The sequence below is a fragment of the Taurulus bubalis genome (assembly GCF_910589615.1).
Source record: "Taurulus bubalis genome assembly, chromosome: 20".
NCBI lineage: Eukaryota > Metazoa > Chordata > Actinopteri > Perciformes > Cottidae > Taurulus > Taurulus bubalis.
In genome coordinates this window covers 14,894,217-14,966,305 of record NC_136608.1, presented here as the reverse complement: position 1 = coordinate 14,966,305, position 72,089 = coordinate 14,894,217, and the positions used below count along the sequence as shown (strand labels likewise).

The window sequence follows — 72,089 nt, the reverse complement described above, 5'->3', positions numbered from 1 at the left end:
GTCATTAAAGAGGCAGGTTGCCTCCACTTTAAAACACTGTAAATAAAAACTATTGTGTATTCTGAATCATTTTTAGAGCCATAAAGGGGTCAGATTAAAAAATAAATTCTGGGAAGGACACAAAAAAAAAGGAGAATTTGATGTAGCAGTTCTTTTATTTATACTGAAACCCTGCATATTTATTGTATGAGCCCATTGTAAAAGGATTACACTTATGCAATATAAAAACTACAATATTACAGTTGAATTGAAACTGATGATGGACCGGCTTCGTCAGTGTAGATAAAGAACAGCCACGGACGATATAACAGGGATATGTTTTGTCTAATTGTTTATGAAAATGTATTTATGTGTTCCTCGTCTAGAAATGGAGGAACTAATCATTATTAATCGTTTTAGATAACTCTAAACTCTACATTGTTTTCTTCTTCTCTTATTTCAGGCGAAGTGGGGAAACTGTGTGACGCCCTGAGGAAAATGGATTAAACTGCACATATAATCTCTTCATGTATTCTGATTGGCTGCTTGGCTTCTGCTTGGCACACTTGCACGTTTAGCATTCTTTGTATTAAAACAACTGAATAATGGCAATATTTCTGTAATCCGATAAGTATTTTTAGCGGAGTGAACACAGTGGAGCCTGTTACTTCCGTAGGATGATAAGGAATGGGGTTGTAACCGCTAAAAAGTGCTACTGTCCATTTTATTTCAGTTTAAGTGTTATTAAGAGGCGTGCCTTTCAAAATAAGAGTTTTTTTGTCAATCAACATCTTTTTAGTGACTGAGTTAAAAAAATGTAAACATTAAATTGTTTTTCTAATATGATGTAAAAAAGAAGATGAAATTATATTTTTATGCATTTCAAACCTAACAGCATGTGGACAGATTGTCACTATTTGCTTGGCTAAATGTAATGTTTTGTGTGCATGAAATGTTTTAAAGGAACAAATAAACATTACTCTTCTCTCTCTTTGTCACTGGTGTTTTCCTTTACTGGTCGTTACTTCTTGCATATATTTTAATACTAATATACAGAAGCCTTTATCATGATTGTCTTGCATAATTAGTGTGGGGCAGCATCAAATTATAGAAGCCAGGGCGCTGCACATATTCTACAGCTATAAATATATATAGTAAATATATATACATAGACATATATATATATATATATTTAATATTATTTGTATTATTATATATATGTATAATAATACAAATAATATTAAATCCATTTATATATACTTTATATATGAAAACCTCCAGTTGTTGATATATATACCAGCATTCTGAAGTTATGGCCAGTTATGGCGGGGGAGTTATGGTGCTGTGCTAAATATTAATTAACACTTTAAAATTATCTGTAACTGCATTATTTGTTTGTTATTTGAGTATTTATTAAATGCATATCATCTTCTTATAAATGGGGTTTGAAGTGTAACCAAAATTCTAACATTAATTTAAAAAAAAAGTTAATCTACGCGTTAAAATAGTTTTAATTATTGATTTTTCAACTAAGAATAGAGTATGATGTTCAGCACAAAGCACGTTTAACCTCCAAGAAACAGGATGAACTTGATCTCCTTTACCTTTTATAAATAAGACATGTAACATTTATGTAAGCTATGACCTCTTTTGCTTGAATGAATCTGTGATCCTGTTTTCTTTCTTTTTTGAAGTGGGCTATTCTCCTCTCCTAATGGCACTATTTTTGCCGCATCAAGAACATCATGACGCAAAACAGGACTAAAAAAAACCAACACCGCCGTACGCACGCGCCGCTCTCGCGCACCTCATCTCCATAGCGCCTCAGATCACGCGCTACTTAAGCGCGGAGGGATCCATGGCGCACAGAAGCCTCCAGCGGAGCCATGAAGCCGGAGAGCGGCCCGCAGACGGCGCCGTTCGGCGGGAGGAGGCAGAGTCTGATCGAGGACGCGCGCCGGGAGCGCGGCAGCGGCTCCGCGGGCCCCTCGGGGCCCCCGGGGGCCTCTCGGTCCGGAGACGGCCTCGTGTTCGAGGAGAAGGACGGCAGGGCCACGCTGACCGTCCTGTTCGGCCTCAGCAGCGAGAAACACGCGGGCTTCTTCAAAACGGGGAAGATATTCGAGGTGAGGAGATGGAGGCGATGCAGGGCTTCACCAGCCGGTTAATCGGTGCTTTACTTTACTGATGAATCAAACACTTCTCGTGCAGCTCCTTTTTTTTTAAAGCTGATTAACTGATTGGAACCTGATTGATTTTCTAATAATTTATTTTGTCTACATCAAAAAATAAATTGCTGCTCGACGTGCTGCCAATTTTAGGACGTTTTTTTTTTACACACATGCGTTACACACACACACACACACCATGCATGAAAAAACAAAAAATCAGGGTTTGTATGTGTGTTTATAATTAAAAATATATAATAGTATAATATAAAAAGTACAATATTTTCTATGAATGGATGCATACTTTATAATTGTGCGTAAGGCCTACTTCAGTTATTTTAATTCACAAAGGCTTGTTATATACGAGTCATGACGATTCATGAAAAATATTTTGATCAGATAAATGTGAGTTTTCTTCACATTCACAAGTGAAGATGATTACTGGTGTAAACAAACCGTAAACATTAAAATAGCATTATTAATAATAATATATTTAAGACCCCATTAGACAATTTTAAATTGCATGCTCCATAACTTCAGTTTTAGATTTTGTCTTTAACGTATGGGAAGAAATATTTTCCCAAAATGCATCAGGCTCAACGTCCAACAAGCCAAGTTAATAATCATCTGGCTGACTTATATATTATAAGATTCAAGATATTACTCGGCCAACTTTTAATAAATGAAGACATGCTCAAGTTGTAGCTCCAATATTTCATCATAATAATGACAAAAACTGAACTTCAGCGCCATTTTTGGGACACAAAAGCTTCTCCTCTGTGTGGCAACCCCGATAAGAAGAAACAATCTCTGTGCGTCTCAGACGTTTGAGGCGAAACTTCTCCACATCGAGAGCCGACCGGGGAGGAAGTCAAAGAACAGCACGACCGACCTGGAGTTCTTCATGAGGTGTGACGTCCACAGCTCCGACCTGGACGTGTTCCTCAACTCCCTGAGGAGAGTGGTGGACGACGTGCGGCCCATTCCGGAGGAAAAAGGTGATTTTAAATGTTTTGAATCAGACCTATACATCTTGTGAGGTGCGTTCATGTTGGGGCGTCATATGAAATGTTGAATTTAATCAGTAATTGCTCCTTTTGGGTTGTTTGTTTTTAATCTCACACGACAATCAGACCAATCACAGAAGCACTAATTCACAATTTTTTCCTGCCGTCACAGTTCCCTGGTTCCCCCGACAGATAAAAGACCTCGACAGGTGCAACATGTTAATCACCAAATTTGATCCAGACATGGACCAGGACCATCCAGTGAGTGTGTTTACATATCTGCTGCAGGATAGCTTTTCCAATCATTAGAAAATCAAAGACTGAAAGATGGTTATTTAAAACCATCATAAGCAAATATATTAAACAACAGAACCAAAACTGCTGTATTTGGATGTATTGGACACCATAAGTAATATACAAGTGAAATATAAATGTGCCATAATGTGCCCAAATGCCCATTTTGGAGTCCTCGTCTGAATGTTCTCTGTTCTAAACCCTCTCTAACTTTGTTCTGCTTCACTTTACCAAAGTCAACCTTTGCAGAGAGAATGTTCACATATTGAGCTATGATTTGGGTTAGAGAATGTTCACATATTGAGCTATAATATGGGTTAGTGAATGTTCACATATTGAGCTATGATTTGGGTTAGAGAATGTTCACATATTGAGCTATGATTTGGGTTAGAGTTGGACCTTACAGCTGCATCATTTCAAAGAAATAATCATCCTGAAAGTGATTTTTTTTTAAATATGCGAACCTGAAACCTTTTCCATTTTTGCTGTGTGTCATCTTCATTTACTCTTAACAGTAACATATAGACTGATATTTACACATCTGAACAACATCTCACATGTGTACCTTTTATTATAACACCAACATTATTCAAATTGCCCTAGTGGTTGCAGAGATACACCCTTTTTCCTCCGAGCAGAGGCCTAAAAATAGGTTTGTTTTATGAAAGTTAAAGATGTTTATGGTGATTTTGTTCCTTTTCTGCAGGGATACAGCGACCCAGAATACAGAAAGAGACGGGCTTTCATCTCGGAGCTGGCCTTCAGATACAAACAGTGAGTCAGACGTTCATCCATCTTCCCCAAACAGAGTGCCACTCAGACGTTCTCTTATTAAACGGTCTTTGTCACAGGGGGGACCCGCTGCCCACTGTGGAATACACGGCAGAGGAAGTGTCCACATGGTGAGAAAGAGCTGCACGCTAGAAACACAGAATGCATGCTGGGGGATGATGAAAGCACAATGATGTGTCGTTGCTTTCAACAGGAGGGAGGTTTACCAGCAGCTGAGGAGTGTGTATCCCGGCCTGGCCTGCAGACAGTTCCTGGACGGGCTGCAGCGGCTGGAGGAGGAGTCCGGCTACGGGGAGGACCGCATCCCTCAGCTGCGAGAGGTGTCGGCCTTCCTGAGAGGTGACGAGGGTCGAGACATTCAGAACGATGAGAGTTATGGAGATGGAAAAGTTATTTTGGTCTCTCTGCTCTAAAAGGTTATCGAGTGACAGTTAACACGTATTAACTAGAGGTTTTTAAATCATAAAAGACAGAAATCATAAAATATAGATGTCTGAAATAAAAAATAAAAACCAAAAGCAAAACATTTAACCTTGTTTAATGGAACAGATGCAATTAAGAGCTTTAAAAACCACAAAACACAATCAAGAGGTCATGAAAGAGGGAGAAGTAAAAATAAAGTTTCTGCCACGCTAAAGATGACAAAGAGACAAATTAACTAAATTATTGCAATAAAAATATCCTGTAAGGTCACAGAAGTGCTTTTTTAGATGTATTTTAAATAATATCTCCAAGCACATGCATGAACCGTTGTCAAAAATGTAATCTATTTTGAGCTATATCAAAATTATCACAACATCTGTTATATACCATGTAAAGTGTTTGCAAAGCACTATACAAATACAATTTGTTATTATTACTATGAAACAAAATCAATAAAGTCACAATCCTAAATGGCATTCTGTGACAAAAACACATGCCACTATATATATATACGATTTAATAAGTAGTTATTTAATAAGTAGTTATTATAATCTGTGTTTGCAGAAGAACTGCGTCGGCAGTGCAGACATGACACGAGCTTCTGGATGAATTAAACACAAACTGAGACAGATATAAGAGAGAGAACACAGAGGAAGATAGAGAGAGATGAAGATGGCTAAATATGGACCGCTGATGACCTGAAATACAACATTTGTGACAATGAGGTAATGTTCATATTTTGCCTGTTTCTGCTGGTTCCAGAGAGAACCGGTTTCCAGCTGCGTCCGGTCGCCGGCCTGCTGTCCGCCAGAGACTTCCTCAACAGTTTGGCCTTCCGGGTGTTCCAGTGCACGCAGTACATCCGCCACGCCTCCGCGCCCATGCACTCCCCCGAGCCGTGAGTCACCGGCACCCGGATTATATTCATTTATTTATTCATTGGTCTAAATATTCTTTCATTGACTGGCTTCCGACAGGGACTGCTGCCACGAGCTGCTCGGCCACATCCCCATGCTGGCCGACGGAGAGTTCGCCCAGTTCTCTCAGGTAGTGAGAGCGATTATTTGACATAATCAGAAAGCAATCTGGTTTCATTACCTTTTAAATTCTGATTCATTTGAACCATTTCAGGAAATTGGACTTGCCTCGCTTGGAGCTTCAGATGAAGACATTGAGAAACTGTCAACGGTAACTTTTAAAAACATATTCAGACATGTGTGCTTTTGTATTGGCAGCAACATATTTTTCACATCATTAATTGAATATAGTATGTGAGGCAATAGACCTGCAGATGCTTTTAATATCTAAGGAAACACCGGGACTCCTCCTTTAGTGCAATGGACCTTCACTGCCATCTAGTGGCGATAATAAATAATGCACAGCAAGTCCAACCCTGCTCCCTTTCAAATAATTTCTTCATCCATCTTTATTATTATTACCGTGTCCTCTCTACAGTTATACTGGTTCACCGTGGAGTTTGGCCTCTGCAAGCAGAACGGAGCGGTGAAGGCTTACGGCGCCGGACTCCTGTCGTCTTACGGGGAGCTCGTTGTGAGTTTGTTGCATATTCTTTTTTCCCCTGGTGTACCTCCAGTCTCTGATCTTTTGACTCGTCTTCTCCAGTACGCTCTGTCCAATGAGCCGCAGTACAAGCCGTTTGACCCCGAGGAGACGGCAATGCAGCCGTACCAGGACCAAACCTACCAGCCGGTTTACTTCGTGTCCGAGAGCTTCGAGGATGCAAAGACCAAGCTGAGGTACCCGTCTGTAGACGGCTGCACATTAAGGAGTTAAGGACTTTTTAAACCTGTGTTTAAACCAGTGTTCACTCTCCGAAACACATTGTGTGCATCCGAGAGGGACAAACATTTAGGATGACTGGTGGTCCACTGAAGGAGCTCATTGATGATTCAGATGGTGTCCGACAACATGATGGAGAGAACCCCTCGATTAACCCTTTGTTTGTTATCCTGTCATGTGACTTGCTTACTTGTTGCCGGAGGACGACGGCGGAAACAAAGATGATGTGACGTGAGATTTTAGAACGAGAAACCCAATAACAAACAGATTAGATCGAGGGAAAGGTTAAGAAAAATGTTTTATTTCTCTGTGGGTTTCCTTCCATAATGTTGTCAGACACTTATATTAACAATCTGAGCCAGTCAGTGAACAATAAGGACGTTTGGCAGTTAGGAGTTGCCCTAAATGATCACATTTTGGTCCGTTTAGCGGCTGCCAGCTGCAGTGTTCTCCTTTAATTTAACTTTTGACCCATTTCAATAGTTACATTATGTTTTTTTTTTTCTTAATATTTGTCAGACATATGAATCCCTGCATTTGTTCGTTCTCCCTTGTGCACAGGAGATACTCTGCAACCATCAAGCGTCCCTTTGCCGTTCGCTACGACCCCTTTACCTGCAGCGTGGAGGTTCTGGATCAGCCCGGCAAGATCCAGAGCGGTCTGAGCCAGATGAGAGAAGACCTGAAGACCCTCCACGGCGCCCTGGAGAAGTTCAGCTCATCTTAAGCGCCGAGGACGGACAGAAGAAAGTCCTGCAGAAGAAGAGGAGGATGACGGACATCTGGCCGGTGTGAACATTATGAGATCTACTATGAAGAACACGTACATAAAACCATGCTGTAGTCCGGTTGGTGTGCTTCCACATGGCCATTTGTTTGTGTGCATTATGTAAAAATAAATAAACGTCTATTTTCATGAAGTCTTGAAAACCTTTTACATAACAGAGAGACAGAAAAGTAAAGTACAAGTACTAATACAACACTGTGAAAATACTCTAGAAGTAAAACTCCTTCATTCAAAACCTTACTTAAGTAAAAGTATTTAAGTATTCTATTAATATGTACCTCAAGTATGAAAAGTACAAGTATTGATACTGCAGTAAAACTTTCCTGTGAGTGTTTTACTATTATGTCTGATGTTTCTGCCGCATTAACGTGTACGTTGCATTTTACCTCATTTATATCCTGTTATATATCCAATATTTACCTCTGAGCTGTAGTGGAGTAAAAGTGCATTATATACACACAGATGTATTGGAGTAAAAGTACATTATTTACACCAAGATGTAGTGGAGTAAAAGTACATTATATACACCAAGATGTAGTGAGTAAAAGTACATTATATACTCTGAGATGTATTGGAGTAAAAAGTATGTTATATACACCAAGATGTATTGAAGAGAAAAGTATATTATATACTCCGAGATGTAGTGGAGTAAAAGTACATTATTTACACCGAGATGTAGTGGAGTAAAAGTACATGATTATATACACAGATGTATTGAGTAAAAGTACATTATATACACAGATGTATTGGAGTAAAAAGTACATTATATACACCGAGATGTATTGAGTAAAAGTACATTATATACACCAAGATGTATTGAGTAAAAGTACATTATATACACCGAGATGTATTGAGTAAAAGTACATTATTTACACCGAGATGTATTGAGTAAAAGTACATTATATACACCGAGATGTATTGAGTAAAAGTACATTATTTACACCGAGATGTATTGAGTAAAAGTACATTATATACACCGAGATGGAGTGGAGTAAAAGTACATTATTTACACCGAGATGTATTGGAGTAAAAGTACATTATATACACCGAGATGGAGTGGAGTAAAAGTACATTATTTACACCGAGATGAAGTGGAGTAAAAGTACATTATATACTCAGATGTATAGAGTAAAAGTACATTATATACACCAAGATGTAGTGGAGTAAAAGTACATTATTTACTCAGATGTATTAGAGTAAAAGTATATTATTTACACCGAGATGTATTGGAGTAAAAGTACATTATTTACTCAGAGATGTAGTGGAGTAAAAGTACATTATATACACCAAGATGTATTGGGAGTAAAAGTACATTATTTACACCGATATGTATTGGAGTAAAAGTACATTATTTACTCAGAGATGTAGTGGAGTAAAAGTACAGTATTTACTCAGATGTATTGAGTAAAAGTACAGTATTTACTCAGAGATGTATTGAGTAAAAGTACATTATATACACCGAGATGTATTAGAGTAAAAGTACATTATTTACACTGAGATGTATTGGAGTAAAAGTACATTATTTACTCAGAGATGTAGTGGATTAAAAGTACATTATATACACCGAGATGTATTGGAGTAAAAGTACATTATATACACCGAGATGTATTAGAGTAAAAGTACATTATTTACACTGAGATGTATTGGAGTAAAAGTACATTATTTACTCAGAGATGTAGTGGATTAAAAGTACATTATATACACCGAGATGTATTGAGTAAAAGTACATTATTTACACCGAGAGGTATTGAGTAAAAGTACATTATATACACCGAGATGTATTGAGTAAAAGTACATTATTTACACCGAGATGGAGTGGAGTAAAAGTACATTATTTACTCAGATGTATTGGGGTAAAAGTACATTATTTACACTAAGATGTATTGGAGTAAAAAGTACTTTATATACACCGAGATGTAGTGGAGTAAAAGTACATTATTTACTCAGATGTATTAGAGTAAAAGTACATTATTTACACCGAGATGTATTGGAGTAAAAGTACATTATTTACTCAGAGATGTAGTGGAGTAAAAGTACATTATATACACCGAGATGTATTGAGTAAAAGTACATTATTTACACCGAGATGAAGTGGAGTAAAAGTACATTATTTACTCAGATGTATTAGAGTAAAAGTACATTATATACACCGAGATGTATTGGAGTAAAAGTACATTATTTACTCAGATGTATTAGAGTAAAAGTACATTATATACACCGAGATGTATTAGAGTAAAAGTACATTATATACACCGAGATGTATTAGAGTAAAAGTACATTATTTACTCAGAGATGTAGTGGAGTAAAAGTACATTATATACACCGAGATGTATTGAGTAAAAGTACATTATTTACACCGAGATGAAGTGGAGTAAAAGTACATTATTTACTCAGATGTATTAGAGTAAAAGTACATTATATACACCGAGATGTATTGGAGTAAAAGTACATTATTTACTCAGATGTATTAGAGTAAAAGTACATTATTTACACCGAGATGTAGTGGAGTAAAAGTACATTATTTATACCGAGATGTATTAGAGTAAAAGTACATTATTTATACCGAGATGTATTAGAGTAAAAGTACATTATTTACACCGAGATGTATTAGAGTAAAAGTACATTATTTACACCGAGATGTATTAGAGTAAAAGTACATTATTTACACCGAGATGTATTGGAGTAAAAGTACATTATTTACTCAGAGATGTAGTGGAGTAAAAGTACATTATTTACTCAGATGTAAAAGTAGTAGTAGAAGTACTGGAGTACCTCCAGCCCTGCAGAGCCGCGCTGCTCAGCGTCTGCCAGCAGGAGGAACAAGAGAGAGACGCTGAACCACTACAATACGGAGCTCGCAGGACATTTTCCAGCTTTTCTTTAAAAAATCCAAAACCGACTATTTCCATTTTGGAAAAATTCTTGGAACCCATTTATCTTCGTGTGTTATTAAGCAAAGGGAAGGAGCTAATTATGAATGATTTAAGTATCGTGTTCCCGGCGCTGGTCAAGGCCGGAGCCAGAACACTGGTGCAGGGCCAGGTCACCGGGACCTCACAGCCCACCACAGCACGGTCCGCGGGGCGGCGCTGCTGACAGGCGCCCTTCTCTCTTTATTGCTCTTTCGCCGAATTTGGCCTTCGGGGCTTTCTGACGGACGGCCAGGGTTTTGATCTCGAACGCGGGCGACAGTGCATATCAGCGCTGCGCACGTCAAAGCTTTTCCCTAACCCTAAAAGAAGAAGAAGAAGAAAAGAGATAGACACACAAATCATCTCCATGTGCCGGCCTCATAAAAGCATCGCCGGCATCTTCACGGGCAAAAACCCTCCCATGGGCCACCTTGTGTTGGGACGCTTCCCATATAGCAAATCAAGCCCTGTTTAGGAAACCCCATGTTTGTGGAGTAGAGAGAGAGAGAGAGAGAGAGTGAGCTACTGCTTGACAAGTGTGCAGACACACACACACACACACACACACACACACACACACACACACACACACACACACACAGTCACTCTCTCCAAGCAGCACGTTATAATTTCTTCGATCTCATTCCACGTCCAGCACCCTCAAAATCCACAAATCTTCCCCCCGATCCCGCCGCCAGGATCAGAATCTGCTGAGCGCTAAGCAAAAGCAGGTTGACCCGTAAGGGATCCTGCGAGATTATTGTGAACTCCAGAACTCGCCGCAAATCCTGAACGCTGTGTCACCCCGACTCCAAGCATAAGTGTTTATTTGTATTGATGTCAGGGTCATCCCATCCCATCCCATCCCATCCCAGGCTGCGACGCCTCCTCCGGACTGGAAGCCGGGTCAGGAGGTTCACGTTGTCCTCAGAAAGAGAGATGGGAGTGATTCAGGTTGGTTTTTATAAAGAAAAAAGGCACAATGAGTAGGATTTTCCGAGAAGAGAGTTTAACGGACGCAAACAGAATTGCTTAATAATCACTTATGACTCACTAGCGGCGGTGTCTGTATCAGCAGAGACCCTTCGTTTCGTTTCGTTTGACCGTGTTCAGGACGCTTGAGGGCCTCAGCCTCCATCAAGGCTGCAGCCGGGGGCCCCGAGTGTAGGCATGCATCCAAGAGGAAGCTGCGTATACGGAGCACAAGCAGCAAGAAAACAATAATTATCATATTAATAAAGATCACGATCGTAGCAAAGCTCTTCCGAAACAAGTCATCGTGCCCTTAAGGCCGATAAAGGTCATACAGCTTTGTTCAAAGTCCACACATCGTTTACTAGTGACTGATAGACCAGTTAAGACCAGTTAGAACCATTAAAGGACAGACAGCTGTTGTTCCCGGGGAGCAAAATACTTTAGTGCCTGTATGAGATGAACCAGACTTCCTTGTAAACCCATCTAGGTCATTATTGGATGTTCAGATAAAACAGGGGCTTTCAACCTGGAGACCAATGTTGAGTTATTTTGAAGTTACGTTACTTATGCTGTTTGCATTTTATTTATTTTAAGCCCAACCACGATGTTGTTTCTAAACCTAACTGGGTGGTTTTGTTGACATTGCATTGTATGGGGTTTAGCACCATCTAGTGGTGAAGGTGTGGATTGCAACCAACTGAATACCCGTTTACGATCTCGCCTCCTTTTTCAACTTAAGAGTCCTTCAGGTGACGTAACAACTCGTCTCCCTGTGTAAAGATAAAGGACGAAAACACGATTCTTAGTTTTGTGTATTTATACACTAATGAAAACATAGTATTATATTCCATTTATTACCAATAAATCCCTCTATATCCTACAAACTGGACCATAAAGTTCAAGGTAAACTGTTGGAATATTGGACATCTAGGTGAAATGATCAGAGAAAGCCACATATGCTAATTACCCCAAAGCTGCATCATCTGGACGTGAAAGCACTGCAACCTATGCATATGTTTGTAATATTATATAGGTGGAGGCTTCAAACAAGCCCATTTGGCTTTTTGCATCTTCCTGCACTGTGATATTAATTTATCTGTTATGCTCATTTATTTTTTGTTTGAATTGAATCCTATTGTACTCATTAAAAAGGAGTAATGGAGGTTTAGGAATACCTAAATATAAGAGCTATTGGTTGGTGTGTTGCTCCACTTTGTACAAAGCAAGGCCAACTTGCTCCTTGTTTCTAGTATTTATGCTAAGCTAGGCTAATAATTGAATTACTCCTTTGAAAACCTTTGGGTTACATCTGTTTTTTAGTTTAACGTCCTCCAGCGTGACCGTGGCTTCACCCCGTGAGTTAGCTTCTAGGTTCATGACGGTAACGCCTTAATTAAACGCTCGCGTGTTTCTCCCTTTCCAATTCGCCATCAAGTGCGCGGGTCTAAATGTTAACGAGCCATTAATAACCACACGTTTCCCATCTTCTAGTGAGTCACCCACCGCTACTACGAGTGTTAAATAAACAAAAAGTGAAGGGTTGCCACTAATATCCTCAAGACAGCCGATGTAAACATTATAAAACGTGTTAATGGGCTTTGGTCGAGCTGCTCGGCAGCATTTCCCAGGAGGTCAGCGATCAAACGGCCCACCGGAGGAGCGTCAACACGCGTAGGCTTTAATTAAAAAAGCATCAGCCAGCAACAGTGTCCTTTTTATGAAAAGCGACAGAGCAGCCGATGATCAACGAACTACTCAGAAGTTGCGATGGAGCCCTTTTTGGGGCCGACTCCCTTCTTACTCATCAAGATCGACGAGTAATCGCTTCATTCTGGGGGAAAAGGCGGCGCACAACAAATCAGCCGTGAGATTAAAATCAAACACCGGCCTCAAAGACCTTTAATCTCTTTCTTTGTATCGTGCTCCTCATTATTTTTATTTGCTCTCTTTTCGTTGAGCCCAGGGCTTAAAGTCGGCGAGGCCGCAGGAGAATTATCTGAGGGAGGATTAGGAGAAAGATGGTGTGGATTTTAAGGCTCTTTCATCCATTTCAGTTTGTTATTAATGCACACACACACACACACACACACGCACACACACACACACCATGAGAGATAAAACACTGTTTGTGAGGGACAATGCTATGTTACATCAAAGGTGACATGGAGGCCCATGGGTGGGGGTGGCAGTGACATCTGAGGACGTGCTTCCAGGAAAAGAGGGGAGTCGGTGGATCTATTGCAGAAATCAGTTCGCAGACGGTGCGATTCTGCTCGTCGGCCATCAGATGGTGTCCTCGAGTCGCTGGGATCCGTGAAGCCGCCGAGCCTCAGGACTCGTGTTTCAGAGGAAAGCGGCTCAGTGAGTGTCCTCCGATGGAGCTTTCATACTCTTTGGAAAAAGTTTGCACGAATGACATGAAACAAAACACGGAAACAGAAATGGCAGCTTCTCGCATCCGTCGAACGCACAGCAACGACGCCCACATTGGACTCGCTCAGTTGCAGGTTATGCTTTGCGGACGGCGGTCGACGCGTCCCGTCCACGTCGCTGCACGATCCCAAACCGAGTGCGTTTCTGGTAACGCAGCCGGCACATCTGTGGAAACAAGTGATCGGCTGTCACCGGGAATGGTTCACGATCAAGTTAATTAAATGAGTGCCCCCTGCTGCTTTGAAAACGGAGACGGCGTTCCTGTGCTAGTACAATGAGTCCTTGTCTGACGGGGGGCGGGGCATTACCAGTTCCTGCCAGATGAACCTTCGTCTTCCATGTTTGGTCTGCATTGCATGCCGTGGAGTTGAAGTTGACCTGAAATGGCTCCCTTACTTCCCAAAGCTCTTCCGATGATTACAACTCACAACCCCGCTGGAGCGGCCTGGCCTCCTCGCTGTACCGCGTCCTGACCTTCCTGCGGATGTTCGGCGCTCCGCAGCAGACATATTATTGATATGATTCCGGCGGTCATTGATAGTAAAGGAAAGTGAGAAATAGGAGTTGGAGAGAGAGAGAGAGAGAACACCTGTAGTACGACGATCATGTTGACTGGTGAAGTGGAGAGTTGGCGCTGGCGCCTCGGTGCATTCCTTCGAAGTACAGCTCTCTTGGCAGGACAAAACAGAAAGCTGATGTAACTGACACTTAAGAGAAGAGAAAAACGAGCCATTTCGCAGAAACCCGACCAGCCCGGCCGTTTATCTGTAGCCGACCTGGATCGGTAGGCAGATCTGAAAGAGAACAAAACTCAAGCGTGCAAATGCCATAAAAACTCAGCAGATACTCAGAAAAAATATGTATTTTATTGAACCTCTACTAGAATAGAAACACTCAGTCGGACGACATCGACCAGGGGAAGTGCTGTGCAGACGTCTACATTTCGGTCATCCAAAAGCAAAGCTTCCGGTCGCCGCCGATCACGCAGAGCGGGAGCGTCCGGTGCCAGCTGAGACCCGACCCGACGGCGGCCGATCCGATCGTCACCGGCTGTAACGACAACCAGGAAGCGATGTGAGACCGGAAGCAGAGGAGAGCGGCTAAAAAAAAAAAAACGGCGGATGAAAAGCATCTCGCTCACCTGAGGGTGGCCGAGGTGGTGGATGCGCAACTGGCTGGAGATTTTCCCCGGACATCCGGTGGTGGCGAAGAGGTTTTCGTTGGCTCGGGACCACCTGAGGAGAAGGGGCGACATCGAAAGTTAAGCTACGTCGAAAGAACATTTTTACTTGGGGATTAAAAACTGCTTTATAGAAAAATGATAACTCTTAACGCATGCAAAACTTAAGCTCCTGAATCTGCATTTGTTTGGGTGCACGGGGACATAAAATACATTTCTTGGTAAAAAATAAATAATCATAGAGCATATATGAGAAGTAGAAGCCTTGAGTTTTAGGTGCTTTTTGCAGCCAGAAGTGACAGATAAGCACAACCCAACACCGAATGAGACAATTTTAAGCGACTGAAATGTTATGATTCACTCTCAGCGCTCCGTGAAAGGGTTAAAGCTAAAAACACGGGCCGAGCGCCATGCGGGATCGAAGAAGACTCGACACCATGAACTCATGTTCACGATGTTTACTGAGGTAATGAATGAAGTGAGAAGTGGAGTCATTTTCCCTCGTAGACGTTTATACAACCAGACTTTGTTTTGCATCCCCGACGTCGTTGGCGGCCAAAAAAAAAAAAAAGTGTTTTGCGAGGTCGCCGTGACCTTCGACTTTTCGACCAGGAATGAGAAATGATTCTTACTTGAATAACCGTGCTTTATCTATGTGCGCTGGTCTTGTTTCCTGTGGGTAACTGCAACACAAAAAACACACACAAAATAGAAGATATTAAAGCACATCCCGTTGTATTCGGAGGCGCCATCGTCCAACAACAATGTCCGGCTCCCCCGGCTACCTGGAGCGAGTGATGTCCCAGATGAGCCAGTCGTTTCCCGCCACGGCGCCGACTTTGATCGTGTTGGTGAGGCACCAGTCGGCCGACATGAGCGGCGACTGACCGCAGTCCAGGGACAGAATGGCCTGCTGGGTCACCAGGTCGTAGAAGCGAATCGTCCCCTTCTTCTCCGCCACCATTAACTGTCGGGGACATGCCTTATTTTTAGATATTTCTTTCATACTATTAGCATTTATAGCACTTTTTTTTTTGTATTCTTAATTTTAATTTGTACTTTTATTTCTGTGTGGAAGGAGGACCAAGCGGAATACGCTTTTAATTGTACGGATAACTCTGTTAACTGTGCATATGACAGTAAAAATATCTATCTATCAAGACGGGTTGTTAGAAACAATATTTATGAGTTAGGTCCATGTGAGCTCTGATCTGGATTACGGCACTTTAATGTGAAATATCACGGACATAATCACTGAATCACCTGATTTGACAATTTATATTTTTTATTTATATTGTATATTTGCACACTTTACTAGTTAACGACTTGTAACTATCTGAATTAGTCATGAATTGCAGTATTAAAACACGTTTATAAAGCACATGTTAATCATTAGTGTATCATCTATAAATCCTAAATAATAATTGGTTTGGGGAATCAATCATTTAAAAAGTATGAAAACCCAATCATGAAACACATAATAGTCAAGCTTATTAATCAGGAATAAAACATTTATAACATGTGTTCATGTTGGAACAATGCTTTATAATTGATGAATCCAGTGTTTACTCATGCTTTATAACGCTAAATAGTGTGTACTTATTATAAAGTGTTACCAACTTTGCTACTGAAACACAACAATTTATTTGGGATGAAAAAAGTTCTACGTTTGTTTTTTCATGTTATTTAAATTAATCGTATTATTCCTCCATTTCCATTCCCATTTATCCTCCGTCAGCGTCATACAGAGCGCGTCCCAGCATGCAACAGTGGAGAAAAGGGAAACATCCTCCATTAAAGAGTCAGCGTGCTTCAAGCTGAGCACCAGATGGTTGAACAGCATCTCAAAACACCTCTCCTCAACGTCGGAATTGGTCGACAATTTCTCGAACTTTTCCAGCCGTGCAGAGGGTAAGGAGTAGGCGGGGCTTATACTTATCTTTCAAGTTCTTAAAGAACGACTACGACAACCTCGAGAGGAGAATTACAATTTAAAAGCGTGCAGTTATCTGCATTTCAACAATCATCACGTCCCGACGTTCTCTAAAGCTGACGCAGGCTTTTGCTTTCAGACTCGTTCCCCACTTTGATTCATTTGGCAAGACATGCTAATTGTTGCTAACTGAAGCAAATAAAAAAACCTTGTAAGACAGATATTACCTAATTATTTAGACTCAGCGGCTGGACAGAAAACAGATGTGTGAGAGTTTTTCACACAGAGTGCTGGTTTATTTTGAGCATTTAGGACAAGCATCTGCGAGACAATGTTTTATTAGAGGGTGTTTCACAATGTACTTTCCGTTTTATAGTCGGGCCTCACATTAGCAGGTTTGTTGGATCGCAATAGCGACTCATCTGGAATGGCCAAATCACCTCGCTGGTCATCTAAGGCCACTTCACCAGATATAATTGCCATATTTTTTAGATCATCGTTTCAGGCTCTCAGATTCAGAGATGACCAGCTTTCCTCTGTTTTATATCACACTAAACTGAATACTATAGCTTTTGAGTGGCAAAACGAGACATTTGCTAGACCAATAGATTCGTCTCGGTAATGAACCGTTAGTTGCGGCCCTAAACTCCAGAGTTTGACCTCAGAATACGAGCGTTCATCTGAAACAGTCCTCCTACCTTAAAGGCCTCCTCCGGGTGCCAACACACACTGATGCCAGGAGAGCCGAGTCGGAGAGTGGAGCTTTCATTTCCATCCAGGTCCCACACCCTGTGGAGGTAAATAAAGACGAGCATTGGCATAGAATTGACGAGTGTGCTTTTAGTGTTCTTGTACAAACATTATAATTGCTCACTTTTATTAGGTGCATGTTTAGTTTTTTCTTCCTTCCTTTGCAAAAACCTCCAATAGTTCTCAGGTTATTGTGAAGGAGGGGGAAACACACGCAGGACTTTTAATCACTTCTCATTAGCGATGCTACGGATTGATTCGAGTTGATGTGTGAACCGCTCTGGCCCTCAAATCCAAAACAAAACCCACTACCTCTTAATTAACAACAAAGATGGGGTTTTAGAGCAGTTCTTTAAAAAGAAGAAGACGAAGAAAAAGCCTCGGCATCTGAGCTCCCCCTGAGAGACTTACATAATACCTGAAGAGATTTCACCTTCCCAAGATCTCTCTCTCTCTCTTTGTGGGGCTGGATCCAAAACAAAGTGGCATAGTTCATCGTCCTGATGGCCTAAATTTAACCCACATTCAGCCTCTCAAGCTTCCTCGTTACAGTCGGCCAAAATACTTCTTCTGTTTTTCGTTCGCCTTTTTTTTTTGACAGATTTCAAGCTCAACTTTTCAATACAAGCCACACGACTTTGAGGCTTTTATGGCGCGCGGAGGGGGCAATGATGAACGACATGTTTTCATCCAGCGTCATGTTTGCTGCGAATTGATCTAACTTCTGCTCGCCGTGCCAGAGGGATGTGCAGGGTTCTTTGTGCGTTTCCAGGGAACGGGGGCTCTTTTCTCAGATCTGGGCCCCGAGCTGTGAAGACAGACAGACTCATGCTGGACTCCTCTTTCAGGGAGAACCGCCAGCCTCTCGTTACATTGAGCTATGCAGGGGTAGGAGTGGGGGGGGGGGAGGGGGGGGCATCATCCTCGCCTGACTCGCCGTTACGCTCCACTCGCGTTACAGCAAATGTTTCGCTGTGGGCGGCCCCGCTGACATTCACTTTCTGAAGAAGAGCAGAGAAGTCGAACGGCATCCGGCTTTGTGCAAATGAAAAACAGCGAAAAAAGGCCAACCGCAAGCCCGCGTGAGGATTAAGAGCAATCTTCATTTAAATAATAGCCGATTCCAAAAGCTTAATAAGACCCCGTTCGTTGATGGCAAAAGCAGCTGAGAGAGACCACGGATGTAATGAATCACTTGGACGGAGAGACCTGGATCTATGGTTAACCACATCAGAACGAGAAGAAAAAAGGTGGGGACGGGGGGCGCGGGGCCTGCAAGTGTTTCTGGGAATATAAAGCAAACGCTTGTGGAGCATGGGAAGGCGCTGACTGATGAGGTCATGCAGAAGACATCATCTAATAAAGCCCAAACAGTACCTCCAAAGACCATCTAAATGTCAAGTGTGTTGTTGGAGAGATCGATGTCCTCGGCGGTGCGGTGTAGGGAGGATATGCCCCGTCTCAGATGGAGACCTCAGTAAACACTCAACTTTTCCTGCCTCATCTCCCCTGCAGCAGGACAGAGCCTCGGCGAAACTCTGGGCTTCTTTCCTTTGCCCGTGTGCAGACTCAAAAAAAAAAAAAAAAAAAAAAAAAAAAAAGAGAGAAAAGAAAACGAACCCCCCCCTTCAGACCACACCAGGAAAACAACGACTGAACCCTATTCTTTCAGCCCACTAGCCAAGCAGAGCTCAATTGCACGCTACACCACCAACGGCCAAACTGTGGTCAACCACTCTGCCCTTCAAACGGAGCGCACCGGCTCCCCAAAAAAACACAACCTCCGCCAAACGAGGTGAAAGACATGAGACACGAAAACACGCGTGACCGCCCCTGATAAAACACTGTGTCATTGCATAACACTACATCAAGCAATAACACTCCGCTTCCATGTACAACAGAGTTGAAAAGGACATCTGACGTCCCCGTATTGTGTTATCTAAGTGAGAAAACAGTGTGGCCGGAGCGTTACGGCTTGTCAATGTTTCCCATAAGTGGAGGAAACGGGAAATGCCGTTAGCGCTGCGTGATCGGATTTATTGTCGAGAGCAGAGTCAATAATCGGGGGGCGACTCTCTGGAGGGGGAGAAACTGGAAGAGCCGGACGGTGTAATCCCATCACGGGTCGAAGTGCGTCATGTTTGCATCAGCATCTATTTCCACGGGACCGGCTCAACGCCGTCAAATATGATCCGCTTTTTTTAAACCACAGACTTTTTATATTTGAAAAAGTTCCTGAAACCATTTGACGTATTTATTGGTTGGCTTGTTGTTACAGCGCTCTCCCTCAATACTGGACCAAATCATTAAAAAAAAAGAATACTGGAGTTACCGTTTAACGGCCGAAACAGAAAAAGTTAAATCTACCACACACACACATATATAGTTGAAATCGCAAAAAATGTCATTGATAAATTCTTGAATTATGTAGAAAATAAGGTCATAGTTATGGATAATGGCTGAAACATCCAGCTTTCTGCCGCACCAACCTAAACATTGACCATTTAATTGTATGAGAAAGTATTTATTTTTTTATAACCAACTGCGTCAAACAGCAACCAGTTTGTAATCTACTGACGGGGGACTGGAGCTCATGTGATGTGGAGGTTTCTTCAGGTCGGATCAAGCTTTTGTAATATGCCCCTTTACACAAGATGAGGGATCAAGAGACAAAAAAGATCCCACCAGATTATCACAGAGAACAGGACATGATGTTTTAAACCATATGCATGCAGCAGCAGCAGGTGTGCTCCGTCCCGAGTTCATCTGCGAACTCAGTCAACCCCAAATCCCCTCAGGATCCTGCAGAGTGCCCTCGCGACCTCTAGGTGGCACATTTCCCCACAGACTCGCCTCCGTCTCCGTACTGGTCGAGACGCCGTGAACCAAACGCAAACTCCACCCGGGGGAAGTGGAGTCCGGTTCCCCGCCTAGACGCCGCAGCGTCAGGTTGCATGTTGGCAACGGCCGAGTTCCCACAACTGCAGGGGACAGTGATGACAAAGCTAAGCAAACTTATAGTAGAGGCTCTGCTGCCAAACCCAACAGAGCGATGGAGAGGTCATGAGCATATACATGCAGGCAAACACTCCCCTCCCTCCCTCGCCGTCTGTCTGCAGGACGAGTTTCCTCCCCTCGCAGTTTGTGTGGGCTGCCTGGAAGGTCCTCTCCTGTTAACTTGATCTATCCCTTGTTGCGCCCCGCTCTTCCTCCCGCGTCCCATATTTTCTCAACATGACAGAATTTAAATCTTTCAGCAGATGGAGCGCACTCCTGTTTTCTCTGGCCGGTCAGCGGAGGCAGGGTGAGGGGAGAGCGGAGACTCAGACGGGCCGAGAGGGGGGCGGGGCCGATCGTCGGGCCGGCGACACGGATGTGGCCACCCGGCTGCTGCTGCTACCGCCGTTCATGATTGGGCGACATGTTCATGTTTGGGTCATTATGAATTGTTTTTGTGTCAAGCGACCGCCCGGAGAGATTCATCTGCGAACGTTTTTTCTGGTTCTAGTTTCTTGTGTCTGAATATTTGCCGCTTTCCTATGTTTTGCGTCATTTCCAGCGATTTAATTGACAAAACAAAATCAGCAGATTAATTGGTGAAGACGTGGCTCAAGTCTAAAAGTATATTAAAAAAAACAGACTTACTGTACATTAACACTATAAGAGCAGGGCCCAGTAAACTGTGCATGTTGTAGGAGAACCAGCCTGCTGACGAAGAGGGAGGGGCTTGCGGTGACCCTGGCTACTGACACACGTTTTCCCTCCTCTAGCATTAATTGAAAAGGAAAATTTGGGGACCGTGTTGTCGGTTATAGAGGAAAATCTTTCTGCAGCTAATTGGATTTCCATATTTAACCAATTAGCTGGGAAAGCTACAAAGCCGCTCTGTGCTTACGCACAGTCACACCGGAGCATGTTGTGCTTTAGCGTCATGTTTCACTGTGGAAACACAGTCAGGACTTTCTGCACCATTAAGAGAGAACAGAACTGAAAATCAGAAGCTGGGAACACACACACACACACACACACACACACACACACACACATGGAAACAAAACGGTTTGGACCTGCAAGTGTGGTCATCACTGACGGAAGCAATTTGTTTCCCCTCTGTGGGCTCGAACACCAAATGGTTAATGTAGCTGGTGTGGCCCTCCATCACCTAGAAAACAATGTAGGAGAACTAAATGTAAACAAAAAGAGCAAATACACAATCAACAAAACTGTTAAAAGGAGCATTTTCTACCAAACTTGAGTTTACTACACTGGCTGCAGCTCTGTGTGTGTGTGTCTGCCTACATTTCCTGCATCACTAAGTACCAAATGTCAGCGCTGAGAGAAAGTTTGATGCCGCAATTCGGGCCAATGTGCTCCAGATGTGGCACTACCTTGACTTCATGCCTATCCTGCAGATCTGAGGTCAGCAGGCGTAGCTTTCTGTCAGCTGCAGCGGTGCAAAATCTGAAAGGAGGAAAAGACAGGGAGGATATAAAAACAACACCAAAAAAAGGGGAGAACATCAAAACAGAGTCCGACTGTGCAGACCCAACGACAGAAGACGTCTCTTCCTGCACGCACGCCCGCAGCCGGCTGGACTGACACCTCTGGATCAGAGCGCGAGTGTGTGAGCGTGTGTGTGTGTGTGTGTGTGTGTGTGGTAGGAACTTGGACAGTGATCAGTGGAAACGCTGCCAGGGAGATTCTAATTGCAAGCTAAGATAAACACAAGATCCCTCACGCCATTTGCGCAGGTCTCTGTTGAAGAACTTGCGTGAAGCCAGGCAGAGGAACCTTCCCCTCTAATCAGTCGCAGTATACACCAGCGCCTGCAATTATTCACACAATTACACTAACTCACTTATGACAAGAAAAACACACACATATCACCAGAATAAACAGACAGCGGTTCACACATTTGCAGTCGCAGGCACAGATGGACTTGGCAGGATGTCACTACAAACACCCTTAACGTGCTTCGGGGTATTACTGCTACAGTAGATGAGATTATATTAGGATAGGCCTTCTAACCCTGTGAATTAGTCTCGTACTTTGGAGCAAAGCATGGAACACATTCGGTCTCTTTTTACTTTAAATGTCAAAGCCATTTTCTTTATTGATTTCCCCCAATCTTGTGTCGTTACAATTAAAAGGTCGCTGTTAAAAAAGGGAAACGTCGGTGAATCTCAGCAGCAGTTAATTTCAGCTTTGTTGTCGTTGAGCACTGCGATTATTATTTCAGCAGAAAGACAGAAAGGAGAGGCGAGAGTTTCCGAGGTGTTGTCATCACAAAGGACACCTCAACCAGGAGACCTGGAAACATAAAGTTAAAGATAGATTTGTGTTTGAAACTTCTGGAGGAGAATAAATATCTGTGAGTGTGGGACTTCCACATGTTTTTCCCCATGCAAAAAACTTAATTTTCAAAGTTGCGTTATGCTATGGGCTTAAGGTTTCCTTCACGATATTAAAAAAAGAGAATATAAAAAAAATTCTGGGAAATATGCTTAATCTCTTTCTCGAGGACAATATATTGCTGCCACTCATTTCTGCAGCTACAGCCAGCAGCTAGTTAGCTTAGCATAATGAATGGACAATGTCTGACAAATTAATATAAATCAGCCAAAGAGCAAATCTTTAGCTCAATAAGTAACACGTTATATCTTGTTTGTTAAGTATGAGTGTAATCTTTTTTCACAGTCACTGCAGAAAGTTTTTGCCGACCACCTCAGAGAGGGTTTAAATCCTCGGAGCTGAAACTTGAGCTTGGTTGGGCGCCAAACCCAACTGGCCGTGTGAACGGGTGGGAAGCCAGTGAGGGTTCTTATCCTCCCTCCTTTTTACCTACATCGTGACGGAACGAAAATCCCTGCCGTTGTTCCACATCATCATCTTTTCTTTCTTTTTTTCTTTTTAAACAAAAAAAACTTCCAAATAACAAATGTAACATTTTCTTTCCACAACAGCTCTTCTTCACTCCTCGTTAGCTTGATTTTTATATTGTATGCTGAGCAAATCTGCTCCGAGAGGGACTTTGATTGGTCAGATGCTGTGCAGACACAACATGTGACCACAATGTAATTAATTAAAATCAGGCTGTTACTTGTCAGATCGGGTTTTCTGCAGGACATTGTTGTATTTAGTGCACAAACGGTGGGTTTAATCAGATTTTTCTGGATGGCTTCGAATGCTATATAACACTGATTGCAAAGTAAATGCTGAAATGACTTGTTTTTCCCCCCATAAGTGCTTCTTTCTGACTGTAAAGATTGAACACTGTATTTGGTGGAAGTCAGTTATGTGTGGTGTGTCTGGTCTTTGTAGGATTCATTATTCTTCCCATCACAAGCTGCTGTGGTGGATGGTGGCAGCGCAGCGGCCCAAGCCAACCCCCTCACCCCTCTCACTCTCTGGGCCTCACTGCTTGAGGCAAGCCCGTGAGAACGCTGTACTTTTCCTGGAAAGCACGGCTACGTGCAGATCGAAGGGAGGGATGGAACCCGAGTGGGCAGTCATCAGCGCAATAACATGAGCGCACGTCACAGTGCTGGCTCGAGGGCCCTGTGGAGTAAACCGCAGAAGGCCAGGAATTATCGCTGCTTTTCCTTTTCAATTACAGAAAGCCTAAAACACCTCTGGGGGGATCGTGGGACCTCACCCATCCGACGTTCCAATTAGGAGGAAACTCTTGCTTTCTAACAATCTACAGTTAGGCTACTTCCCTCCTGTCCGAGGCCACCTGAAATAACTTTGCTCACATCCTGGCAGCGAGAGGCGGCGATGACTACTTTCACACAGCGTGACTGCTGCTGTGCTTTCTCTACAACTGCCTCTTGTTCTGGTCAATAGACGAGCATTCGTGAATATTCATACGCTTGTGTTTAAAAGACATAGATGTCAGGGTTCTGATGTTGGAGTGAAGTTTTTTCACAATACAAAAAAGACACTAGAGCTGCAGATATCCCACCATAAACATTGTATATTAAAAGTAGCCAGATGTAACAATAACATCATCGCTTAAACTGATTAATGACTCGGCAAATATGTCCGAACCACTTCTCATCATATGGACGGCTCAGCTGGTGGAGGTGTATTGGATCAAATAAACCAGAGTAACAGTGTCTGTAACCGTCGTATGCGCTCATGGCAGCGGCGGCAATTAGCTACCCAGTGGGGCACGTACACAGGGACTCGCATGCACCAAAAGCACTGGAGACCCTACGCCGACACCACGCTGCTGGAGACCCAGGACGTATAGCTGGGCCTGCTGGAGCAGAGGGAGGCACGAGAGAACCAGAACCAGAACTGAGCGGGGGAGACCCTGCTGCAGTAAAAATAGAGGTTTCCTAAAAGGGATTCTGGTGTCAGGGAACACTACCACTTTCGTCCAGAGGGGCCACCAAAATTAAAGTGCCTTGTACTATCAGAATGAGTTATTTTTGCCAGTGCGTTGTTGAAAATACGAGGATTTTGAGTCGGTGAAAGGTGCATAACAATAAACTAGAATAAAACAGTAGAAATATAATAGAAACAATAAACATAATTAACATCTTGCACCGTTTTTGTTGTTTAGTTAGTCACTGTACATACTTATATACACTTCATACACACACTTTGCATTTTTGCACTTTCTTTATTGTTCAATTTCCTAAATTAATACGCTCTGCTGTTTGATTGTATATATCGAGTATTTTTCATTCCTTATATTTTGTGTGTCTTCAATGTAACTTTGCTTGCTACTGTGACAAACTAATGTCCCCTTAGGGATGAATAAAGTATCCAAGTATCCATCTATCCATCCATCTAATAGATAAATATGGTAAAACTAACTTGAAGTTTAAAGTTAGATACAATAATCTACACAGCACACATCGTAACTTGCTTTCCTCGTTGTACATTAAATTAACTGTCTACTTAGTGTGACTGTAGTCATTCAACATGGACTAAATTGTGTTTACTTTTGGTAGTATGTATTTCAAGTAGTGACGTGTATTGTACAGTGTGACATACTGGACTCATTTGCATAATTTCAAGTGTACTATCCTGGTGCAGTATAAATACATACAAATACTTGTTTATTCTGTCTGTGTATGTATATATGTTTATTCTGTCTGTGTATGTATGTATATGTGTATATATATATATATATATATATATATATATATATATATATATATATATATATACACATTATGTACAGTAAAAAAAATACACAATAGCACTGTTATTTATTTATATATATAAATAAATAACAGTGCTATTGTGTATTTTTTGTTGTTGTTTGTTTTCTTATATTTATTACTTGCTTCTTATTTTACTACTATCTCTTGCTGCTGTAATCCTGCAATTTCCCCACTGTGGGACTAATAAAAGAGTATCTTATTTTATCTTATCTGGATCCATTGAATGTGCATACATTGCAATTTTGATGCCGATATAATTTATGCAGGAAGGAGATCCAAAATCTACTCAAAACTAGCCTGACTCCAGATGTTTTAGGCCTGGCAATAGCCATAAACATCACGGGGCATCCTCCTCACCTTCCGTTATCCGTATTGCCAGGCCAATGGTGCTGCATCCTGTGCTTAGCGCCGCCCAAAACACTTGTGATTGGTATAACGAAATACATTTTCTCCCTACACCAGAATGCCGATGTGTGGAGCCAGACTTCTCTTTAGCGCCGAGGAGACAGGTCTGGCTATATGTGAACTCCAGACAAACGGACACAAGAACCATACTGTCCTGCACCATGCAACTTGAACCATACTGTCCTGCACCATGCAACTTGAACCATACTGTCCTGCACCATGCAACTTGAACCATACTGTCCTGCACCATGCAACTTCAACCATACTGTCCTGCACCATGCAACTTGAAGTGCTTGAATCAAAATAGCAGTACCTGATAGTGGGTATCCTGTCCAGACGGGACTCTGGACTCCAGGCGAGAGCATCAACACGCAATTCATGATGGAAAGCTCGAAGTACATTGAATTCAACTCCCTCAACCTCCATATCCTCCTCCTGTGGGAACAAGTATATATATATATATATATATATATATATATATATATATATATATATATATATATATATATATATATATATATATATATTCAGAAAAGAGCACACTGGGCATTATAGTTGGTACACCTGGTTGTGTCAGCCTGCAACTCTAACCTGGAAGAGGCAGGTGCCCACTACCACATACTGGTTTCCACCATAAGCCAGTAGAGAGACACTGGTACCGGAGGTGAAAGGACTGAATTCGACCACATGAACGTAGTCCTCGCATGTCACAGAGTAACTGGGACTGCGGCTAGAGTCCTCCTGCATGCTGGGTGTCCTGGTAGAGCTGACTTCAGATCAGTTTAACTGTAATACATCACAACAAGAGGAGACAGAGAATCATTAGTCTGAAGTCAAAAGATACCGTTAGTTGATGCTGAGCAACACTGGGCAGTAAATTGAGCTTCAATAAATGAACTAAAGTCAGAGGTTAGAACAATATTTCCACAATGGGCAATATTACTAACAATACACACAACGAACTGTCACGTGTCTCCGGGCAAAAAGCTATACAAAAAGAGTGTAAGTGCACCGTTAGCTAGCAATAAGCCAAATAAAGATGTATATTGCCCGTTGTGACACGTTAACGCTCCGACCGAGAGCTTAATACTTACATATGGCTTATGAGAGTTTATTCCGAGTCAAAACGCAGCATAGACTGATGTACTTTACCACTTTATTTTCATGAATTGCCTTGAATCAAATGGTGCGCGCGTTTGAGATGTTTTCGTGCTGTTTCCGGGTACGTCATGGACTGTACCATTGAGTACAAATGCCAAGGGGTATTTCGCGCAACGTAGGTGAAAACAAATAAACTTCCTCGCCAATATATTGGCATATTGTTGAACTATAACGTAATATTTCTAATAAATAACGGTTTAGAGACTTATGCAACGAAACTATGACATTTTAATGCTTTAGAGGAATATGTTTGTAGTCAACCGCTCCCATTGGTGTGTACTAAAAGCTGATTGGCCAGAGGCAATAAACGTCATCGGCCGTTTAAAAATTCAAAACAGTGCTTTTTGTCGTGGACGCGTGTACTCGGAGACTACTACAACATTAGAGGTTTGCACCTTTGAATTATCTTTGTCTGTGATTTGATGTAGCCATAAACATATTATACTCTTAGTTATACGAATGCATCTTGTGGGCGCTGACATAAAGACACACTTTTTGGAATAGATAGTAAGTTATGTTACCCGGTACCTTTGAGCCACTGAGGCCAATAAATCTTTAGGATCCTTTCAATGAAAATGGAAGGTTGTTCTTTATGATCTGTCAATTAATTACTTTTATGTTTGTTTCTTTTCATCTGTGTGCAGTAAAACCTGGTTTATTAAACAACATCTAAAAGAGAAACCAGAGTCAAGGGATTTCACATTTGATTATTTTTCTCATTACTGCTGTTTTAAAGGAAAATGGAGGCTTTGGGAGATCATCTAAAGTTGATGGTTAAAATCTTCAGGCGAGAGTGCCACAGGGTTTTGCACTCTGAGAGGACCACCATTCATGGAGCTGATGGCATGCTGATGCTGCTGCAGCTGGCCATGGCAGAAGTTAGCAAGCAGGTAACAGTTCTTTTCAGTTTTTTTTCATTGATTTTATTAAAACAGCCTCTCTTCCATTGAATTCTGTTTTAAAGCACTTTATTCATCCTTTCATTAACAATTTGTAGCAAAAGCAAAGTATGCAACGGCTGAGGAAACAGTCTAATATATTACAAATAGTGTCAAAAAGCACATTAACCTAAACGCAAAGCAAACGGACCACTAGTACTGTGGCCTCAGGTGAGGGAATCGCTGCGCTTTTGCTACTAATTTTAGAGCTGAGTCTAGCATAACCGTGCCAGGGAACGCAAACCAACAAATGCAATAAAAAGTTAAAAATAAATTTGAGAGAATGGTAATAAAACGATGTGATGATTCTCTGGCTTCCCGCTGTAAGTTATCCAGCAACCCAAAAAAACAAAGCGGTACAAGCCCAGTTCACATCATCATCATCATCATCATCATCATCATGGCATAATTCAATTGAACCATCAGGCTAAATGTCATCACGTTGATGACATTACCGCAGGTTTCTGGCCGAGATCCCTCAACGGCCCGTTGTTGAAGGTCTTTTCTGCTTTTTAACTGATTGGTTCCAGGCCGCCAGTAATTATGGCCGCCGCTTTCACTGTTTTCTCTCTTCCTGTGACAGCACGCTGGAGAGTTCAAAGTGGCTCTGAGTGATGTCCTGATGGCCTGGAAACACTTACTGCTAGACAAACTTCACCTGCTACCCCCCAACTTTGCACGCTTGGAGAACTATGATCTCATCCGGGAGGCATACGAATCCTCCCTGAAGCGCTCCAACACCGTGGACCTGGTTGATATCCTCTCCATGTACAAACAGCTGAGACTAGTGGACTCGGACCCGGAGGAGCCTGTGAGCCCGGTGAGCCCGAGCTGCTTGAAATCAGGCCCGATGACGTTGATGATGGGTGATCTGATTGGCTGATGAGTTCAATCAATGCATCTTTCTCATTACTTTTTTTTTAATTCTTTCTCAAAGATCCAGCTGTTTGAGTTCTTATCCGGAAACACGGAGATGTCAGAGTTGCCCGACTCTTCAGTCCCGTCAACACCGTCTCGTAAAAGCAGACCCTGCAGCTCACAGGTAGGCCCAGTCCTGCTTTCACACACACATTTAAAGAAAAGGTGCAGTTTATACATGAACCACCATGAGAAACCCCTCTTTCCACTTTGCCCTCTACCCTCATCTGAAGTTTTCTTTCAGGAAAATGAAAAGGCTTTTTACTTTCCCAGTCTCCAGCGCACTTAATTTCTCCCTGGAATCCATCCTGCTCTTATTGACGGGAACTCTATATCATATCACTTAGATTTAAGAGCGCAATGTGAATTCAATTACCAGGCAGATGTTTAAAAACAACACAAAGTGGCGCTGGACAAGTGCTTCTGTTACAGAGTCTCTTTTCTCCACTCTTCTCTGTTACTTGTGAATTTATGAGTTTTTTTTTTTTTAGTGGAGGCTTACTGCTGCACTACCAGCGCGAATGATGTAATGTTTGGAGTTTAATACGCGCCGTCAGCTGCTGTTTTTAGGGGTTTTACTCGGGGATACGTAAAGCTACTGTCCGTGGTAGATTATAAACCAAACTAGACATGCCTCAAGCCCAAAAGCTTTACTGAAGGAATACTTTGACATTTCGGGAATTACGTAGTTTCGCTTTCTTGGATGAGAAATCCTACAGCACTCATGTCGGCCAGTAGCTTAGCTTAGCATAAAGCCTGGAAACCGGCTCAAACGGCAAACTTGGCTCTGTCCAAAGGTTTAAAAAGGAAAAAAACTCTAATATGTTCATACATTTTAATTAACGTGTTCAATCTATTCATGACATTTAGGTGAAAATGGCAGTGAGACGGGTTTTCTGCGCCTACCTGAGTCTGCTCGTGAACGCCAAGAGCGACATGGCCGTGGCGCTAACCCTCGACGTCCCCAGTCGCGCTCTTGGACGACAGGCGTTTACCGACATAAAGCATGCGGCGCACAACAACAACACCTCTCTTTTCTTGGTAAGAACTCTGGCTTCACGTCACAGCACCCGAAAACCAAACCTGTGGCGTGAAAACAATTGTAGTAATCCTCTCTGGCACGACGTCTGGGTCTCTTGCAGGCTGTGACATCCTTCGTGAGGGCCATCCAGCTCGGAGGGAAGGGCTACGCTCCAGCGGAGTCTGACCCCCTGAGGAAACACGTCAAAGGCCTGTGTGACTTTGTCCAGTTTCTAGACAACCTGGAGGAAATACTGGGAGAGATTCCTGACCCAAGGTACACAATGTTCCTTCTGAGGTGACGCCTCCTTTCCTTGTGACAGAATCGGCTGCAAGCGTATCGCTCCATTTAGGACTGAACTGTTAACTCTGGGATCTGTTTTATTTGCGGCCCTGGTGGCCCCACAGTGCTTTGAAAAGACCGGACCGGGTTAGATGGGAACCTTGGATCGCCACAGGGCGATGTAAGGTTCTAGGAACTCATCCGGGTTCCTTCTGGAGAACCGAACCCCTCGTCAGTGGTCAGAGAAACCAAACAAATTACAGCATTCTGGTTTGGTTTTCTCTTAATACGTTCACTCTTTGAAGGAAATTAAAGAGGGATGTCCAGTTTAAAAACACGACAAAGTATATTAACAAACACTGAAAGGGAATATGTCGACAGTTCTGCGAGAAAGATCGACACCCCTCTTATATCTGTCCGTTAAATAGAAGGCTACCGCCAGCAGGTTCTCTTAGCTTAGCACAAAGACTGGAAACAGTTTGGAGAGAAACATTCTAGCTTCCAGCTCACTAATTAACACGTTTATATATTGTTTGTTTAATACCTACGAAAAAGGAAGTGTAAAAACTGTGTGCCAGACTGTTTATTGGCCAGGTACAGTAACTTCCTGGACTCTCTGCATGTTGAGTAGAAGGTCTCTTTTTAAAAAAAAAAAAAAAAAAAAAAAAAAAAATGGCTCCTTGATTTCACTAAAACTGCAGGGGCACCGGAGGAAATAGTGCATTTGTTGGGGACTATTTTCAGCCGTGGAATAATACACATTTGTTTCCAGCAGCAGGAGGGTGTAATTGAGATAATAAAAAAAAAAAAACGTCAGTGTTTTGAGTCATTAAGGAATAATAATGATGAATTTCAATAGTTTTGGACAACAATCAAGCTCTCAATTCATGGTTAGTTTGGTCTTTTCATGGGATTTGATGACAATAATATCCTTTCAGTGTAGAATGACCACATCCTTTGGCATCTTACCAAAAAAAATTTATTTTTTTTTTTTAAAAAGTCAGCATACGTCACGTATTTGTAGTAGCTTATCCAAAACATGCTGAACAACCAGCTTTCTGTTTTTTAAACAACGCATTACCGTAGTCTCATGTAGTCTCATGATCATATACACATATTCAATTTCCAGAGAAATCATCCGGCGCTGATTTGGGGGAACGCCGAGGTTCCGAGAAAAGTTGCGACTGCGTCGATATCTGGCAGCGAATGAGGTCAAACACACTGAAACCCGTGACTCATGACGGAGTTGGCTTTTTCCTTGAATTGCTTCACTTCTTCCTGTAAATTCAAGTTCATGTTAAATTCTGTTTGCCCTTCTCTCTGGTGCGGTCATTTCACTTCTCGTGAGTTTAATATAATCTTCTCGGGTCTGTGTAGGTGTGTGTGTGTGTGTGTGTGTGTACGTGTGTGTGTACGCTGCAGCCTGGAATCACACCTGTGATCCTAAAATCCACCTGTCCCACCGCAGCTCGGCCATTTATTTCCTCCAAATCCCCTGTAATGACTCCCTACTCGGCTTCTCGTGATAACAATTTGGATCGCTAAAGCATGTTCATCTTTGCCACATCAAAGCCCGTCTTTTCTTTTTTGAAATACCTTCGTTTCCCTTCTTTGATGAATAATCATCAAGCCTTCAGCTCCTCGGATCATTCCCATGTCGGAGCGTTTTGGCACCACAACAGAAGCGCTTATCAGAAATGATTTAGCCGGTCAATCATGTGAAGGTGGAGCTTTTCTTTCTTTTCTTTTTTTAAAGGTGAAGCCGTTGAAGGCCCCCCTTTTTGTGCCGAGCCATAACAACACATTGCGATGTTTGCGTAGCAGCGGATCTCGGCTCCCGCTGCTCTCCGTTCGGGGTTTTCGGTTCGTGCACTTCTGAGGAGACGACGCTGAACTCGGCCAACACGTGTCTTTCAACAGGCAGTGGCTTTGCGCTCTCGGTGGAGTACTGCGTTTCCTCACACAAACACCTTCTATGGAGAGTTCAGGGCCCCTTGCGAACATCTGTTTTTCACCCCCCCCAAAAAAATGATTCCGTTACTGAGAGACTCGCACCAAAAGCCGGGTCAGGGCTGGACCACCACCACCACCACCACCACCACCTCTCCCGCCTTACGATCTCCCCGGCCACGTGCTCTAGTGCGAGCTCAAACTCACAGGAGTGATATGTTGCTATGATTTTTGGACATGCAGCACGGGCATGAAAAAAAAGATTAAAACAAACTATAAATGAGGCAAGACCCTGGAGTCTGTCTGCTGACAGTCCATCGGTGAGCGCGGCGACGGTGCCCAGGGTGACTTTAACGGGGATTTGGAGAACGTTAGCTTGCGCCGCAACTGTTAACATTGGCAACGCCGCGTGAGAGTGAAATGAAGCTCAAACTGGACGTTAACGCCGAGACAATTACTCCTGAGCTCTTTAAGTCGGCGTCCAATTAATTGAAAGTGACGCTGCCGTATATCTCTCGAAGACATTCAGAACCCGAGGCCTGGCTTTTCTGCGTTTTCCGTTTTAGGAGAGAGTTATTCATGCTGGCAAATATTGGCTGAACCCTGTGAAAGCTATTAATTCCAACCAGATGAAAACCTGTATGTGAGTTCTGCAGACGAGTCTTTTGCTTTCCAAAACAAACGCAGGTTGTTGTTGTTGTTGACCCCTTCTCTCTCTCTCTCTACGGCACGCCTCCACTGTCTCTGTGTGTGGGTCTCAGTGCGTGCGGCGCCAGGCTGGTGGCCGCCATCAGGGCGCCGCTGCTGAAGGGACGCAGCGGCGCAGACGCCGTGTGCGCCGCAGCCGAGGAGACGACAAAGGAGCTGAAGGAGAGGATCTGCCAGATCCACCAGATCCAGACGCGGGCTGCTAATGGAAGCGGGACGGGGATAAGCCCCGCCAGGGTAATGTATAACCTCTGCTCTCCAGCCAGGCAGCTGCAGTTTTGGCTTCCATACGTTCATACAAAGAAAGAAAAGCCAATTCATCTTCTGACAGTGGCCCGATTGTTGTCGTTGCGTTGCTCTGCAGCCAAGGGCTCACGCAGTCAATCACTGCACGGCGTTCGGAGGCCGGGACACTGTGAAGGTGCTGATGGCGCTGCTGGATGAAGAGGCGCTGACGCCGCCGTGTCGGAACAAGGCGGACCTGCTGTCTGAGGACCAGCCCGTCCTCAGTGGAGAGGAGGGGACCTGCATCCTGCACCTCTTCAGGTTGGTGGAGCCATGCACACTGTGGTTTATGTGCTAAGGGTTAAAGACTATGAGAAGTGGATGTAGCTGTTTCCATTGTGTGACTGTATTTTGAGTGACAAAAGCTCTGGTAGCGACCTGTCAATCACCTTGTAGCCCCGCCCTAAAGCACCTCCTTTATGGTCTGTTTGACTCTAAATGACCATAATTTACTAAATGAACATCATGCTGCATTGAAGAAGACTTGAAACTAGAGATTGAGACATAAACTCATGTTTACAATGTTTACTGAGGGAATAAATCAAGAGAGAAGTAGAAGAGTAATTTTCTCATAGACTTCTATACAACCAGAGGCGTTGCCCCCTGGTGGTCAGGAGAGAGAATGCAGCTTTAACATATGAAGCATAGACTTCTATACAACCAGAAGAGTCGCCCCCCCCGCCCCCCTGGTGGTCAGGGGAGAGAATGCAGCTTTAACACATGAAGCATATACTTCTATACAACCGGAGTAGTCGCCCCTGCTGGTTGGTAGAGAGAATGCAGCATTAACACATGAAGCATATACTTCTATACAACCAGAGGCAATGCCCCCTGGTGGTCAGGAGAGAGAATGCAGCTTTAACAAATGAAGCATAGACTTCTATACAACCAGAGGAGTCGCCCCCTGGTGGTCAGTAGAGAGAATGCAGCTTTAACACATGAAGCATATACTTCTATACAACCAGAGGAGTCGCCCCTGGTGGTCAGGAGAGAGAATGCAGCTTTAACACATGAAGCATAGACTTCTATACAACCAGAGGAGTCGCCCCATGGTGGTCAGTAGAGAGAATGCAGCTTTAACACATGAAGCATAGACTTCTATACAACCAGATGAGTCGCCCCATGGTGGTCAGTAGAGAGAATGCAGCTTTAACACATGAAGCATATACTTCTATACAAACAGAGGAGTCGCTCCCTGGTGGTCAGGAGAGAGAATACAGCTTTAACACATGAAGCATATACTTCTATACAACCAGAGGAGTCGCCCCTGGTGGTCAGGAGAGAGAATGCAGCTTTAACACATGAAGCATAGACTTCTATACAACCAGATGAGTCGCCCCATGGTGGTCAGGAGAGAGAATGCAGCTTTAACACATGAAGCATAGACTTCTATACAACCAGAGGAGTCGCCCCCTGATGGTCAGTAGAGAGAATGCCGCTTTATTACATGACGCATAGACTTCTATACAACCGGAGTAGTCGCCCCTGCTGGTTGGTAGAGAGAATGCAGCATTAACACATGAAGCATATACTTCTATACAACCAGAGGCGTTGCCCCCTGGTGGTCAGGAGAGAGAATGCAGCTTTAACACATGAAGCATATACTTCTATACAACTAGACTTCTTTTTGCAACCAGTAGGCAATGTAGTTGGCAATGTCGGTCGGCTAGTCCACCACTTTGGTCCGGCCGGAGATATCAGAACAACTACTGGATATATTTACATGACATTTGGTGCAGAAATCATGATCCCCAGATGATGCACCCTTCTGATTTTTGGTGATCCCTGGATTGTACACCATATACTTTTAATAGTCTGTTCTGACGATCTGAAATCAAGCTATGTTACATCCTTCAAGGGTTCAAAGTACAACACTGGCAAATTAAAATAAAAAAGTCCAGTTGGAATTAGATTTGACTATTTTCACTACTGCGGGATTCAGTCGGAGTGGGAAAGCCCCTAAAACAGCAATTAGACCGACATGAGACTCTCCACTGAAACCATATGGAGGAAAATCCTCCCACAGCACACTGGAACAATTTCTCTGGTTAAACATCTGAAATAAAAATAATAATATGAAAAATAAAATAGCCACTGGCTGTGTTCAGGGGGACCTACATTATGTCGAGTTCATGACAATGAAGGCTGACAAAATAAAAGCCCGACATTAGCCGAGTCTGACGCGAGTGCAAACACCTTTGTGGAGAATATGATGATGTAAAGCTGCATAAGAGCATGTAATCGTCTTGCTTTTCTAATTCATGAACCGCTTGTCTTTGCTTCTCGGCCCTCAGATCCCCTGAAGTGTCTACTGGATGTTCTCCAGAACCTCTAAAGAGCCGAGTCCAGACCCGACTAGACCTGCTCAAGCCCAAGGTAACGTGGGCCCCCTTCACCCGAGAGCCCCGAATCCAAACCATCAGTTACTTCAAATTGAATCAGATGTACAAACATTGAAAATAATGTCTTTACATCCTGTAATTTCTCCCCGGTATTATATTATTTATTTGCTTAGCTGAAGCTCACATCTTAACTGACTTCCACCGTTCCCGTTTGCACAGCTGTGTTTCAGCTCTCGGTGTTGGTTTGAGGGCGCTGTTCAAATCCATGGCATGAAACGGCTCACTGGTGTGGGATTCAAACCATTAACCAGTCCTGATGATAAGTTATCCTATCGTCAGGGCTCGGGTCCATTTGCTTGCAGTGCACAATATAACACGCTGTGTGTCTGATATCAATATCTCTTTATTCCTTCCTTCCTTCCTGGCCGTGAGCTCCGCTGCTCCGTCTTCGTTCCTTTATGTTTTCTTGGGTGTGAGAAAAATCTGTCACATAATGATTAAACAGCTTTTATTGCCAATGTTATAATAATACTCTGAAAGGGAGTCGTTCTGCACCATGATGAGTACTTTAACTCCCAATAACATGCATTTCGCTGATGATTCTTTTACACATTTGAATGCAGGAGTGTTTATTATTATTTTTTTTTTACAGTGTGGCATTGCAACCTTTTTAAGAGTGCATCTTCCACCACTGCACACAATTGCTGAGTCACCCAAAAAAAAACCACTTCAAGGGACCAGCTTTAGATTTTAAAGGCAGCACTGCTCTTTTAACACGGAGCAGCTCCGCTGTGTGAACTCCTTTTTGAACATGTATGCTAAACGCATTTTGTGAAATGGCTCCTTTATTTGATTGCGCTAGCAGATGTCATTTTAGCTCCCCACAATCTGGCCGCCTTCCTGTTTGAGTGCGCTGTAATGGTCCCTGGGCAGCTCACCGCTTCCTGAACTCGGCGAGCGGAAGCTCTCTGCATCAATTTCACTTTGAAGAAGCCATATCAGTCGCGTAATTCGACTAGCAAGGGAAACTTGAAAGGTTATTGTTTCCTGTTGTCTGCCGAATGACTTGATCCCAGACTTCTCCGGCAGTTTCATCACGCGCTGACGTCAAGGAGATGGACTGATTTCGGTTCTGCTCTTGGGACGCTTCCAAATCCCTGTCTCGGTGCCACAAACGCAGACATAAGTCTCCTCCGTGACGTCTGGGGGGAAATAAAGATCCATTTCACGATACCCGAGCACATTGATTTTATTCCCCGATCCTATCGGCCTCCTAATGTGGGCACCTGCTCTCGCTTCTATCTTACCCGCGCGGCGAAAGCTGCAGAAATTGCTTGCACCTGTGAGGTCAGGAATGTCTGGGTCAGGTGTCTCCGGGTCGGGCGGTGTGCAGAGGTTATTCCAGGACAGCCATCCTCGGAGGAATGAGGCCCGTCTGCCCACACGGTGCCATGGTGCGCGCCCACCTGTTGTAATTGGATTAGACGTGACCCGTCGGTCATAGTTTGGTCATAGTGTTCACTCTTCCATCCCCTCCCATTGTTTCAGATGTGTTTTATTAGCATGCAACCAGGCCAGCGTTCATTTCTCGCTCCATTATTGAAGTGTGCTTCGTTCTTAAGGTTGCTGTGGGTTTTTTTGCCGCTTTTTTAAGAAGTTCTTTTGAAAAAGCACAAAGGCTTTGATCCCTTTGTGCTTTACGGACCCACCCAGCTTTGCTCGCTGTATTTTTTTATTTTTTTCCTCCGAATTGATCCTCCCTACTGCGGCCCACTGGCCTGAAGGGCGAAATCCTTGGATTGTGATAATCCCAAGCAGGCGTAGATCAAACTGAGGTGGAAAAGCTGTGGATCCGTGTGCCCCGAGGCCGGGATTGTAGTCTTTAGTATCATTCACTGTGTTACACCTCGGCTGTCCAAAAAGGCCTTTTAATGATGCTCTCCTGTCTCCGCCTTGGGATAAGACCAAAGGAAACTCTAGTTTAAAGTTGGGCTCATGTGTGATTTGTCAACTTCTATCAATGACGATCATCAGACGGCTTGTAATTGGTGTAGAAAGTCGTAGCAAGAAAGAGAACAAACGTGGCTAATTAAAGCAGATTTTTTTTTAAATTTGAAACACGACTCGTGATGCCTCGCCCGCTCTCGTTTGATTTTAGTTCTTGTGACATTTTGTGGTCCCTCCTCTCGTCTTGAGGGCACTTGATCTTTGAGTTCCAAAGAGGGACGATGTAAAACCCAGAAAGTATATTTTCGATTCATTGATCCGACTTTTTCAGGACCGACTCTGATACCAGTGTTTGTTTAATAAGCTGTGATCCTCGCTGTAGGAGGGAGATGTGTAAGGAAACATCAGGCCTGACTTAAATGTTGCTTTACCAATTTAGTAATACAAAATGCAACAAGTGAATATACATTTATAGAATTGTTGTTTATTATAGAAATGATAAATCCCGGACCAGCAACTTTAAAAAAAACATCTTTCAAAATTAACAAGATGTACAATTGAAGTCTAAGTCTTTTAAATGTAGAAAGAAATGGGCAAAAACTTAAACAGGAGTTCTCCAGTATATACTGCATATGAATTTTATTTAATATATCGGCCCCATAGTCACCATCTTTTTCAATGCATCCTTACCAGGAATCTTGGCCACTGATCAACAACCATGACTCCACCGGCTTTTTAGTGAAATGTCTAGACCACTAAGGTATTGTTATATTCATGATTCCCTGAGGATGAATCATTTTGGCTCCTGTCTTTTCATGTAAGGATAACATGTAATTATTTTGAGTGAAATATCTTTCCATGACTACAAACAAAGTTTTGAAAGCCTGAAATCTGGAGCCTGGAGTCATCGACACTGATCATCAACCGTGTATCATATCGGCTGGATTAAAGGGTTTTTCTTTCCTGTTCCTTCCAGGCCAAAGAAAGAGGAATTCGATCCCAGTTCGCGTGCACATACAAAGATGAAGAAGTGCCACTCAACCGTGTGCTGGAGTTCCCCAGCGCCAGCCAGGTCCCTACCTGTGTGCACCCAGCACCCAAACGCCCAACCCGCCCAGCCGTGGCCGAAGACTGCAGCGCTGATGTGGAGGAGACGACCAAAGGTACAGATTCAACTCTGCTGCGTGTAGAGAAAAGCTCAAAATGTCAACAACATGCGGTGCAGCGTTCTCTTTCTGCCGGGGTGGATTTCTGTTTCCTCTGACGCCACACAACTGGATCGAGGCCCAGGCACACCTTCTCAGCTCCAGCCTTGAACCCTCCGCAGCCCCAGCCCTGGGACTGGTACTTACCATCAGCCATTAAACAAATCCCCATTCTATAAAACCTGCTCACACCCACATCTGTAGTAAAAACTCACACACACACACACACACACTCGCACAGACCTTTTGCCCATTTTCCCTTCTGCCTTTTGTTTCGTGTGGATTCAGGCTTCCACCGGGTTACATGACGAATGTTAAATGTCAGTCTGCATAGAACAAACGCACACAAATAGCAGCTAACGTCAGCAGTTTTCGTCACAGTTGCGTTTGCTTTGTTTCAATCCTTCCAGCCAAGTCTTCGACTTCTGAATGCCCGAATAAGGAGCAGAGCGCCGTGCGGCGGGGGGCCGCTCTCGGGCCAAGAAGTGGAAATGTCCAAAACGGAGGCGCGGGCTCCGGCAGCAGAAAGCTAGCTGGCGCTCAGGCGCAGCACAAGGGCAACAAGAGGAAGCAGGTGGATTCTGACCAACGTGGAGGACCAGAGAACGAGCCGCCGGAGAAGAAACAGCTCACTTGTGTCTCGGTCAAAATGGCGGGCAAGAATGGCGGCAAGGCCTCGAGTAAGAAGAAGCTGATAGCCGGACAGGGAAAGCTAACCAGCTTCTTCAGAGTCTAATGGTCGTTTTGTTTTAATGAACACCGTTTGGGATATATATGCTCATTTGTTTACTTTCTGAGAGTTGGGTGACTGTGTGCTAAATATGAGGCTAGAATGATGCTTTAGCTTAGCTTATTTTCACATCAAGCAAAGCTAAACAGCTAGCATAGCTCTACAAGGTGTACAAAGTTAATTAGTAAATATTTAGAGGAGCTTGAAAGCAGTTTTTTTTTTTTAAAGCTTTAGATGAAGACAGGAAAACCGTTTCCCCTGATTTACAGTCATTATGCTAAGCTAAGCTAATTGCCCTTTGGCCGTAACTTCATATGCATCACGTGAGAGTGGCGTCAATCTTCTAATTCAACACTCCGACTTTAAGAAGTTCAATACGTTTGTATACCATGTTTCAAACTAATTACTCTATAAAATGTAAGAGAATCGTGAATGAAAAGCACAGCAGGAACTCGCTAATATTTCAGCGTTTGTTATTGAAAAATTATGTTAACTGAATGATTCATGATTCATTGTTCTATACTAATTTATGTTCTACACTGAAGATGTTTGTGGCAGCAGTGTGAATACAGCTGACAGCAGATCATTGGGACTTTATTTAATCTCTAGCTGTATAGTTTATCTTATTCAACCTGTAAAATTCCACAGCAAAAAGCACTTTTCAACGTGAATAAACTTTTATTTTGTTTTACATGGTTGTGATCTCTCGTTTTCAACAAGGAAATGCATTTCAGTGTAACACACATATGGGCCCTTTTCACAATTTTATAATGACGATGCAAGCAAAAAAAATAGACTGTGTGCTATTAGTAAAGGGGTGCGATACATTAGCAAGTGGCCCAATAAATAGTGGCAGACATACACATGTATTTAGGGGTGAAACCTAGCGTCTAAGTAATGAGAAGCTTCCAACTATACGTACAGAATCAGAATGTCAAATACCACAAAGCACAAGTATTTTTTTAAGTCCAGTGGTCGTCGACACATTTGATAGCTTAGCGACGTCGGTTTAACGAGGCACCATGCTAACGGGTGACTGAGCCAAAAGTGTGTTAGCTGCTCATCTGTGTCGTCTACACAAGGTACTACGTTCACCTGAAGTCACCAGTTAACAGGGTTACGCGTTAAACTGAAACACCTTTTCGTTTTAAACGGTTGGTTTCCTGTGTTTAAAGCTAATCGTCTGGATGGCTGAGGGGAAGAAAAAAACAACACACTTCCATTGTTAACATGCACCAACACATTTTTTTATGATGTCGGCTGTAAAAAAGGTCTTTAAAGAATATATTCTTTTACAGCACAATCAAGGGCTGGACGGCAGCACGGGGGAACATTTATTCATTCCAGCAGGGTCGGTACACTCTTCCTATCATACACCGCAGTACTGGAAGGAAAGAAGAGTGAAGATTACTTCACATTAATAAATATCAAGTCATTTGATATCACAATCGACTTCATTGGTCGGGTATGTTTATTTCTATTTTAAAAATGCTTTAACGCTAATACAGAAACGTGGGTTTGCAGTTACTTACTGTCGAGGTCAGTGTTTCTGCGCTCAATTTTCAAGCTGTGCTCGGCCGGAGTGAAGCTCAAGCTCTGGTCTGTGAGCCGAGGAAGGCCACGGCTGAATGCCGGGTTCGTCCCACGAATACTGTGTCCTTTCAGCCTCATGTCCTGAAACGCAGTGTTGATCGGTGATTACATGCGACACCATAGGACCGCACACGTATGGAAATATACGTTGTGATCTGAACTCTGGATCGTCGCAAATGTGCAACAGCTTTCAAACATTATCTCCTCGCTTGCAGCACAGGTGTTGGATCTGTCTTTTCCAGCTGATCCAAGCCACAGGAACCCCAAATGGAAGAAATGTGTTTCCCCGTTTTTTATTATTTCACAGTGGCCTGTTTTTCTTCCCCTTGGTTCACCCAGATGGCTTTGTTCTCTCCAACATGGCCGCCTGTTCCCCATTACCGCACAGATAACCACCATGTTCACGACACACAGGAGACGCAACCGCCAGATAAACTCTTAGCGCATCGCAGCCAAAACGTTTGAGGGAGCGCAGATACATCATCATTCTTCCCACTGTAATTCCAATAAATCTTTATAGGCTTGTGATCGTTTGACCTTTCAGCTAATAGTATTTCCCGCTTTTCCAGCGCTGCTGTAAAAGTTTTTCATAGATGTGTATGAAGTATTGACTTAGCAGTAGACATGGGGACGGTGACCAATTGAAAAGGGTCAAATGTTCAGTCACAGGATGGAGATTATGTGCTTTTGGTTGTTGTTGAACTCTGGTTAGCTGCGGTTGATTATGGAAAGAAATCTCAGACAATTAATAGTTATGATGCACGACTGTTATTGGCAGAGTTTAACGGCTGCAAACTTTGTATTGGATTAATATGTTGTTGAGCTGCCTACTTTAAAGGGCTGATACACCCAAATAACAGTAGAAGAAAAGAAGAAACAACAATTGCGATGCCACACTTACCGAGACGACGATGGTTTTCGGGCTCCCACCTTCATCCCTCTCGTTGGTGTCCAGCACGAGGTTTTGTCTGAACGCGAGGGGAAACCCAGCGGGATCAGCCAGGGTCTCGGCCCCCAAGAAGAAGCCGTCTTGCTCCTGCACGCCGTCTTCTACTTTAGATGCCGGCATGGCAATGGCGACCGAGCGGCTGCTCAGCTCCGAGAACAGCACCAGAGTACACAGGACAGAGTAGACGGAGATCATGGTATCTACAATGTTTAGCTCTGCTGTCTTCGAACGATCTTCTCTCACCTAACGAGTGCCGTGATAGTGCTTTCACTCGTCTTTTATATTCAGGGAGGGAAGCGTTTCCAATTTAAAACTGTTCAACGTAAGAAAGCAACGCCTCTCCTGCAGGGTTGCCTTCATCCCAAAGGCCGAAGGTCACAGGAGGTTCAAAGTCACAGCTGTAATTCTGCTAATAGGTGTTCCTTTCGTAAAGAAGGAGGTGAATGGCTCTATTTTGTCCGTTTTTGAGATGTGATGAATTCAAATGGATAAAAGGGTGAAACATGGAGGTCGGTTTTATTTAGGAGGTCAAAGGGTCGGGAATTAATTTGTGACTCTTCTACTTCAAAATCCACATGCTGAAATGAACCCAGCAGGTCGGCGGACAGAGACCGGCGGCGTCGCATGAAAGACGTCCATTCAGCGGCTGCACATGATGGACCAGCGACAAAAGGTCAGTGACATGTGTCGCCTGCCGAGACTAATATGGCAGACTATTGCAGAACATTATGACGAGTCGTTACGGTGAAACGCACATATTGAGAAGAGTAAACACCTGTTTGTGAAAGTTATGGGCTTTAGTATCGAGTATGACAAGCAAACCAGAGGTTTCATTGACTTTACGCTTTTTACACAATGTATAAAAGTTATTTTTTTAGCCTTAACCAAGTAGTTTTGTTGTCTTTACCTAATCATTGGTTACACAACATGGCATTGTGTGCAAACGTGAATGTTTACATTCAACCCAAACACTGTCACCATCTTGGATTTTGTCCATTGCCATTTTGGCTTTTTGCAACCAGAATTGCAAAGGTGACTAAGACGTTTTATAAATCGACCAGAGAGGTTATAATGAACTTTTATGAACTGAAAACGCTGTGAAAGTGTTAAAGTCGTAATACGAAAACACGGACAACTTCCAGACCGGACAACGCAGAGTAAGCGACCTGTCAATCACCTTGTAGCCCCGCCCTAAAACACAATCTGGTCTGTTTGACTCTAAATGGATGATAATTTACTGAATGAACATCATGTTGTATTGAAGAAGACTTGAAACTAGAGATGGAGACATAAACTCGTGTTTACAATGTTTACTGAGGGAATAAATCAAGAGAGAAGTAGAGTCAGTTTCTCATAGACTTCTATACAATCAGAAGTGTCACCCCCTGGTGGTCAGGAGAGAGAATGCAGCTTTAACACATGAAGCATATACTTCTATACAACCAGAGGGGTCGCCCCTTGGTGGTCAGGAGAGAGAATGCAGCTTTAACACATGAAGCATATACTTCTATACAACCAGAGGAGTCGCCCCCGCCCCAGAAAGAAGGTTGTCAGAACGTATTCTGTGGATGGCAGAAACTAAACACGACAGTACAATGTGCATGTATTCCTCTGATTGATCACAGAGGCATTATCATAGCCATAGATTCTTGATTTGATCTTGCCACAGCTCCGTGTTCAAGCCTCGAAGAACCCGCACCATCACCAGCTGAGGATAAAAAGCGGAGGCAAGCATGAACCGAAAGGGCCTTCGTGTTGACATAGCTCTTCTCGGCTCAAAAGACTTACCTTATTAACATCACAGGAGCCGTGGCGCAGGGGATGCAGAGCCGGGACATGAATAATAGCTATTGAACTCAGCTGAAGAGATTTTACTTGGAGCGGTCAGCCTTTATTTTGTAAGTATTATTGTTGGAGGGCGAGGACTTCTACTGAAGGACTGAACTTGTGCACAGGGGCACGGCCGTTCCAGAAGCACAACTGAACTTGTGAGCTTTGTGCTCTGTTGTTGTAACCTTTCTCGCTCTCGCTCTCTTTCTGATAATCTCTCCTTCCCTTTTCCCATATTTAACGCGCCCGTATGGACAGGAGACACCCTGCGAGTCGATGCCATCCGATCCGAAGTCGATGAACTCTGAGCTTTGGGGAAGATCTTTTATCTGGTCCCTTGTCTGGATTTCAAAGAAATCATTACCATAATTCTCTAATAAAAAACATTGACAAAAAAAGCCAAGAGTCAAATAATCTTACGAGGACCAGATGTGATTCTGTGTGTATCCATGAACATTATTTACTAAGTCTTTATGTTTCCACAACACAGCTCGTCAAATCTTCCACCGCTGCCAGTAAAGTTTATTCAACTACTGACGGCGCTGTCGCCCATTTATACTCGGTCTCGTTTTGTTGTGTGCGGTCGTAATTGCGTCCAGATTTCGGCCTCGTGCATGGTTTGAATTTTGAACTCGAGGAAGCTGCCGAGTAGTTTTTTTTCTTCTTCCTCGCCGCTGCCGGCGGCTTGCATCACCTGTCAGTTGCAGTATTTGAAGCTCTGTGCATAGAGAGGCCTCAGAAGTCTGCGCCCTGTGACATCAGGAGCATTGTTTTTATCATCCTCCGGGGGCCCGACACATTATATGCAATCCTGTATTCTATCTAACACGCTGCATTTCATCAACGACACTCGGGGTCTCCGACGCTCCGTGCATGATGTTTTGATATCTGCATATTCGTGCTGCAGAGTCTTGAGGCCGGCATGCTGAAATGCATTCTGCAAAAATGCGGGTGCAAACTGTGTGTGTGTGTGTGTGGGGGGGGGGGGGGGGGGGGGGGCGGGGGGGGGGGGGGGGGGGGGGGGTGGACAGGGGGACCACATTGTAGGCTGTTTTTTTGTTTTTTTTGTTGTTGTTGCCCAGAGAACAGACCATGGTTTCCTGGAACAATGCAGCTGATGAGAGTCTCTCCAAGGAAAATAAGGCTCTGACATCATGGGTTCTTAAAGCACACAGCTGAGCCAACACTCTCTCCTGCTATAATCAAGCCTCAGTGAATTTCCACTGTCGACCGAGTCTGAGAAAGAGGGAGAATCTCCTCCAATGGTTTTTTCTTTTTCTAACATGCTTAAGTCTGACTGCTAACATTCCCGTTGCAGTGCACTTGTTGGACTCTTGTGTCTCTATTTCCTTTTACATCTGGCCTTGGCTTACGGCAACAATAAAATGTGACACAAGGCTACTTGTAAATATTTCACGATCAACTCATCGCTAGCCAAGACTGGATGCTAGCCTTCGGATGTGAGAATATTTGGGATTAGTGACAACGAATGCCGAGTTGACAACAGCAAGTTAAACCCAGCTAAGTGAAATCTTGGGTGTCCAACTTGGGGGGGGGGGGGGGGGGGGGGGGGATGAAGCCTTACAAGCACTTTTCCTGTACAACCAGTAGAATAAGTAGTAAAAATTGGTGAGTGTAGTTACAAAAAAAAGACCACAAGGTCATTCACAAGACAATTGTGTGCTTAAAATGAGGAGTTGAAGAGTGTGGAGAGATTGTGTTTCAGGGCTCAGTCCAAAATCGCTGTCCTCAGATGCTCTGGATTGTGAGTGCAAGCAGATCAATGGGAAACGGACTGTGTTCTTTCCAGAACCATCCTGGTTCTTGAGGTTGTTCAAACATCTCTGCGTTGCACTCCATATAATCCAAAGTTAGCACACGTAAGAGGATAAACAGAGCACTTTTAAGACATCCTGGCTTGTGTGTGTTTTAGAATAATTACAACAGCATGATACCGTACATCCGTATTCACTTTGATAATTGGCTTATTTGTGATGGCTTGGTTACCTGCCACTGCCCGGGCTTCTTCTTCTCCTCTCCGCGCACAATTTCTCTCTGATTTATTTGAACTCTAAATCTTGCAAGCCTTGCAGCCTTGCAATTGCACCATTAGGGTGAAATAATTGATTGTGTATTAGTCATAGAGACGGATGAAATAACATCTCAGGATGGCCGCGATGACCGGGACCTCGCCGACCTCCCTTGCTGCTCACATTTCGATCTCCGCCGTCTGCTGCGCGCCGGGCCAGAGAGCCAATATTTCAGGGGGTTTGATTGTTGTCCCACACACATCCGTTTATAAAAAATAAAGTGCTGACAGGGAGTGAGTTAGAGCTCAAGCTGTCAGTGCGAGCATCCTCCAAAGAGCTGAACATGCAGCTCTGGCCTCGGGGAGCACCACGCCCCGCTGCGTTTGCTTTGGCAGACCCCGCCACCTCTTAGGAAGTATCACTTTGTCATTCAGCACGCACTCCGGTTCAGACTGCACCGTGCACACAGCTTCGGTTACGGCTTTGTCTCCAGTCAAGATGCCCGAAATGAGACAAAACCTCTGGGGTTGTGTTCCTCATAACAGGGCGATGCTACAGCTTTTAAATTCAGAAAGGATTCAACCCTTTTACATTTTGTGTTGCAGCTTAATGCTAGAATCCTTGAAAATGCATCCCCCCCCCCTCATCAATATTTGCCCATATGACAAAGCAAAAAGAGGATTTCTTTTTTTTTGTCCCAATCTATGAAAGATAATACATTTAAATACCATTGACAGTATTCAGGCCCTTAACTCAGTGCTTAATTTAAGTACTTTCGTCAGCCTGCACAGTTTTAAAGGCGTCTGTCTGGTCTTCCTGTCATAAAGACCCAATCGGTGGAGTGTTGCAGTGATGCTTGTCCTTCTGGAAGTTTCTCACAGGAGCTCTGGCGCTCAGCCAGAGTGTTTCTTCGTCGCTCTTACTGAGCTCATTCTTCCCCAATTGCTCAGTTTTTTTATTTTCACTAAATTAGCAGAACATTGCATGACAAAAAACAACTCTCCAGACATGTATGTGATGTTGACAAGTGGTTTATTCAGCAGGAATGGTGAACAATTTGTCAGTATTTTTTTTCTACAGAAGGCAATCGAGCACCATAAATATCAGCGCTGTAATTAAACAGTTTCTTGGACAGTGAGCTTCAGCGGGGCTTCGTTTTCAAAGTCTTTGGTTTGTACTGTATGTCTGAAAATCTGGGAGGACCAGAGTTGTTCCACAACCAGCTTCTTTTTCATTTCAGCCGCCAGGTCGACTGATTATACAATCTGTAGACACCAAAGTATTGTCATACAAAAACACACTTAATTATTTTTTTTTTAAACGTGAAAATAGGTTTTAATTCGAAGGGATGCAAACAAATGTTTTGGTCAAGATCAATTAAACTCCCGGCGTATTCTTGAAGTGACTATGTAACGTTCTAACAATTTAAAAGTTGAATTAATTAGCAACAAAACGCACCATTGCTCTGACCAGTAGCTTCCGCCGGCTAAAGTTAGCAAACAATAGTTGGACATTAATGCTGCATTTCCTCAACTCAACTCAACTCGACTCTTTTTTGGTTTTCCAATCGCAAAAGATGTGGATTGACAAGATCCTGTCAATACCGACTGTCATTTTTTTTATTCACTGGACACAGTTTTTTTAAACTATTCATTATAAGCAGCAAACGCGGGTATATTGCTCAAAATCGTGAGGAAAATTAAACATAGTATCTATCATGAATATTTTATCCTGTGAAATGTGTGGAACAATACAAAACCTTTTAACTCTATTTCTTATTACATTGTGAGCAGAGCACCCTGCAGCAGTCTAAATTATCTGCAGCGGAAAAACTGTTTAGAGTTGACTTAATTAAGCTACGCTGTGTCTCATTTTTTTATTTCCTTGAGATGCGTCCAAGTAGGCGGGGGTGGAGATAATGAAAAACCACATCCTTTGATTACAAGTTATTACTTTATTTTTTTTACATATCTCACAGACACATTGACTTATTTTAGTATTTTAATTGTAGTATTTTATTCTTTATGAAATACCTCGGCTAACCTCCGGAGTACGGAGTCCGTATGACGGCAGTTGATTCGCTAAATAGGATATGGAAACACCTTTTTACGAATACGTTCTGACGTAGCAAATATTTAACTCAAATGACTGATATACCCGGATATATATTTATATTGTCTTGTTTATTGGCTCCACACCAGTTGATGGAAACGTGCCTTAATTGGCATTTTATTTTGCGACGGTTCAAAAGTTGACTTAAATTGAATGGAAACACAGCTGTAATAAAAACTAGAAAATTTCATAAGAAATTTTGAAAGTGTGGCTACTACTGCCGTAAGACGTCGCAATATGTATACATTACCGGTAGTGAGATGTGTTATTGAGGTAACACATCTCTCAATAACACAATAACCTCAATAACCTCTGCCACCTTCAGAATTATCAGATCAAATGACTTTCTTTGAGAGGGTGAAAAACGTAGTTTTTTACACAATGAAAAAAAAAATCCTTAACCGAAAGCCAAATAAAAAAGAGCCAATCAGACTTCTTCTATGGGAGGAGCCTAATCGGATTCGTTGTGTTGTCCATTTTTCCCCAGCAACAACAGACTCATTGGGTGAAAGGTCGATCCAAGTTGTATCTCCTCACTCACCAACTTTCTGGGGTCAAAAAACGTGCGCGCACACACACGCGGGCGCACATAGACACACACAGTCAATCGTTTTGTGATAATTCTGTGTGTGTGTGTGTCTAAGTCTAATGTATGATATATAAGAATGTGTGTGAAACGTTTTTTGTAGAGTTTAAAATAGAGTGTCTTGGATGTCAGCTGACCAACGTCAGTTGGCTCCTCCTGCGTTTGTATCACCGGTTGTCGTGGTGACAGCCCTGATTGGCGAACTTAAAACAGGTGTGACACTGTCACAGAGCGGGAGACTGAACTGTGGATTTAATGAGAAAACAACCTTTCAAACTATTGTATTTGACAGACAACCGTGAATCCCATTACGAAAATAATGACATCATGAGAAGCACAAGACTTCTGAGAACGTTTCCGTCTACTTAAATATTTGTAAGGATTTATAAATGAGAGCGTAAATTCAGTTTGTAAAGTGCTCACGTTTCCGTCATGAGAGAACATTGTGGTCCGATTTAACATGGAGGTTAATGGAGCAGTTGGCCGGTCTTCATGTCGCTTTCAGGCTTGCTGACAAAACAGTATACATTTGTTGGATTCCACGACGCATGTGTACCACCGGCACAATATTTCTAACGTTTTCATATATAAATTATGCCTCAAAAGTCAATATTGTGGAGTGAATGGCAAAATACAAATACAAAAAGGTTGTTTAGGACACAGCTCTGTAGTGGATTTCTATGTTCCTGAACTTGAATAAAAGCCAAGGGGATTGAATAAGTTCAAGGATTTAGAGATTAGTTTATATTTAACATTAATTAGAATAGGAGGAGGGGAGAGGAGCTCTTTGCAGGTGTCTGGGTGAAAGTCTCTGTGGGTGCAGCTCATTTGCATAAGGCGGGAAAACCTTGGGTGTGGCTCATGAGCGTCTGACAGAGGACGTTATTAATGGTCTAAAATGTCTATTTGTGTGCCTTATCGGTAATATTAGGATGTTTAAACCGTGTCTATGAGTCTTAAGCTTGTTTAAGTGTTTAATAAGAGGAAGCATATGGAAGAAAAAAAGTTAAGAGGCGTTTATTTGTGTCTTGAGACCGGTGTAAGTGTAGGTAATGAAGATGGGCCATTATTCGAGGTAGGGCGCAGAATTGAGTAGGGAGGTGTGGTTACACCAAGAAATAATACTATTGTATTTGACAGACAATCATGAATCCCCTCCCATCACGAAAATAATGAAATCATGAGAAGCACAAACAGTCAGGATGTCAGCTGACCAATTGACAGTTCCTCCTGCGCGTGTGTGCATGTGTGTCACCGTTGCCATGGTGTTCACTGAGAGAGAGACAGGAGAGTTGATTTAATGAAAAAACTAACTTTCAAACTAGTGTATTTGACAGACAACCATGGATCCCATCACGAAAATAATGACATCATGAGAAGCACAAGACTTCTGAGAACGTTTCCGTCTACTTAAATATTTGTAAGGATTTATAAATGAGGGCGTAAATTCAGTTTGTAAAGTGCTCATGTTTCCGTCATGAGAGAAAATTGTGGTCCAATTTAACATGGAGGTTAATGGAGCAGTTGGCCGGTCTTCATGTCGCTTTCAGGCTTGCTGACAAAACAGTATACATTTGTTGGATTCCACGACGCATGTGTACCACCGGCACAATATTTCCAACGTTTTCATATATAAATTATGCCTCAAAAGTCAATATTGTGGAGTGAATGGCAAAATACAAATACAAAAAGGTTGTTTAGGACACAGCTCCTCGTGCTCTAGCGATGACATCACAGCTCTAACCTTCCCCACACACACCCATTGTAAACTCTGAAATGGTTCCCACATTTTCCTAAACTTGAACAATAATTACATGAAAACTGTGCTAGCTATCAAAAAATGCCCAATTGGGCAAATAAACTCCAGACTTTTGTCAACGTTTTAAACTTTAAATCATTTCTCTACGATACATTATGGCGAGTCACTGTGGGCACAAAGATGTATGTTTTTTTGCTCTCTTCAGTCCGAAACCCCAGTCAAGTGAATGGGACAATTTCTCGCCGTTTTTCGCACTTTTCGGGAAAATGGCTGGTCGAATCTCTTAGAAAAGTCATAGCTCACGATTCCCGATCGGGCCGCACGTTTTGATGTATTTTTTACGCATGTGCGGGCAACGCTGTGGGAGAAGATACGGTCCAAAGTTTGGCGGAATAAGAAGAATAATAATAAGCCCGAGCAATAATATGAAGTGCGCTTTGCTATAGGGGTCTATGACCCCTCTAGCTGAAGCCACACTTAAAAATGTAATAACGGTGTCTGACTTAAGAGAATCTTGGGAAATGAAGGCAAATTCAATCTTCTATATTTTCCTGTAATTACCACTTGTGGCCACAGTGGCCGCTGTTTAGCAAAAGTTACGCAGTCTCGCATTAAGTGTTTTGAATAATCAATACCTTGGCTTCCAGCAGGGTGAGTGGACACACACACACACACACACACACACACACACACACACACACACACACACACACACACACACGCACACACACACACACACATCTCAGGTTAGACGAAAAGCAAACCATGACCTTTAACAATCTCAATACAATTGGAAGAATCACAGTTCACAGTACTCTTTATCAAGTTATTTGGCAGAAGGGATCTATATTGAGAAAATAATTCAAAAACAGTAGAAAAAATAGCGTTTTGCCTTCTCGGGACCACGACGTGGTATTGTCTTCTTTTTTTCTTCTTTTTTTTAAATCTCCATGCATTCACAGATTTCACACAGATACATTTACTCGCTTACACTACTACCTTATTGAAACAGCTTACAAAGAAAAACACTATTAAAATGGTGGCCACAAGGCTGTGCAAAAGGGAAGACCTCCAATGTAAGCCCTGCCATCTATCTGTCTTAGCCGTCTCTTGCAAGTAACAAACTACAAAATAGCACCATTATACAGTGGATAGGATTCTTAATACAGTTTTGTTATATGAAACCATCATGTACAATGAATGATGGTAATGCATAGGTTAACATAAATGGGAGTACTGTTTGATTATACACAGGCAAAGGAGGCAAAGATGAGATGTCTTGGGTGGTTTGTGCGATAAAAGGACTGTAAATCCGTATGGAGGCTTGAAAAAACAGCCGTCCTCATGCAAGGACTTCTCAGAACTGGCTTTTTATGAATCGTGTTTGTGTGCGCTTGACCTTTGCTCACGGTTACACAACTCTCATTTACACTGTGGGTGCGCTGTATGTGTGTTTGTGTTCTGTTAAACGTGTGCCGTATCTCATATCTCCGGGAAGTCATTTTGGTTTGCAATATTTACCAGATCTCTCTGTTTCTCCGGTGGACTTTGCAACGGATGCTGTGGAGTTTTGTCACGCAATGCAGTCCAAGCGACAACTGAAGTAGCAAAGTTCTCAGCCTCCCTAAACTATCAAAATATACAAATCAATCAATCAAATGTTAAACTTCCCATCTACGTGGCGATTGCCTCTCTTTTTGCTTTACACTTTGGGAACATATTGTCAAGTCTTGAAGCGAACAATAAACATATTTGACTCTTTTTAGAGCACTTGTTGGCTTGCCGTGACTAAACTTTCATGACTTGCGCTTAATCTTGAACACTCAGACTCAAATGTTGATCACTGGTTCCTGGGTTGTTGACGGCTTTGTGCCAAATGTACTTTGAATCTACTGAATGATCCATTTCTGACCACGAAGAAAAAAACTATTTCAATTTAGCTTCTGGTTTATTTGTGTATCTTGTTTTTGTACTTCCAACCTTACTGCAAAAAAAAAAATCCCCTTTAATGGTGCCTGATCTGAAGAAGTGTTTGGATCGTAGACTCAATCCCAAGGTCCTCAACACTTCCGGAGATTTAAGAGGGGTTTTGATTGGACAAACCTTCAATGAAACTCAGGGATTTGACTTAAGCTCAAGGTAAAATAACTAAAACCATGTTTAAAGTCTGATAATGAACGACCTGGTCTTTGTTTTAAAGCAAACCTTCTTTTACTTATTACAAATGTCCTGGGTGCATAAAGATAAACCGGGGTAGTAACGGTTTTAGGGGACCGATGACATCCTGTCTTACCGAAGGAGTGAATGAATCCACTCTCTCAGAGTAAAAAGATTTACCCCCTGGACAGGACACGCTCAAACACAGCCTGCCACTCTGATTGGCTGAAGCCCAGATGTGTTTTCCACCTTTCCTGGAGCCAGGGGATGCTGCAGCACCCACATGGAGGTATAATAAGCTCTTGTTCGTCTCTCAGCAGCTAAACTAGTCTGTTACATTGGATTTACAAAGAATTCCTCCCGATATGGAATGGTGCAGTGTATAAAATAATCACAAGATCCCTCATCAAACCCTTAAACACCACTTTAGCTCTCAGGTTTCAATCATTTTGAAGAGCTTTTTGAACCTTTGCTAGCATCCTCTTTGTTTCGTTTTACAGTGAACCATTCCACAGGGGTACCAGGTAAGGCCTCTCCCTTCTCTCTTCGCAAGTTGCTGGGCATTTGTCCATTCGCTCCTTCCCTACATTCGGTAATTTCTGCCCCCCATGGTGCCTCGACTTGAGTTTTTCTGATGCACGTCCTGCAATAAAAGAGAAAACACGTTTTAGCCACGTAGCGGAGACACAGACAAAGTGAGCAAGCTTTTGGGGGGAAACTATTCGCGTTGTTTGGATACTGAAAATAAAACTTGGTCAGTTTGGTAATTACTTCTGAAGTTACAATTCCTGTTTGCCTAATTTGAGTATCACATATTTTTCAGCAGGCTAACGCAAGTTAGCTGCAACGCTAACAATGCTAGCTGCCAACCGTCATAGAACCGAAACATAGAAACACACACATTCCTATTTCAGTTTGACGCAAAGAGAAGCAGAGGATTCCTTCAGCTTTAGCAGTTCAAAGAGTTGTAAAGCAAGTTAGCTGCAACGCTAACAATGCTAGCTGCCAACCGTCCACCTACAGGCTAAAAGACCTAAGATGCTATTTCCTCAAATACTGGTATAAAAATACACAATCATGTCCAAATATATCTTCTTTGGAGAAAAATGGAAACTTAGAAACACACAAATTCCTATTTCAGTTCGACGCGAAGAGAAGAGGAGGATTCCTCCAGCTTTAGCAGTTCAAAGAGTTATACAGCAAGTTAGCTGCAACGCTAACAATGCCAGCTGCGCACAAGCCAAAAGCCTAAGATGCTATTTTCTCAAACACTAGTATAAAAACACACAATCATGTCCGAAGATATCTTCTTTGGAGAAAAATGGAAACATAGAAACACACAAATTCCTATTTCAGTTCGACGCGAAGAGAAGAGAAGGATTCCTCCAGCTTTAGCAGTTCAAAGAGTTGAACTCAACTCTGTACACGGAGGTACACTGAACGTGATACGAGTGTCAATCTGTTATGGTGAGACGCCAGAATTTCAGCACATAATGTACAGTAGCAGAGTGGAGGTTCTGCCTGGGGAGCGGGAGTGCCACTGGGTCTACCACAAAAACCACTTAGTTCCTTCTCTTGCTAATGGTTTTCTTTTTTGAGAGAAGGGTAAAAAGCACACGGTCGAATCTTTAAAAGGATCACACTCTCCCGCAGGTTGGCATCTCGAGGATGAAACAGAGTCTGCATTTAGACCTCACGCTTTCTTTTTCCTCGGCCAAGAGATTACGATTTTGGAACGAAGACTATTTTAAATTAACTTTTGGAACTCTTGAAAGTGTCAAGAGTGGTGGTTGTATGGCTTTTAGAGATATAAATGACTAGATGGAATGGAAAAAATGACAATAAAATGAAATAAAGAAGCATCAACTGGCATGCATACCTTGAAGGATGAGTGACTATGTCCAGGTATAGGTCTCTGTGGGAAGAAAAGGAAGCCACTTAAATTAAATGGATTAATTTGTCTTGCTTTGCACTGATATACTGTCGCAAACTTGAACCTGCTGACCCCTTAAAGACGTCTTAGCATATAGACTGGAAGCCCGTTTAAACTGCCTTGGTCTATCAGAAAGTGCCCAGCGTTTTTATGTTTTATTAATTAGTGAGCTTAGGCAACAAAATCAGACATAAAGCTTTCATCTTATTTGTTTAATCCATATAAAACTGTCAAAGTTAAATGGCAAGAAAACAATTTCTCAGTCGCATGCTCTGACAGAAGCTCCCAGAATGTCAATCTTTTTCTCGTTATGCTAACATATTCTTGATGTTTTTGAGAGTGTATCTGTTTGGTGCTGTGCTCACCTTCTTGTTTTTTGTCTTGTCTGGCTGCTGTGCCGTCCTACGCTCTGTGCTCTTGTCCACTTTGTGCCCTGCGGTACTGACCTTAGGCGCTCTGTCTGTGTGGCGCTGTGCACGCACAGAGCGAGCAGCCTTGCTAGTCTTGGGCGGCGCACAGTACATCTCCAGGCGCCGCAGCTCACAGCTTTGGAAGCAGCACTCGTCCACGATGCCGCGTGACCGCCGTGCATTGGGGCCATAGCCTGGTTTACCTGTTTGGGAGGAGCGGCAAGGAGGAGGGGTTAGCTTTGGCAACAACATAGCTGGTCATTGCAAAGGCCTCCAGGAGTAGACCAGGGCTTTGAAGAAAATTTGACAAAGTGGATGAACAGAATGGAGCTACAACTTCAGTGTCAGTCATGCTATTGGCCCATAGACTTACATTGGAAAAGAGACGTCTGTAACTTTAATTTTAGTTTGAGGTGAAGCAACACTGAAATCGTCCTTATTTAAATTAGTAGATCTTAAAAGTTGTAAAACAATATTTATATTTTCACACAACATGTTTGAATATATATATATATATATATATATATATATATATATATATATATATATATATATATATATAGCTAACGGCCATATTTAGCATTACAAAAATGTGTTAGCGAAGGCGTTCGTAGAACGAAAGTTGCCAAATTACGCAAGAGTCTGTTACTGAGACATTTTCTCCAGATTTGCAGGAAAATGCCATTTTGGTGTTGCGTGTTTGGAAGATATTTGGCTTTTGAAAAATGGGTCCAATATTTTTGGTGAAAATGGAACTAAAACAAATCGGTCATTATCGGTATTCACAATCTCTTCTCCCAATAGACTCCTAAAGGTGACAAAACCCTCATGATACTGATACAGAAAACTGCAAATCAGATAGTTTTTTCTACATTTGCGTTATATCTGTTAGTGGTGATAATCTGTTAGCGGTGATAACGGTCTGATTCCAACTGTCTGATTCCACAGAAATACAAACAGCCTTAATGACATGGATTTCTTCTCTGTATAATTTATAGCGTATCACATTGCACACGATGGACCCTTTTTTGCAGCTGCTTCCCTGTAAAAAAAAAGAAAAGAAAAAGGGGGCCGCAGTCACCCAAACGTTGAGAATATCCCACTCAGCCATTTTGGCAAAGGTATCTTTTACACAGAGGCCCGTCCGGTAAGGGCCAAACCACAAGACCCTCTGGGCCTCCATCAACCTGCAGAAACCGCCGGGTGGGCTTCGAGACCACGCCCCTGTTGGCTGCGCCCCGCCGTTCATTCACATTTTCACTTGGCAGAAGCCCCGAGGACACAGTCGCTCGAGACGGTGGCCCGATCGCACCCAAGTAACCACCGGGACTTCCAGGTCAGAAGAGGTGAGGTGGAAATGTTGCGCTTCTACGTTATCAAAGATCAAAACATTATTTAAAGGTGCGATCCTCAGCTTGTTGACTCAGTGACCACATCAAGTTGCCATGATGCCAACACTCACTTCCTTTTTCAACCCCCCTCTGACACGCCTGCTCTTTCGGTGGCCTATAGAAGAACGCAGGCTCTCCATTAACAATTCCCTGCTCACCTTGAGCAATATAGCGTTGATGGGCTTTTCCCTGTTACCAAATAAAATAATAATAATTTAATATGGCATTTACAAGGAGGAAATGCCTTTCCCTCTCTGAGTTAATAGCTCTTGGCTCGGGAGCCTGCCAGTGCTGACAAAGTGCATTAACTTCTGCTCTCTGTCTGCCGTGTCCTGACAATGCTGTTCTGGACAGAGAGCAGCTCTCATTCAGAAACAGCGTCGTTCTCCCCGGACACAAAGATGATGGAGGTGTGAATGAGAGGGAAAGCTTTTCATGTTGCACACCAGGTAAGACTGATGCTAAAAATACATGGTGCACCTGCATTATTTAGGCCGCAGAAGAACCAGATTCACTCGGATCTCAAACTGCCAAAAAGGGATGTGCTAAATAAAATACGTAGATGACAAAGATATTTTGGCATTTGCATTTTCATTCATTTTCAGCTACACCTTTCATGGCCATGTATTCCACCTACTAATTCTTTCTTTTCAGTCATCTGAACAAACAAGCTTTCTCTTCCCTGCGGTGAGTATCATCAGTGGGACCGGCCTTGGCCGCTCCACCACCACCTGATATCGAGTAGAAATGTAGAAAGAGAGGAATATGACGTTCGGCCCTGGCCGGCGATTATATAACGGCTGCTGAAAGCCAAAAGAGGGGCGGAGCCTCGCTTCCTGGCCTGTTTTTTTTCAATCCCTCCCAATAAAGCCTAACAAATTAACATCCGCTATAATTCTGAAAATAGCTTGCAACCCTGCTGCACAAACAGCTGGAAGGGAGAGAAAAATCAGCTGGCACCGGTTGTAACATGTAGGATAATCAGCTCGGGCAGGTTTGGGAAAAACACGCATACAATAATCAGGTCTAAAAGCTTTTGGAAGGTTTTAAATGCTCCGACTCCATGGATAGCTGCCGTAATTCCTCGTAAAGAGTGCTTTTCTGTGACTGTCGTTAAACAAATGAGGGTAAACAGCCGTTTCTGCCAGTGCTGCCCGCCTCGCGGCCGGCGGAGGGTTTCAGGTCAGAGGAGGAAGCGTGTGTCAGCGTTTCAGCCGCCATGACGAGGCAGAGAGCAGTTGTGCAGTCGAGTGGATTTTTGATTGCTTGTGATTCAGCGTAAATATATATAAGGAATCAATGGCTACAGTGGTCCACTTCAAGAAAGTTAACATAAAGGAATATACCAATGAAAAAAGACCATTTACAGGATTTAGATGCAGTTCAAAAAGGTTCCTAATTTGCTTCATTGCCAAACTGATCCCATTGGAAGGCATAAAATTAGCACATGATTTCCACGTAGCATTATTACGCATGTTAGCCTTTATGCCAGGGGGTTAACGTCGTGAAACATCTTTCCCTCGTGGCTATTTGAAGGCATCGTGGTCAGGATTACAACAGGTACGTAAACTAAGTAAAATATGCACGATAGCGACGCAAAACAGGCCACAAACACGCCTCCGGGTTGCGACTTCTGTGTTTGTTTGACATGTACGCCACATTGTATGCTGCGCTCTTGTTCAGACAGTTCATACTCACGCGGATGCATTTACATTGCAGTCAGCTGAGACTACGAATGACATGCAAAAAGCAAGAACGCCTTTCTCCCAGCATGCAAAAGGACTGTTCTCTGCAGAGGAACATCCAACCTGTCCACGCGTTTCTGCAGCATAATCCATTTGTCCTCTCTTTAACTGTATGTTCAGTATGTTTCAAACATTTACAGTTTCTAGTATACAGAGTTAATTCACGACTTCTTTTACTGTACATTTTCAAAGTACCACCAAAAGTAGCATCTTTAAGGGAGATAAAGACAAATCGAGAGTTACTTGAGGGCCTGTGTTTCAGGTTGATCCTCTGTGCCAATGACTGCAAGGAAGAGTCAACCCATGCACGTGACAAGTGAATCTATCAAGGTAGTGCACCTTGACGGATGATGTCATACCGTACGCTGGCAAAAGTTGATCTCGGTGAAAGAATTTCGCCTTTTCTTGCTCTCACTGAAAGGAACAAAGGTGCTGCCTCAACATCTGAGGGGACTTTAAGCCCTTCGAATAAATGCATATCTGCACTGAGGCTAAGCCGACTACAGGCTGCGAACTCTTCAAAACCATCTTTCAAGTGCTCGATACTCCAAAGAATATCACTGTGGAGGGCAGCGCCAGCACCCGTCTGAACAGAAAAGCATGCGGTCGCACCAACAGTCCTCAACCCGTCACATTAAGTGTTGACCGAGTGTTTCATCTGACGCCACCGAGCGCCTTCTGGTTTCGCTGTTTCGACAGCCTCAGTGCACATAGCGTTCATTCCTCCAAGGAGCGGCACTAGATGGCTGGATTCCCCCATTCCAGAGTGGCACAGAAAGAGTTTTACAGCTCGGTCATGGTCAATAAAAAACCTGTGGATTCTTGGAGCCCGCGCGCCGCTCTTCCTGCAAAGTGTCAAGCAGTTTATGGCTGGGCAGGGACTATAAGAGCTGCTAAAGTCCTGGAAACTACCTCTTTATCACTGGTACCACAAAGAGTTTACGGCAGGAGCGAAGTGTCTCACTTAACTGCGCCACTGGAACCGTACCCAAGTACACTGCACTAGATTTAAGTGTCACAGCACTATCCATGTAGATCAAAATTATTAGAACTGATTGATTTTTTTAAACGAGAGCGCTTGGAGAGGGTTTACGTGCCATGGAGGTCTTTAACTAAACGATTGACAGACTCGAGGGGAGTTTCCATCTGTTTTTCTTGGTGTTCACATAGTTTTGGGGGTTTTATTGACAGGTGTGTGGAATCAAAAGCTGCAGACTGCAAAGGAAACAAAATGATCCTCCCTGTGTACCCAATAAAGATAAAAACAGGATCTGAGGTTAATTACGTGTGAAAGAACCCAGTGTGCTTGGACTCTTTGGTGGCCAACAGGTATCCATCACACACTATGTTAGACTGCGGTTAGACAGTGTTGCCTGCTGTCATCGTATCTGCTTTTGCCGAATTGTTGGTAGTAGAGCGAGTACAAGTGATTCATAGTGCGCAGGATGCTTTGGTTCCTTTCCAGCTGGAATAAGAAATGAAAGAACATGTGCAAGACTATATGAGGAAGAAGAAAGGATGCCAGAAAGGTCTACGATGTTAACTATAAACCACGCGACCTCTGTGTGGGGGTCCTGCATGGATTAAACTGATGGAGAGTTTCAAAAGGTAAAATACTGGTCGGTGTCCTCGAATCCCTCGTGTCTCAGATTCGGCTAATGTACAGATTGAAATCTGCAGGACGCCTGCCTGTCCTTTTCATGAAACGCCTCTTTGTTTTCCGACGAGCGGTCATTCACAGAAGGGTCGGGGAGTTTTTTTAGTTCAGGTCTTAATGGGAAAACGACACCTTTTCACAGCGATGGAGAGGACACAGGAGGTCTTTCTTCAGATCTCAGTGCCTTCCGCTGTGTGTTCAGGTCCAGTGTAAAACTAGGGAGGGAGGGGTGGGGGTCCTGATCATCCTGTAATCCACATAATCCTCTGGACAAGGCCGAGCTATGTGTGTGTGTGTGTGTTTGAGTGTGTGCGTGCATGCTTGTGACGTGTGTTTGCACATTCTACCTCCCTGCAGCGACAGTGGCTTTGAATAAAATTGACAGGGATAAACACTGATGAGGAAGTCTCATCAATGTTTCCTTTGCCTTTCCACCTTCAACTCACAAAGCCATCAGTATGAGCCAAATCCTTAAAAACACACAGAAAATACAACGTTTTTATACTTAGCAGAACTTTCTGTACCAACAATTTGCTCCTGGGCCCAAAATAATGGATTGTTCCATCTTGTCGTAATTCAGGAGAGTAAGATTTTATATATATATATATATATGCTCTCACTCGAGAATAAATGTGAATATTTTAGCAAGAACTGATAAAATATGAAGTGACTTAGGACTGGGAGCCACTTAGCACTCACATTTTGGCCAAAAAACTCCCATAACAGATCTGATTCATGGAATGAACATCGCAGTGAAATCACCCCACGGTCCTGCCTGCTAAAGCGTTACAAAGACAACTGAGGATTTCTAGGTCAGGCTAATAATTGGAAAAACTGACTACAGTGGTGTGTTTTTTTCTCCTTCTGTTTCATAGACTGCAGTTTGTTTCATTGCCTTAAAAAAAAAGAAGAAAAAAGAATATTTCCACCAACTAGTATTTAGTATTTCTGTCAGGGTTGGAAACCGTCCGTCTTTTTTTAAATGCAAGTGTGCTACTTTCCTGGTGACATATGTAAGGTGGATTGGCAAAAGCACCGTCAGCACTGAAAACCCACTGCCGTTGCAACACTTTTCTCTGGACACATTATCAATCAGAGGGCTGCCAAGTTCAACACGGCCAGACTGGAGGGGAAGAGTTCAGGGAAAAAGGAGCACGACCCCTTTGGCCGAGCCGCTCCGCCGCCGGGGTCGCATTGGACGACAGCGCCCTGAATGGATTCTCCAGATACTTTCACGCAAAACAGCCGCTTGGGTGAATGCGGCGACCCGAAAAGAAAGAGAGGAGACGGAAAAGGAACGACCGGAGAGAGAATATGAGAGAGCGAAGGGAAACGGAGGAAGACAGGGAGCAGCATATTTTCCAAAGGCGCTGCACCCCGCTGCTCAAAACCTCATCGTCTTTTCAGAAAAAGAAAAAAACTGATGGAGTGTTCGTGAAATACACCTCTTTTTCAACACAGGAAAATGTGGCATTGATAGATGGACGCAGTGCAGTTCAGTGACTGCGCAGTGTAAGGTAATGCGGGAAAGACAAACACATTCCCTGTACCGCAAAAAGGTCTGTTCCTGTTTAAGAAGTCTCCCCATGCAGGAGGATTCATGAGTTACATTGGCCTCCATTCAACACTTTCTCATGAGATGAATATGGACAGTAGTGCCGCACTTCTGTAGCCCGTGAGAAACATTTACAGAGCTGTAGTAAAACTCTGCCAAGCCAACACGTTGTCACATTCTCACATCGTCCGATCTCTGGACACGCTCAAACCTTGTCAAAGTCTTGAATCTTGGCCGCAGACACATGCTTGGGAACATTTGTACAAACCTTCAAACTGAGATATGAATCATAAAGCAATTGCAAGTCACCCCCCGAAGAACAAGAGAAAGTCTTGTTGGTGTTAAAGATTCATAAACCCTGAATGCGACGCGTCATTTACTCAAAAAGCGGCCTGTGATCACGTAGTCCACGATCTCCCGCCGCCTCTGCAGTCGAAATGAAGAGAGAACATGGTCTTTTTTGTTTTGTGCAAGCGAAGTGCTGCAGCGGAGGGAATCCAGAGACCAAAAAAAAGTCTTTAACTGGCAGAAAACTGGCAATGGAGCGGGCTGTCACGACCACTTCACAGCGTGCGGGCGCTGCCAGCGGCATCTGGACGAACAAGACTCGCAGCTTTGCAGCAGCTTGGTGGCGCTCCAGAAAAGTCTCTGGCAAACGGCAGCACAAGAGGGCCCCGCGCTGCAGAGAGTGAGGTTGACTGGTCCTGGAAAAGCTGCATGAAGGGGCGGAGGAATGTGGCGGCGGGGGGCAGCAAGGTGCACGGTGACACGACCTCCAGACAGAAATGTCGAATGATTCTGCGAAAGAACTTTGGATAACGCTCCGTGACATTTTAGGAATGGTTCATGTCAACCGTTTTTAAAGTGTTTCTACAATGTCTGTGCATGGAAACACCCCAAACCACGTAGGACATAGTCACGGTGAGGAAACACTGGATGAAGGTCAGGGAGAAGGTTAGGTGCCAGTGTGACTGGTAACACAAAGGTTCACAATCTCACAACCTTACTTTCTGTCTAGCTACATACAGGAAACACTACTTTCTCTACTGTTGCTAATAGTTGACATTGGACATACATCGTGTGCCACAAATCATTCAATATGAATCTAATTCTTAGCCATATTGGGCTGCGTGTGGTCAAGATGGTGGTCCAGAACCAGTAAACCCAGGAATCACGTCTATTGATTGCTGCAGGAATGAGTCCTAAAGCTGGAAATGAGTCAGCATATTTTCAATTCCGGTTCCCTTGTCTCGAAGTCAATGTTTTGGTTTTTTTGGCTTTTGTTTAGATGCCTTAAATAAGTTCTGTGGTTAAAACAAGCTGAAGGGATTTTTAAAAGTTGTTCAGGAAATCATGCGATGCTGCAAAAATACGTCATCCCGAAACAATAGTTTACCTTTCATCCAATGCAGGAAGTAGTGCAGTCTTTATGAAAGCACATGTAGCATGGAGGGTTTGGGTGGTGGATCCCTAACCATATATACGTTGTCATGCAGAGATCTCTTTTTTAAACGTTGCCGTTGGATGTCACTGAAGGTTACCTGGGATTTTGCTTTGTTTGGTACCATGAGCAGGCGCTAAAGTGCCGATGTTCAAGTTCACCCCCCGAAATCTTTGCAGGGGGCGATTTGTTTCTTCAAACACCAGCAAACACTTCGCTGTTTGAAACGCCAAGAAAGGTGTGAACAGGTGCACAGAAGGTTCACGAGAGGATTCGGACGAAGAATCTCGAAAACCACATGCAGCCGCGAACAGTTTCAGTCAAAATGGACAGCGGATGATGACATTCATGGTCCCCAGAGAATGAATCCTAAGTAGGTTTCCTCTCTGGCACCACCATGTGGTTCTTCGTGAAATGTCGGATAACTACGAGATAGATTCACACGAAATATGTCACTTGAGGAATAATTGTAACTGTGATGATAGTTTCTTGCATTTTCCTCTAGCGCCATCGTCAGGTCAACCTTTCAAAGTGTGTCCAATTCAAGACACCGGTACGACACTTTGGAGGTGCGTAATTTAGAACAAAATGAAGGTTGAGGTTGAAGATGGCCGAGGTCTGAGTGCAAAGGGGCAAGAAGGGAGTGAGCAGTGGGGAAGGGGTCACTTTAGACCGCTGGCCATCGCGGCTGATGGTTTATTTCTCTTTCAATGGCAGTGTATTTGCATCCATAAAGGCTGCATGGGCCCCTGCTATACTATTGCACTGCTGTACTGAGGCTGGGATTCACCCCCACTCCCTCGGCCCCTAATCTTCCATCCGTCACCAAGTTCTCCAGAAGGTGTATCTAACCACTCCAGGTTCAGGTTGAGGCGAAAGCAATCAATTACTGGAAAAGAGAACACTATAGATCCTGCTGATTTCCCACAGAAATCTTATATCTTCTTTTCTTTTTGAAATTGGCAGCTGACAAAGTCCACCACATGTGGAAAAGCTTTCATAACTTTGGGATCGAAACCAAACCATTAATAACGGATTGTTATGTCAAAAACGGCACAGGAGTCACCGGGACAATCAATTAATGTAGAAATGTTCAAATGATTTTTTTTTTTTTTTTTTAGGGGAGATGCGATGCTCCTCCGGGACGTTCCGCGCAAATTGTCGTAATTGTCGGATGTCAGCCAAAGAAATGTGAATAATGGGGTAAAAGCTCAGCTCGTGGGTTTGAGCCAGCTATACTGTAAATGTCCAGTCACACTACTCGTCTCTGACAGAAGGATCAGGATACATGTCCTGAGAAACCCTGGCAGCCGGCGGAGCATTGCACCTAACCTCGGCGTCGCTCCATATATCCTGTGCTGTTCTAGGATGGGTTGTACCCTTAATGGAAAAATCTGAGATTTAAATCCTGGATTGTTGGTGGAGGGTTTTCTTTGGGTCGCTTTCTCTTCTCTGGTGGAAAAAAAAGAAGAAAAAACTTCACTTTCACTGCAACATTCAGTTTCTATTCTACCCCTCCTCTTTCTTAGAGATAGTTAGCCAATTTCCACTTAAAGCCCTTCGCCCGTGCATGGGTAAAAACTGCAATTTGCCACCAACAGCATAGTTAATTATCAGTCTTCTATATTTCATTTAGGGGTTGCATGTTCAAAATCTGGGCTCTTGTCCATCAACGAGAGTGGAGCATTAAAACTGTTGAAAATGTGCAGGGATGAACTTGAAGAGAAGATGGAAGAGCGATGAATGGAAGAAGAAGAAGAAGAAGAAGAAGAAGAAGAAGAAGAAGAAGAAGAAGAAGAAGAAGAAGAAAGGGAACATTGATGCAGGAGAAAGTCAAGACAAGATGTCAAAGCGGCTGCTTTTTTATTTATGAGCTCGCTGGAGGTGGAGAGCTCTGGGACAGATACAGCCAACCTTTATGAATTAATAAAAAGGTGCACTTACTGAAATAAAAGCCTCTCTCTCCACACACAAACTGCAGCGTGTCGACCAGCTCCGCCCCGCACAGGGTCTCTGGACCCGCCCTGGTTGCCGTCGGAGTCAGGGAGAGGACGCACAGCAGTAGTGAGAGGGTGTGGCTACAGGAGATACAGCACATCGCACTCTGCAGCACAGGGAGAGAGAGGACAGCGTTAAACACACAGCCAGAGAGAGAGAGAGAGAGAGTTTCCCATATGACACTCGTGGGCTCTGAGCACATCTGCTGTGACAGTTGGTGGCTCAGTGCCTTGCTCAATGACACATCAGTGGTGGCAACACTAAACATTTCCCCACATAACCAAACATTGAACCCAGTGAGCTGGAGGCTTGCTTCCCTATAACTTCCAGGGGAAATATAAGGAGAAATTACAATAAAAAAAAATGGCCGTGGCCACAGATGGTAACTTTACAAGGAGTTTGGAGATGTGGAGGAAAATGTATTAAATTTAAACTTCCACTTGGTGCCAGAGTCAAAGAGTCAAACAGGAGGTGAGCAGCTCTGATGCTCCACATTGAACACACACGTTTCTCTCCTTATCATCTCTCAGCCCCTGCACGTCCTCGTCCGTTAATAACAGTCCATATTAATCCATTCAAATTAAAAAATAAATACATAATTAATCACCCTTTGGTAACGCTGCTTACGCATTTCCCGCCTCGTGCCAAAGAAGCAGCTGTCAGCGCGTTATTACGCACAGAAGTTAACCAAAAGTGCTTCAAATTTCAGAAAAGCAGAAAAAGAGATGCGAAAAAGCGCCAGGGATCTTTCCGATCCAAACTGTGAGATGGAAAACGGCTCCCCCGCCAAAACCCAGCCGAGGAAGCCGAGTGGGCCAAATATACATAATAAAAAGAATAAACACAGGACACTATCCATCTGCATCACAACCCCAACCGCGCAAGAAGTATTTCATGTTAAGGCTCTCCTCTCCCTTTGCCCCGCATGCAGCCTCAGGTTAGATATTTAGCGCTTCATAATGCACACTCAGCAGTAATGACTTTGAAAGTTGCAGAGCTGCATTTGGACTTTCTGGAGAAAAAGACGCACAGAAGCAGTGAGAACGAGAACCCATTCATCCGAGCAGAGACGCTCATGCAAGAACAGAGAGAGGGGAAAAACAGTCAATTTAAGCAGAAGGTGGACGATCATTTGTTATCTGTTGGGAAAAAATAAGTCATTAAACATGCAGAATAGTTGCTCTCTAACTGCACAAAAAAAGGATGAAAATCAGAATAAATCCACATTTGTCATGCATTTAGAATCCGTAAAATATTCCAAGTGAAACAAGTGGTGTTCCAGTTTAAAGTGAGGATGCTCTGTGCAAATAGTGAGCAAGGTGATAATGTATAGTGTCAAAGGAAAGCAGGTAAGTTACCTTGAAGACATCACATAAATGCCACTGAAAGGAAAGAGCGCTAGACATCCCCACGGGTCTCCGCAAGACAAAGCCCGGCGAAAAGGAACTTGTTTGAAGTCATTAAAAAACGGGGAGAAAGAGGATGAGATGCGGGCAATGTCACATCTCAATATTCCGACTTTGTTCCATTGCGCAGGCTCGTTTTGGAGAAGTGAGATTTAGCGAACAGGAGACGGATTTAGAGAGAAAATCCCTCACATTTATCTACATTACACAGACATTTTCAACAGGAAACAGCTGGGGCAGCATTTGCCTCCTACTCGTCCTAAGTTATTCATTAAGGATTTTGGGCACATATTCAAATAACGTCATTTCTCTTTTTTTTTTTTTTTTTTTTTCTTCTTCTCAGAACGGGATTGAATTTTGATCTCTCTAAGACTTGGTTAGTAGTTCAGATCAGCAGCAGCAGCAGCAGCTCACACTCACACAGCACACTATTCAAGGCGCTGAGAGCTCACGGAGGAGAAGTTAAAGACGAGCTGCAGCTTTTCATGCGGCTGCTGCTTGTTGTGCGTAATTTGGCACCGCGTAATTCAACAGCCCTTCTATCCCAAGTCTGATTCGATTATAGCTGAAATTCATTAGAAAAACTGTTTCCCACTCAGTCGCCACTGTGCTACTGACTTTAATGCCGAATAAAAACAAAATGAAAAAAGCTGAATACATGTGAACTAAAGTGAATGTGAAAAAAGTGTTTTTTTAGAGCAAATATAAACCAGAGATAAGCAGAAAACGCCTCATCCGAAGTCCTGTTCACTTTAAACGTTGTGCTTCTGTGCAGGATTTACTGCTTTTTCACACTCTGTCTCTGTCAGAAGGCATTGCTCTGGTTTCTGTGTTGAAATTGAGTCAGTAAATGCAGCTTTGTCTGCAAACGAGATCTACATGGACACAAATGTGGAAGAACTGTGTGAATGTATGACCAAGACCAGAGGTGTCAAAAGTATTCACATTCATTACTTAAGTAGAAGTATAGATACTAGGGTTTAAAAATACTTCTGTAAAAGTTGATGTATCAACTCAAGCTTTTTACTTAAGTAAAAGTGTAAAAGTACTGGTTTCAAAACTACTTAAAAGTATAAAAGTAAAAGTAATGTAAGGGGATTTTTTTCTTCCATTAAGGACAAACTCTTAAGCCGCGTCTCAGGGGCCTATAGTGCACTACGCCACCTCCCCCCAAACAATCATTTTTATAAAGGCCATAATGACTATAATGTTTTAAAATGTTCTGTTGAAAAATGTGAGATGCACTAGGCTACCCGTTTCAGCTGCATATATGCCCATTTAAAATGATCACAAGTACCATATGTGTACTACTGAGCATTAACATGCGTTTCATGGAGTGGAAGACATGATAACTATTGCCTATAAGTATTGTGCAAAATAGGCGGCAAAATAGGCGGCAAAATAGGCGGCGGCGACTCCGTCACAAACACTTAAAGCTGTGGTTCTCAAACTTTTTCTGTAAATAACATAATTGTGTGACTCATCTGTGCTTTTATAAATAACAAAATAAAGAAAATTGCAATCACTTTCAAGTAAATCAGATTGCCCCATCAGACAATGTTTTGTGTAAGTTCTATCTGTGCAAAAAAATACTCATATTTAGTTACTACTAAATAGCTCATTGTGGAAAACAATAAGCTTTTAATTTGTTTTGCCAAACAAAACAGAATGAGTGCAGATATGTGAGCCATCAGGTTGTATCAGTATTAGTGGCTGCAGTGAGCCGCTTTCCTCGACACATATGTTATAAACGGGGTTGTAGATTTGATACGGCCTCTCTCAATTCATGCTCAATATTGAGCTTAAATCTGTTTTTTTATTTTGAGAAACGCAACAACAGTAAAAGACGAGCTTACGGAGACTTCTGGCAAAACGCCAAAAAAAATCGCATCGCATAGAGTCGCGCATGCGCAAGCAGAACCTGTTAATGGCGTAACTGCTCCGGGTTCAGAGAGCTGCTCTGGTGCGAGGAGAACTCCGCTGCTCCTCACAGGAGAGCTGCTGTTGCATCTTCACCCTGGGAGCGTTTCAAACGCAGATATAGCGGTCTACTTTTCACGCGACATTTTTCGACGCTCTCTGTCCGCTGCTGTGTGCTCAGCGCTCACCTGTGTGTGTGCGCGCGCACGTATCTGTGCGCAACGGAGCAGAGAGGTTTTTTTTTGTGTGTGTTTTTGAACGATGACAAGCCGGAATGAAAACAAACCAAAATGAAATAGTAACGAGGCTATTTTTAAAATGTAGGGAGTAGAAAGTACAGATATTTGCGTGAAAATGTAAGGAGTAGAAGTAAAAAGTCGTCTGAAAAATAAATACTCCAGTAAAGTATAGATACCCAAAATGTCTACTTAAGTAAGGTAATGAAGTATTTGTACTTCGTTACTTGACACCTCTGACGAAGACGACACTGATTTCACATCGATTTTTTGCCCCGTCCTCGGAGTAAAGCTCCAGAGACTTCACTGAGGGACTGACCAACACTATGGTGGCCCCCATTGTGCAGAGCCACATGTTTCATGTTCAGTGCTTGGGCCGCAGGGTTCCCACCATGTCACAGAAAAACACTAATGCCGCCCCTGCTGTTTTTCCAGCATTTTCAACACTGATCCAAGCGCTGAACATGAGATCAGGGCTGCAACCCAATCACAAAACAGGACACCAGCGTGTATCCCAGCATGCTCGGCCAGTGTCGGATCTGAAACGGGGCCGAGGGCGAAGACACGCAAACAGTTCTGGCGCGTTGGGGCAAAGTGGGTCAAAACACATGGGCGATGAAATGTCCCCGCATGACACCGCTCTAAATCACACTCATGGTGCATAAGCTGCAGAGACCACTGGTATCTCAATAGGTGGCTTCCAGCATGAGGGCCGGGGCACTTTAAGGTGTCGCAAGTTAAATGTGAGGAATTCTTAGACTTTTGTGGAGCTTTTTTGTTGAGAAATACTAAATTGTTGTTGGTCGACAGCCAGGCGTTTCCCATCATGCACCGGGCCACGCAGTCGGTGCAGAGCTACTGCGGCGCCTGGCTCTAAAATCGATGGCCGCCTCGCTCTCGTGAGATTATCGTCGACCACATGTGTATGATTCTGCGCAGAACTGGCTTCGTTGTTCTTCCCCTGACTGGCGTTTGAGTGACAGATTGTCCATCCAATCACCTTTAAAGTATTCTTGTCTAACAAACACAGGACTTTCACCCAGGAGGCTGCTGTTCGTGTCCCATTTGGAACTAAAAAGTAAACACTGACCGTACGCTCGATTCTTAAGAAAGGTTTTTTTTTCTTCGTTTTACCCGAGTTCTGTTATTATTTTAACACAAACCCAAATTTTTTTCTCAACCTCGCCTGAACCTAACCAACCCTTTCTCAATGTTTCCGACATGCTGACGCGTCTTCATGAAGCGGTCGCCGTGTCCCGCGGTTCGCGGAAACGCACGACGCCAACGATTCCTCTGGCGACCGCGTTGATGTGTTTACAGTGCAGCCGAACAAACTCCTGTTGTTTTGGTGAAGAAGTCAGTCAATAATAGTCTTGATCTGAAATCATGCTGCACAGCGCAAGTAGTTCTCCATAAAACAGCAGAGGTGTGCAGATGATCTCCAGCATCCGTTCACCCATAACAGCGACATCGTGCAGAAGTGAAAACTAATCCATTGAGGAATTAATGCAGTTTTTTTAAAGCAAATATGCCAAATGTTTAATTGGTCATATGGAGAATATCAATTAATTGTTAACCAATTTTGTTGAGTAGAAAGTAATTCACAGATTAATCGTGTGAATATATAATAATGTGGATGGAGTCCTGCACATTTGCATGAAACATCTGAGCTCCGGGTCGATCTGTGAGCCGACTTATCTTCCTCTCGGTGCCGCTGGAGACCGACCAGCGTCTCCGTTTGCCTCCCCGGGCGGATTGCGTCACTGTGTGAGAGCTGCTGATACAAACGTGGAATATGATGACGATGATGATGATGCTGATGCTTCCTCTGATTAGACGGGCAAAGCTGCTTTCAGCCCAGAAGGATGACCTTGTTAGCATCAGATCAGGGACGTACTGTATAGCCGGCCACTGATGCCCATAAGCCCCTCTGTCAGTAGCTCGCCTTTGGATGTGAAATCTGACTCTTGACAATAAAAAAAAGACACAAAAAAACACAATCTAGCATGTAAATGCTTCATCACAGACTTTCCTGTTATCACTGTGGTCTGGCAGTATTGATGATATGCTTGTGCTGATGCAGTAGTTGGAGGAAGAGGAAGAAGAAGAAGGAAAAAGAGAGGGGGGGTGGGCTGACCTTCCCTTGTTCATCGTCTCTAATAGCCAGTGCTCTGTACTGTCGTGGTGCCAGGTTTCTCTCTCTCTCTCTCTCTCTCTCTCTCTCTCTCTCTGGTTACAAGACTTTTGAACCCCCCCTCTTCCCCCTCCCGCTCCTCCTCCTCACCCCCCCTGCAGCCTTGTCTAGGGAGACGTCCACCCCAGTGAACTCATTGACCAGGGAAAGACTTGTTTTCACTCCCGTCTGGTTGTAGGAAGGAGAAACCGTTCGCTGCAAAAAATGTGCATCCTGATGAGGAGTGGGTTTTAAAAGTCACACGTTTTCTTCTGAAGGAAGTGTATAAAAATCACGCCACCAGGACAGTTAAACACTTATATTGCCTTCCCCACCTTGTAAAGGGTGTTTTCTTGAATGTTACTGTTGTTGGAAATAGCTGAGGGGGATTTGCCTTGTTAAGTTGAAAAGAAAAGAAAACACATGCAACAGATTTGGCAGCAAGCCGAGTTATCCCCCCCTCACCCCCTATTTGGAAGAATCTTTATACGTTAACAAAAAGCAGTAGCCTCGCAAAAAGCAGACACTTTTTGCAGTGCTAGCAGCAGCATCCCATCTGGTCCCCTGCTGCCAAGCAAATGTCCGAGTCAGAGGGAGACACAGATACGGACAGCGGTGCAGAATGCAAATGAATGCGAGTGCATGAAAGTGAGAGGACGCGGGAAGAATTAGAGTGGATGAAAAAAAAAAGAAAAGATAAACGCCGCGTGAACACGCCGAGGGAGGATGGAGGGCTGGTACCCAAGATGGGAGGGAACGTGTGAGGCTGGGGATGTGTCTGGGCACACACACAGGTTCATTTGAGGACACACGTGCACTTCGCTCTTCGTTAGTCTGCAGGTTTTCCAGCTCGATGGGTTCTGTGTTATATATCCCTTTTTTTATCACTTGACTAAAACACACAAACAAAAAGCTGGGATCTTGTTATGGAAGCCATCGGCTGTGCCATTCATCGTTCATATGGAAGGAATAAAGGTGCGTCATGGAGCCAAGGCCAGAAATGGGGTTATTGGTACACTATGTTCCCGCAGTAACTCGCAGGGGTCACAGTGTTTTGCCAAATAGAAAGTCGATGATCGAAACCAAATTTTTTAAAACATATCTCTGGGACAGTTTAACTGCTTTTCATCTCTGATCTGGAAGTGGCCAGATCTTCAATAAACCACATCCGTTGCTCAGGAAACCCAACGGGCAGTTGCCTGTTATTTACGGTGCGTTTCTCTGCTGGCAGCCGGTCCAGCTGATGGAGCCGTGTTCTGTGTCGCCGAAGATACAACAGGGAGGGTCGACAAAAACATTATTTTAGTCTCAAGTACCTTATAAGGTGATAAAACAAGAAGGTATCCTCATGCAGTGGCCCGTATAATATCTTATGGGATGTTTTCTTACGAAAGTCCAGCAAAAGATGTCAATTGTTACATGCATACATTGTAACAGGCCTACATTGTAACATGCATACCTTGTTACAGTACATGTAAACATTGTAACATGCACACATTGTAACATGCACACATTGTAACATGCATACATTGTAACATGCATACATTGTAACATGCACACATTGTAACATGCACACATCATAACATGCACACATTGTAACATGCACACATTGTAACATGCATACATTGTAACATGCCTAGATTGTAACATGCATACATTGTAACATGCATACATTGTAAAATGCACACATTGTAACATACACA

General features: G+C 43.3%; 6 protein-coding genes across 6 annotated transcripts in view; 3 read left to right on the top strand and 3 right to left on the bottom strand.

The window, feature by feature from the left end:
• The window catches only part of pah (phenylalanine hydroxylase), a 13,498-nt gene extending 12,532 nt beyond the window's left edge, over positions 1 to 966 (top strand). Inside the window, exon 13 of the mRNA XM_079235774.1 lies at positions 443 to 966. Coding sequence (XP_079091900.1) covers positions 443 to 486 — 44 coding nt within the window. The 3' untranslated portion in view covers positions 487 to 966. The remainder of the gene's footprint in view (positions 1 to 442) is intronic.
• An 899-nt stretch (positions 967 to 1,865) lies between these two features.
• On the top strand, positions 1,866 to 7,190 carry th2 (tyrosine hydroxylase 2; the record flags this gene model as incomplete). Its single annotated transcript, XM_079235790.1, has 12 exons — positions 1,866 to 2,105; positions 2,971 to 3,145; positions 3,327 to 3,415; positions 4,155 to 4,222; positions 4,300 to 4,350; positions 4,434 to 4,579; positions 5,426 to 5,561; positions 5,641 to 5,710; positions 5,795 to 5,851; positions 6,119 to 6,214; positions 6,287 to 6,420; positions 7,025 to 7,190. 12 exons carry the CDS (start codon positions 1,866 to 1,868, stop codon positions 7,188 to 7,190), a joined length of 1,428 nt encoding a protein of 475 aa, XP_079091916.1.
• Positions 7,191 to 14,492: 7,302 nt separating this feature from the next.
• On the bottom strand, positions 14,493 to 26,765 carry nup37 (nucleoporin 37; the record flags this gene model as incomplete). The annotated part of the gene is made up of 9 exons (XM_079235819.1): positions 14,493 to 14,620; positions 14,712 to 14,805; positions 15,383 to 15,433; positions 15,536 to 15,717; positions 17,382 to 17,472; positions 21,501 to 21,595; positions 21,822 to 21,894; positions 26,332 to 26,453; positions 26,610 to 26,765. The coding sequence occupies 9 exons, from the start codon at positions 26,763 to 26,765 to the stop codon at positions 14,507 to 14,509; spliced, it is 978 nt and encodes a 325-aa protein (XP_079091945.1). The 3' UTR covers positions 14,493 to 14,506.
• Positions 26,766 to 27,919: 1,154 nt separating this feature from the next.
• On the top strand, positions 27,920 to 40,190 carry parpbp (PARP1 binding protein; the record flags this gene model as incomplete). Its single annotated transcript, XM_079235842.1, has 10 exons — positions 27,920 to 28,069; positions 28,701 to 28,937; positions 29,055 to 29,159; positions 29,906 to 30,076; positions 30,178 to 30,332; positions 33,050 to 33,233; positions 33,361 to 33,542; positions 35,576 to 35,657; positions 38,547 to 38,733; positions 39,186 to 40,190. The coding sequence occupies 10 exons, from the start codon at positions 27,920 to 27,922 to the stop codon at positions 39,509 to 39,511; spliced, it is 1,779 nt and encodes a 592-aa protein (XP_079091968.1). The 3' UTR covers positions 39,512 to 40,190.
• A 649-nt stretch (positions 40,191 to 40,839) lies between these two features.
• pmch (pro-melanin-concentrating hormone) lies at positions 40,840 to 42,242 on the bottom strand (the record flags this gene model as incomplete). Its single annotated transcript, XM_079236128.1, has 3 exons — positions 40,840 to 40,889; positions 41,038 to 41,179; positions 42,000 to 42,242. The coding sequence occupies 3 exons, from the start codon at positions 42,240 to 42,242 to the stop codon at positions 40,840 to 40,842; spliced, it is 435 nt and encodes a 144-aa protein (XP_079092254.1).
• A 10,862-nt stretch (positions 42,243 to 53,104) lies between these two features.
• igf1 (insulin-like growth factor 1) lies at positions 53,105 to 66,057 on the bottom strand (the record flags this gene model as incomplete). Its single annotated transcript, XM_079236474.1, has 5 exons — positions 53,105 to 53,164; positions 54,401 to 54,436; positions 54,820 to 55,067; positions 64,598 to 64,757; positions 66,010 to 66,057. The coding sequence occupies 5 exons, from the start codon at positions 66,055 to 66,057 to the stop codon at positions 53,105 to 53,107; spliced, it is 552 nt and encodes a 183-aa protein (XP_079092600.1).
• Positions 66,058 to 72,089: the final 6,032 nt, after the last annotated feature.